Below are 72,089 nucleotides of genomic sequence, written 5' to 3'. Positions count from 1 at the left end.
TTATTATTGTTATAATTATTGTTATTAATTATTATTATTATTGTTATTATTATTGTTATAATTGTTGTTATTAATTATTATTATTGTTATTATTATTGTTAAAATTGTTGTTATTAATTATTATTATTGTTAATTAGTTAATATTAAAATTGTTAATTTGTTAATTATGGCATCACCAAACATGAACCAATCATCCTCTAAGAAAGCCCAATTTATCCGTGGTAATAGTTGTAGGGAATCACCTAATCCAATGAGCCCCCAAATTCCGAGTCCGTCCATTCCAACCAATGACCCCGGTAACATCCCCCTAGGTTTTGAACAATTTAAGCACGATGGTACTTTCGGTTTTCCACTAGTAGAAAAAATAACATATGCACCAGACTTTTCGCACCGGTTTAATAGGAACCGGTGCGAAATTATCTTTTTTGCACCGGTTCAAACCGGTGCGAATTAAAAAAGAGGAAAAAAAAATAAAGGGGGAGGGGAGAAAGGGATTTCGCACCAGTTCAAACCAAACCGGTGCGAAATAATGTTTTTTAAAAAATAAATCAGGCTCTTCTTATAAACCCTTAACTATGCTCTCCTTCTCTCCCATCTACGTTCTTCGTTCTTCTCCCTCATCTCTTCTCTAATCTCTAGTTCTTCTCTTCCTTCTGCTCTCTCGTTCTTCTCTGATCTCTCGTTCTTCTTCCTCTTCTCAACAACCACCGGCCTTAATCGAATTTCAAAACCATGCACAACAACCATCGCCGCCGCCGTCAACCACAACAACCATCGCCGCCGTTGTCAACCACAACAAATTTGATTGAATTTTTGATTAAAAAATCAGAAATTTGAGGTTAGGGTTTCTGGGTCCTTTAGCTTTTCGTTTCAGTTCCTGGATTTTTTTCTGCGTTTTTGGGTTTTTGAGGGTTTTTCTTGGTTTTTTCTGGGTTTCTGAGTTATTTATGTTTCTGGGTTTCTCAGTTTAAGCTTTGCGTTTCGGTTTTTATGTTCTGGGTTTTTTCGGCTTCTCGGTTTTTTTTCTGCGTTTCTCTGTTTTAGCTTTGCGTTTCGGTTTAAATTAATGTATAACAATTTATTTGATGAATATATATAATATATATATATATATGTGATTAATGTAAAATAACAATTTATTAATGTATATAACAATTTCTGGGTTTTTTTTTTTGAGGGAAACGATTCTGGGTTGATTGTCTGATGAATTTTAACTTAAAAAATTGCAATTTTTTTATTTTATTTTTTGAAGGAATAATGGGCACCGGTTAACCGGTGCCTATTGTAATTAAAATCAAAATAAAAAACGCGCGGCACTTACTTTTCGCACCGGTTAACCGGTGCTAAATCTTAGTTTTCCCCACCGGTTTTGAATCGGTGCGAATTTTTTTTCTTTTTAGCACCCCTCAAATCTGGACCGGTTCAAAACCGGTGCAAAAGGGGGGTTTTGAACGGTGCGGATTTACATTTTTTGCCTAGTGTTCAACCCTATAACATGAATAATATGAATATGCCCAGATTTCCACAAAACCAATTTCCACCACATAACCAATTTCAACAACTCGGTCAATTCCCACCTAATTTCTTGGACTCACAAAATTTTTATACTAGCCAAGGTAGCGAACAAGATACCCTAAATGCCTCCGGTTCTACTACTAACCAACAAACCCTCGAATCTACAAACACCCAATTCCCAAACACACAAGAGCAATGGTTAACTGAAAGTGACATGGTAAATATTAAAAGCCGCAAAAGTGATGTATGGAATTATTTTGTGCTAAATAAAGCCCAAACAAGAGCAAAATGTAAAACATGTGGTAAAATATACTCGGAAGAATCCAAGTCCGGGACGGGACACTTAAGTAGACACTTTAGAACATGTGCACAATCAGCTAGTGATCCAACCCAACCAAAAATTTCCCAATTCCATCCACACGGCTTTACCTGCAACTATGAGAGGGATAGGGATGAATTAGGGAAAATGATAGTACACGACGAACAACTTATACTTTTCTCCGAAAGTGACCTATTTAACACTTACATTAATAAAGCATTACAACCCCAACATAAAATAATCTCTAGCACTAGGCAAAAAATGTAAATCCGTACCGGCTCAAAACCCCCTTTTCGCACCGGTTTTGAACCGGTTCGGAGTTGAGGGGTGCTATAAAGAAAAACTTTTCGCACCGGTTCAAAACCGGTGGGGAAAACTAAGATTCAGCACCGGTTAACCGGTGCAAAAAGTAAGTGTCGCGCGTTTTTTATTTTGATTTTAACTACAATAGGCACCGGTTAACCGGTGCCCATTATCCTTCAAAAAATAAAAACAAAAATTGAAATTTTTTCAGTTAAAATTCATCAGACAATTAACCCATAATTGTTTCCCTCAAAAAAAATAACCCAGAAATTGTTATATACATTAATAAATTGTTATTTCACATTAATCACACACACACACATATATATATATATATATATATATATATATATATATTTTTTTTTTTTTTTTTTTTTTTTATATATATATATATATATATATAAAACTAGAAAAAAACGCAACAATGAACAATGAACAACAAAATCTTTGAATCTTGAATCTTTCTTCTGTGTGGAGTCGCTGCAGTTGAATTTTTTTTTTTTTAAGGACGACAGATTAGAGAAGAGATGAGAGAGAAGAAAGAGATGAGAGAGAAGAAAGAGAGATCCCAGAAAAAACCCAAGAAAACCCAGAAACCCAAAAAAACCAGAAAAAAACCCAGAACTTAGAAACCCAGCACCCATAAAAAACCGAGAAAAAAAACCAGAAAAACCGAGAAAAAACTCAAAAACCTAGAGAAAACCAAGAACATAAAAACCGAAACGCAAAGCTAAAACCGAGAAACCCAGAAACGCAGAAAAAACCGAGAAACTGAAAAAACCCAGAACATAAAAACCGAAACGCAAAGCTTAAACCGAGAAACTCAGAAACATAAATACTCAAAAACCCAGAAAAAACCCAGAAACAGAGAAAAAATCCAGAAGCCGAAACGAAAAGCTAAAGGACCCAGAAACCCTAACCTCAAATTTCTGATTTTTTAATCGAAAATTCAATCAAATTGTTGTGGTTGACAGCGGCGGCGATGGTTGTTGTGGTTGACGGCGACGGCGATGGTTGTTGTGCTTGGTTTCGAAATTCGATTAAGGCCGGTGGTTGTTGAGAAGAGGAAGAAGAACGAGAGATCAGAGAAGATCAAAGAGATCAGAGAAGAACGAGAGAGTAGAAGGAAGAGAAGAACTAGAGATCGGAGAAGAGATGAGGGAGAAGAACGAAGAACAGAGATGAGAGAGAAGGAGAGCAAAAAAGAGGCGAATGAGAGAGAAGGAGAACAGAGTTAAGGGTTTATAAGAAGAGCTCGATTTTTTTTTTTATAAAACATTATTTCGCACTGGTTTGGTTTTAACCGGTGCAAAATCCCTTTCTCCCCCTTTTTTTTCCTCTTTTTTAATTCGCACCGGTTCACAAAAGATAATTTCGCACCGGTTTAATAGGAACCGGTGAGAAAAGTTTTTTTCTCAATCCCGCCCATTTCTTTTACCACCGGTTTTCAAGAACCGGTGCGAAAAGTGCGGTGCATAGTTCATTTTTCTACTAGTGTAGGAAAATTGTTCGTTCCGCCGCCATGAAAAATTTCCTAGAGTACAAAATGCGGTTACAAGACGAATTGAGTAAATTTAAATGTAGAGTGTCTCTGACTGCCGATTCTTGGGATAGTGGTTATAAATATCACTATTTATGTGTGACTTGCCATTGGGTAGATGATCAATGGTTGTTACAAAAACGAATAATCCATTTCAAAATTCTAGAATACCCCCACACTGGTATTAACATTGCTCACCATTTAATGGAAGCTATAAATGAATACAACCTTAGAGAAAAAATCATGTCTATGACATTTGATAATGCAACCTCAATGACATATACTGCTAATTATGTGAAACAAAATTTTACCGATGAAATATTAGATGGTGACGCACTTCATACTAAATGTGTTTCCCATGCTCTTAACTTATGTGTACAAGATGGAATTAGAGTAATTGGTCCATACTATAACAAAATTAGAGAAGCTATTATGTCTATTGATAGCTTAAACATGAGATATAAAGAATGGAAAAGTTTTCTAATACAACAAAAGATAAGAGCAATAAAAATCAAAACCGATTGTCCAACTAGGTGGAATTCCACCTATGACATGTTAACCAAGGCAATTGAATATAAGAATCCTTTAACAATTTTTTACAACAAGAAAATTTCCAAACAATGCTATATATGATGATGATTGGGATAAATGTGAAAGATATATGCAATTTTTACAATTATTATATAACATGACATTTTATTTTTCTTCTGTTTATAATCCTTGTGCTCAAAACTTTCTTTCAAATGCATTTTTATTCGCTTAGCTTTTCGCTGATCATCGCAACCAAAGTGATTATGATCAATATCTTCCAGCAATGGAAACAAAGTGGCGTAAATATTATACTGAAATTCCTTTAATTTATATTTTCGCTTCCATATTAGATCCTAGGCAAAAGTATGAAAATACATTTATGTTAGTTGACATTTATTTTCAATGCATGCTTATTGACGATAATGTAGAAACCTATAAGAGTAATGTGAAAGATCAATTTTTTGCTTTATATAGTGTTTATGAAACCAAATATGGCACCGTTCCTCACTCTGGCCCTTCCCAACCATCCAAAAACGTAAGTAAAAAGGCCAAGCATTTATTTTCACAAGCTACTAACTTGATTTCAAGGTTTTCAGGTGATTCATCAATAAGGAGAACGCAAAGCGATGTCTCGGAGTTGCAAATGTAACTAAGTTACGACTTCACCAACGGCATGGACGACGATGAGATAAACAGCCTCGACCTCCTTGCATGGTGGAAACAACAAAGCTCGAAGCATCCAACTTTGGCGGCAATGGCACGAGACATTCTTGGTATCCAAGTCTCCTCTGTTGCCTCCGAATGAGCTTTCAACGCATCCGGGAGGGTTTTAGACGATAGAAGAACAAGTCTAAAACCCGAAAAACTTGAAATGTGCATGTGTTTCAAAGATTGGTTGGATGCTGAAAATCGCTCACAAGACCGTACTTACGACGACAACGACAACGATGAAAGAACCACCGCTTCCGACTGTTCGGGTTCGGCTAGTTCTCAATCTATTCAACTAGCCGATGACCTTGAAGGCGAAGACGAAGAAGAATAGATGAAGAATAGACAATTTTTGTATATTGCACGATTTTTATCATTATCAATATTATCATTGTACGATTTTTATCATTATCCAATTTTTGTTTAATATCCTTGTACGATTTTTATCATTATTATTATCATTGTACAATTTTTTCAAGTAATAATAATATGAAGTATGCATTATTCACATCCAAAGTCCAATTTGCCTTTATTTTCCCGTTAAGTTATAATTTGTAAATTAATATAACAAAAAAAAATTATAATAATTAATAATATAAAAATAAATATAATAAATTGTAAACATTAAACTATAAAGTAATAGTATAAACTAAATATAAATATTAAATATAATAAATAATAAAACATAAATATTAAACTTAATTTATTTTAGAAAAATAATAGTATAAATTATAAAGTATAAACATTAAAAAAAATAAAAAAAAATAAAAACAAAGAAGCAAAGCAAGGCAGCAGCACGGTGGTGGCACGCAGGCCAGCCCGGCACGTGGGCCGTGCCATGTCGTGGGCTGGCGTGCGATTTTGGGTGGCACGGCACGGCCCGGCACGCCGGAGACCGTGGCCCGCCAGGCACGGCCCGCGGCGGCCCGGCACGAAACGTTACCCACCTTTAACCCACTGCATGAAGGGATGTCTAATCTATACCTTGGTTACCACTGAAGCAGGATGACATTATCTTACACTAGGTCATGTTTAAAATATATACAATATCTAACTGGAGGCTTTTACATAGTAGAATTAATTTATTTTTTTAAAATTTCCGGGGGTCACACATGTCCCCCTTGGTTACAACATAGGTCCGCCACTGAATACGAATACATTTATCATAAACCTGATCAACTATCTAATACAACAAAATACAAGACTCTCCTGGACAGAAAAAGAAATCTTGGATCACATTAAAATGTGGGTGTTGTATAAACAAACATCAGCTGGCAACAAATTTTACTACAAAATTCATACTTTACAATTTACACCTTGTTTGGATGGAAGGAAATGGAGGTAAAAGAAGGGAAGAGAAACTGAGGAATTGATTATCTTTCATTTGGATAACAAATGAGGAAGGAAGGGAATTGGAGGGGAGAGAAATGGAGGGATTAAATTGTAAGAATTTGATCTCTCCAACAATTGAGAGATTTGGAAGGAAAACTCATCTTTTTCCCTTCCCTTCCCTTTCTCTTCCCTCCCCTTATTTTCTTTCCCATTTCTTTATCTAAACACACTGTTAAAGATAGTTTTCAGTATCTGCTACACTATGTCAGGCACACCCATGTAAAATATTGTACGAAGTAGGGTTTTTTTTTTTTTTTTTTTGGACAAGGTAGTTATTAAGGAAATAAATAATGCTAAAAAGATAAGTAACAAATAATATAATCATTTAATCAAGAAACACTTATTGTAATATAACAAACTAATTAACGTGCATAAAAAACAAACCAATTAACTAACGTATCTCTACATAAAATCAATCTTACATAAATCACACCAACTAATTAAACTTACTCTAAACAAAATCAACTTAAACGTACATATACTTAATTAGTACCAAGGATAATCTTCCACTCTAATCCCAAACAATATGAAGGTACATTTAGGACCAAGAATGGCAAAATTAATACGGTTCTCCAATCGAAACAACACGACTTGAATGATATTCCCTAGCTTCAACACCTTGTCCGCTCTCAATTTGTTCCACTGGTGCGACAATGTGTATCTAAATGAACCCTTGTCGTAGTTCCATCGACTTAGACGCATATTGTATACAAACGACCCCATGATCACCTTGACGTCCTTGTTAACACCAACTTTCTTTTCAAGAAAAGCATCCTCGTCACGGCTCAGAAATACCGGAACAATTTGGCTCTTACGGAGTGACAATCGTGATTGTGTACCATTCAAATCAAATGCTGTAAGCTGCCTGAGAGAATATGGAAAATGTTTGTCGTGCCTTTCTCATTGATTAAACATTCAAATATATACATCAGTATACTAGGTTAAGCTAGCTAGGTAAAACTAACTAAAGATATACACAAAATAATATGCAAAAATATTATTTACAAAATTAGATTATTTGCATAATTTATCACACCCCCACAGGCGAAACGGGAGGTTTGCGAACGCTGAGACTGTCCCAAAATAATCATCAAATAAAACCTTAGGCAGACCTTTAGTGAAAATGTTTGCAATCTACACTAATATCGGGATGGCACATGTAGGACACGAACTTCACCTCATTGAACTTTCTCACGAACAAAGTGTATGTCCATCTCAATATGTTTAGGGCGCTGATGTTGTGCGGATTACTAGAGAAATAAATGGCACCAACATTGTTGCAATAAACTAGTGATGCTTTCAAAATAGGACATTTGAGCTCTAGCAACAGATTTCGAACCCAACGGGATTCGGAAACAACATTAGCAACCCCTATGTATTCAGCTTCAGTAATAGACTTAGACAAAGTGGGTTGTCGTTTCAAAGACCAAGAGATCAAATTATCACCAAGGAAGACACAGTACCCTGATGTAGACCAACGAGTGTCCGGACACCCGCCCCAATCGACATCTGTGTATGACAGTAGGGAAGAAACAAATGACCTATATAAGTGCAAACCAAAATCTGACATACCTTGAATATAGCGAAGTATGCATTTCAACGCATTCATGTGCTCTACTCGAGTAGCGTACATAAACAAACAGACTTGTTGCACTGCATATGTTATATCTAGTCTTGTGATAGTTAAATACTACAAAGCACACATAAACGACGGTAAGACGTCGGATCATCATATGTAGTACCAAAATGAGTACTCAATTTCCCTTTAGAGTCAACAGGAGTAGAAGGCGATTTGCAATTAGCCATGCCTGCTTTTTCAAGAATTTCCTGAGCATATTTATATTAAGATAGAAATAAACAATTCTTATCCCGGGATACAACAATACCCAAAAAATAGCTCAATTTACCCAAGTCTTGCATCGCAAATTCAAAGCTAAGTTGTGAAATCACTTGTCAGCGGAGACTCAGCGGAGACTCTGAAGGGGTAATAAGAACAATATCATCAACATAGAGAAGAATGTAAGCAGTATCATTACCATGGTGATATATAAACAGGAAGTTATTAAATTTGTTGTGAACAAAACCAATAGTAGCCACAATAACTCTTCGCCTTTGATTTTCAATAGTCCCTTTTTTTTCCTAGTTAAAGCTTCATTTTTATTAGTATTTCGGTTTGTGAATTTCTCGCGTTGTTGACATCAAAGAAGTTTTCCAACTTAAACACATACACAGCAAAAGAACACCTCGTGGAGGAAGAATGAAGTGTATGATATAACCCGAAAAGCCTTGCACCATACCAATTACTCTGGAGCCTGGATAATCATAAAAACCTTACCAAAACCTTATCGCGGACCGAGAATTGCCAGATGACCCGGAAACCTCGAGATGGACATTGAATGCAGGTTGAAGAGAACCGAAACCTGCAATGGCTCCTAAGCCAATTTGCGATGGAAGATGTGGAGAGATGAAACGACGACAGAAAATTAAATGCATCCTGCTGTTCAAAAAAAGACACTTGACACGATTCCACTCCTAAGGAACGAAAAGCATAGCTACTTCCTAGGAGTCCAGGAACAAAACCAAGAGAGTCGTGTGTTTGAACGACTCTGCCATGAGAAACCTTGCACCAAAATGCAGGTTCCTTTCCTGCTACTCTACTAATGGAGAGTCTAAGAAAATGGAGGACTTTACTTACCCCAAACATTAAAAATGGGGAGCCTCCTTTAAGATTTAGATTAATCTATGATGACTATCTCTGTCATCACCAACACCAATAATGGGATGATAGTAACTGAATGAATACCCAAATCATCCCACAACCTAAAAGCAACAGGAAAAGCAAACAAACCTCTCCCCGCAAAACCACCCTCCTCCTGTAGACACCAAATGCAGGCTAAACCTTTTGCCTGCACAAATAACACTACCCCCTAGAAAACAAAACACAGCATACCTCCCAAACTGCAGAAGGGAAACACACATTCAATCCTAAAGCTCCCCCTCACCCGAAGACTTCTAATTCCTAGGGAAACATAGTCCCATCCTGAAAAGGTAACCCAAAGGACCACAAACCCACAAGCCAGTCACTGCCTAAACTTACATCCCTTAAACACAAGGGGAAACACGACCAGCCCAACTCCAAGAACAACAACACTTCAAAAGCTTCCATAACTAGAACTATCCTATGAAACTCCAACTCATGAACACGAAGAGAAAGAGTATTATTGAAATACACAAACCCAAACAACAAAACAAACAAACTATGCAAAAAAAAAAAAAAAAAAAAAAAAAAAAAAAAAAAAAAGCTAGAGTAAAACATAACTGAAACTAAAACAAAACAACTGACTGAAGCAAAGAAAACCAACTAATACCCACAAATCCACCCGTGAGTCCTGGAGAAGCAAATAGAACCAGTAGGCTACCTCATCGGAAGAATCAAAACTGTACCCAACAACTAGTCATCAAGGCCAACGCAAGAAGACCGCCTCCCCTTAATCAAACCTATGATTAAGGGAGTAAACCCTAGTCTTAACTTCACCTTTACCGTCGGGAAACAAATAACCAAATTCCTTTCAACGGCGGCGTTAAGAATAGCCTTGGCTCCTCAATTCGTTGGAAAATTAGATTCTTAAACACTTGATGACACACCAAAACTTGAATGAATCCACAATGAACTCGAAAAACAAAACCAATTTGCAACTCTTCTGTTTCTTTGCTTGAAAACGCCAAAAATGAAAACAAAAATTAAACTAAAAGTAAAGAGTATCACTCGCCGGCGATGGCTAAGAGAGGGGCGCCGATCGCCGGCGAGTAGGGGTTGAGATAAGTGAGGAAGCGGTGGGGCGGTGGAAGATAAGAACAGGGGTTTCTAGAGAGAGAAGCGAAGTAAAAAAAAAAAATTGTTTTTGCTTTTGTGTGGTTATTTTGTGATTTTATTCAAATGTGTTGTATCTAATTGTGCGGGGGTGTTGTTTTGGAATTGTAGAAAGATTGCTCCGATTGCCTCTCATGCCATTTCCTTCTCTCCCTCCTCTGGATTTGGCCTTTGATTTACTGTGGCGCTACCGGAGAAAATCTTAACTTTGATGAGCTCGAATAATTTCCAGAAAGGTATGATAATGATATCCATAACATCCTTTTTTAAGTAACGATGGATAGCATTAACCAAAACTTCAAACTTTCTTGAATTACGCAAATCAAGGACTCATAAATAGCCCCAAGATCGCAGACCTCCTCATCCACTATGAACACAGCCGCCACTACAGCCTGCTCAGAACACCATGTGGATCATCCAAAGCCACCATCACAAGTATCGAAAATCAAAGTATTGGCCCTGACCACTGCTTCTACTGCAGCCTTTCTACTCTACATGCATCACCCTCGGCCACATGCTACCTCCAAGACTGTCAATTACTTCGTAATATAGATAGAAGAAAAGATTAGAGGGAAGTAAAACCTGTTATAAATTTATAGCCAAATTCGATTCACTAACAGATGCAAGATTTTCTTAAAAGAAAATGTTTAGACTTCATGTAAGATTTCCTCTTAAATAAAAAGATGTACAAAATGAGAGTGAGAGATCATTGACTAGCCGATAACCGATATACACAACAAAATCACATCATGTGTGCAGCTATTTTTCTGAAAGCGTATCACTTTGAATAACTAACCAATATACACAAGAAAACCAAAATAAATGTACCAAAACTGCATTATCTAAGAATCTGCATCTACTTTAGTTTGTCCTTGTACTAGTCGGCCATTTTGAAGTAGAGTGGCAGGAAAGGGAGCTTGACAATTGCTTATGTGTGATTTTAGCCGTGGTATATTAGGGTGAGCACTCTTACAGCGATGGCAACGCAACTCTTTTGATAGAAGGCCCTCATCTTGTATTGAGGGTTTCCCAAATTTCTCAACGTCTTCGATCACATCAACTACATCTCGGAAGAATTCAGTGTTAAAAGAGTTCCAATGCTTCTTGTTCTTCAAATGCTGCGAGTTGAAGTCCTGACTGATGACATGAAGATGCAATTGCCTCATTGATGGAACCTGGTGTGCACAACAGAATAATAGAACTAATCAGGATCTTATCTTTACCAATTTGATGTTCTTTTCTCATGAGAGTACCTGTAGAACAGTATGTAAAGCAACTACTCTAGAACAAGAATTGCAAAAAAAAAAGTTTTTTTTTCCCTTCTTTTTTGGGAAGCAATTCAGGGAGTCATGCTTGTATTAACATGATAGCTATTAGCTAGGCACAATTGGAGCTTGGGATAGGGTAGTAACCATTAAAATAAAATGTACCCCACCTTTTACACAAAAATAAATAAATAAATAAATAAATAAATAAAATAAAACCACAATGACCCAGAGGCCCATTTTCTCAGCTGCTTAATAATTTAGAGCTAGACTTAGTTCTCAATTACTTTCACACTTCAGTTAGCTCACAAGATGACAAGAGGCAAACTTTCGTATAGATAGGCACAGAATATCACATTGTGTATAATTTCAAGGACAACTCTAAGTATAGCAGCACTTTGTTTCAATTATCACAAACATCATGGAATAGGGACATAGAACATAAATGAGCAGAGGAGGCGACATACTGAATGAAATCCAAGGCGGAAAATAAGGGATTCATCCTCCTGCAAGAATCTCTCAGTCCATTTTATGCCCACTTGCTGCATTGTTCTCAATAACTGAAGGTGTTCTTGGCACACATCTCCAACGCCATCCAGACCATTCAAACGAGCAAGCACAAGAATGTGTCGTTTTGCCTGTAAAAAATTTGATGTCCATGAACAAATTGAAGGCAATGTGTACGAAAAACAGGGGCCAAGAAGAAATTATGAAGAGAGATTCTTACCTTTGGGTAAGCATCATTTAGTACAACAACATCAGTCGCCGTGTCTATAACAGTGCTCTTATGCTTCTCAGGATTCATTGCTATATTGTATAATGCCTGAGCCCAAGATGACCAAGCTTTTGATGCACTCTTTGACTTGTTCTGTTTCTCCTTCTCCTTCTCCTTCCCCAAAACATTGATACCAGATCCAACTTCATGCTCCAGTCCCTTGTTTTTCTTGCTTCTTTCTTCATCGTGTACAATCTCTCTCTTTATCCTTTGCTCAGAAGCATTCTCATTTCTCTGCCCTCTGTGGTCCTGCAGTTCAGACCTCTTAAGAATGGACGCAAAACCTTCAAAGAGTGATGAGTAAGCCTCACGAAGGATTTTACAGCCCTCATCATAGTCATTTTTCAGACAATTTGGTCTTTGGGGATTCATATTTGGTCCAACAACATGAATGACATGTGTCACTCCTTCCCTAATAAACAAAGGTGAATCAGCGGGGACAGAAATGACTACAGCCTTTCCTGGAGCAAGAGAATTGGCTCTTTTTTTGGTTGCAACCTCTAGACTTGGGCCTGCAGCACTAAATATGGCAGCGTTCACACCCCCACCTCCGGGCTTGAGTCGCCTGTAACATTAATGTTAAATGATTAAACACATGAAAATATTTATGTAGTCAGTGGCATTTGTAATGCAGACGAATGACAAGTAACTTGTTTAAAAAGGGCATGGAATTGGCTTAGACCCTGGATGAAGAGGACTAGAGGAGAGCTGGACAACTAATAAAACTTATAAGATGGTTACTCTCACAGTCTCATTCTTCTTCTCTGATGTCAGATAACTCACATGAAAGTTTAACATAAATAGGGCATGATCTCAACAAAATATGATAACTGATTAAGAATGTCAATATATCTATTGAAAAAAAAAAAAAACATGCAAGGAAATGATAAGAAAATACAAGGTGACCAAATTTACCAATGTATACTCATTTAATAATCACTATCACAGCATCCAGCCAAGAAACTCAATTAAAAAAAACAGTACGAAACTCTTTCCTTGAATATGAATAACACATATTGATACCAAGTGAACAACTAGATAAGTCCGAATCAACCAATTTGTGGGTGAGGCACAGCAAGTAACCCTCTGACTATATAAAAAGTCTCCTTTGCACAATAAAGAAAGTAGCTCTTACATATTATGAAGTTATCCCTCAATGAGTCACTTCTCAATAACATAGCAAGTCACCCCTCAAACAACATAACAAGTCAGACTGGTCTCATATATGTTACTGTACTACATAGGTAATCCATCTCACATGATGACATGAACATTTAAAACCAAAATACAATCTCAGTCATCTTCAGAAGCAAGTATAAAATAGCAATATGAATGTCAACCAAAATAGTCAAGCCATCAATTATTGTCCAAACTAATATTAATCACTGCTTGTGTCTATTATGAACAATCCATCTCACATCCATGGATTTCAAAAATATAAGAACAAGTAACCAGACAAGCAATTGGATACAGATTACAGAGTACAGAGTCTTTTGACTTTTTCAGCCATAGCAAATTGCATCAAGCTAGCTACAAACTACCTTGGAAAATCCTATTTTAGGGAAATGAATTGGGGACAAAGAGAGAATGTTTTTGGACCACAAAGGATGGGATATCTTACAAAAATGCTGTAGTCACATGGAGATGGAGCAAGACTCAAAATATCTAGAAAAAATCAAGTTGAAATACAAGAGCAATCTTTAAAATCAAAATAAATGGAACTTCCTTCCTTATTGGACAGTCAGCATACAAGGCTCCAGGCAAACCCAGGTCAACATGAGGGCATCATATATATCCAGCCTGACTCCAACGTTTGTACAGATAGAATTCCCACGACTTGAACTCCTAACCTCCATGAGATTATCATAAGTCCTAACCTAAAAGCTGCCGAAATGGTCATCCTAAGTAATTAATACATTGACAAGCTAGAGAAGTATGCCTATCCTAATATCATTGGTAATGCTAGAGAAGTAAAGCTTGACTGTATGTAGCAGCAGCAAGATGCAAGCATGCACAAAGACAAATCTTGCTCAAGCTTTACATTTTAGAGATACAAACCCAAAGTAAGCAGTATTGTAAAGGTATAAATAGGAACACCATATATCTCACTATACACATAGCATAATTCAAACAGCCTTTAAATTCCATACCCTTGAACCCTGCAGATTGCAGAGCACTTGCATGAAAATAGTGTGTTTGAACGTTAATATTACCCCAAATAACTTATTTTTAGAACTTATCAGGAATTATGTTTCCAGAGATGGCATCTTCAACAATATGACAGTTTAGTCAACATGAAACTCACAAATGGTGAACAACTAAGAAAATGGATGCTTACCAATTAGCAGCATTGGCAATGACATTGCAGCGTAAGCCTCCTTTAGAATACAGACAAGTAACATCTCCCACAAATGTGGAGAATTTTTCAGGATTGATGTTTCTTTGTACAGCTTTAGACTTGACCAAAGACAAAATCTTTGATTTATGAGTCAAATCCACCAAAACAAGTCTAGCATTCTTCAGCTTACTCGAATATTCTTCTACTGTTTCAAGAATAATATCGGAGGCCTTATCGTGATCAAACTGAAAGTCCGCGGTTGAAATTGAAGGGAAAGCCAAGGTGACAGATATGTCCAAGGAAGAAGAATCCTCCTTGGAGTTCGTCAAAGCCGCAGCATCAGAAACAGACTCCAGTACCAAATGATGTTTGTGCTCCTCATTACTGGCCCCTTCAAAGGCATCAGGTTTGGATCCTTCACTACAGATTTGTGATTCTTTCACTGATTTACTAGAGAAAGAGCTCTGGGTCATACTTGAACCAGAACCCAAACTAGGAGGGTCAGCTTTTTTCAAAAACTTCATTATACCAACCTGGACCTTAGCATCTGGGGTCTTCTGACCAAAGCAGCCTGAAGGGAGAGCATCTTCTGCACTAAGTCTTCTATAGGTTATAATAGTATCTTCTACCTCACTCTCACTGTGGCAGATGGTGATCCGAGAAAATCCTTCACTCAGCTGTGGCAATTCCTTCTTTTGAAGCATTCTATTCACAACTGCAGCAGCTCTTCCACCCTGCAAATTACCTTCATGCCCTGTACGTTTAACAAACCGTGAGATACAGAGCTTAGCAGGCAAATCAAGCACCACAGCATGCACATCTACTTCAGAACTGCCAAGCTTCACAAATTCAGCACGCTGTTCTCTGTCCAGGTTGCATCTGTCAATGAATACACTTTTTTTGTCTTTCAGAGCAACAACTGCAGTGCTTATACATTGAGCTTTGGTTCCAGCTTTGCCCTTATTAATATTGTCCTGCAAATGAGATCAACCAAACAGCAGAACTTCCTATTCAGAAGTCAGTCACAGCCAAAGCAATGTCCTTCCAACCTAAAAAATAAGGTATAATAACTTCTTGGTAAGTTGGCCTACTACGTTCACATAAATTCTGATATGGGCTAGTAAGTTAAATCATAACCTTATATAGTCATATAAGTTTCAAATTGGGTCCGATAGGTTCGTGCTTTTAAAGGGAAAAAGAGCATATTCTAAGATATAGAGGCTTTAGTCACTTTACAGTATACATAAGTGGAGGTCATTGCAAATTAATACAAACTACGAAGTATCAACTATCATCTCATACAGAATTTTAATTCAATAATAAAAAGTCTATGAATACATGATATATTTACTATGTTTAATTACTGATGCTCTTGAAACATAAGGTGCCAGAATCCATCATTACAACCTACACTTTAATTATATGGACGATACTCAACAGCAAACACACGGGTAGAAGGTTATTTAGCAAACTCATAGTAACATACTACACTATTGTATACCACTTAACCAAGTATAGCAGCATATTCTCATGAAGGCTCAAAACTCCCTCAGAAATCACTAATTGATCCATATTGTAGAACTAACAAATCATATAATTAACATTTCAATATCATTAAGGATAATAGTTTCACGTCTGTCAATACACATCTTTTATAACATCAAGCTGTCAAAGGAGTATGTGCGCGTAGTGTAAAATTTCAACCGTTGCAATCAAAAATATATTCAAAACTCCAATAACCCTTGAAAGTATTTAACCAACATAAGATTAACCAAAAAATTCTTGCAATTTCTAGTTTCAATTAGAGAATAAATAGGAGAAAAAAACCTGGCAGATTCGAGCCCAGCGGCGAGAAGAGGCGCCCATGACAAGGTCACAGAAGGTGGACTTGCCGCTGCCTGGTGCACCCACCATTATTACTACCAAAACCTTTCCATTTTCTGCTTCAATTATTCACCCATTAAAACCCCATTTCAGTTTCACCCACAAAATTGAAGGATTGAATGTCAGTGCAAAAATCAGCAAAATTATTCATTGGTAGCGTAATTGTATAAGTTAATTATATAAATAAATTTTCGTCAAAATAATTCGAATAAAGGAAGACAAATATTGGGAATTACCTTTACTTGGATTAGGGTTGAAATTATCAACTTCCATTTCTTTCTCCATTGTTGTAAGTTGTAACTCAGAACACTTTTAACTTTTTTAATGGAGACATCGATAAATGTTCTTCAGTTTTTTTTTTGCCTTTAGATTTTTTTTTTTCTTTTCTATTTTATATTTGGGAAATTGTTCCGTATATCCCTTAGGTTTTGGAAAAATGCGTATCCTAAAAACTTTCAAATGCATCGTGTATCCTTGTGCAATTTTTATCTTACTCCCGCAGGACTGTGAGCATGATACTCCGAGCTCAAAACGATGTCGTTTTTAGCTGGGGCAATAGGTTTATAGTCAGCCTCTTCCTTTAGTATCCCCTCCTTCTTTCCGATGTTCTCTCTTTTCTTCTTGATATACTTTTTTTTTTAAGGGTTCTTCTTGATATACTTTGTTTCCCTCTATTTTCTTTCAATCTCTATGAATTTAATCCTCTTTTTATCAAATTGCAATTGTTCTGATTTTTCTCTAAATCCAATCAATCACTCTTTTTCTCATCTTTTTTCGTCAATTACTTTTCTAAATTAAAGCTGGTTTTTGCAATTTATTGGGTATCGAGGCCGATGATGCTCGATTTTGCGCAATTGCAAATTTGATGATTATTTTTGAAAAGTAACATATAGTTTAATCTATAACATGTGTTTTTTACAATTAATTTGCAAGTTCTAAAAGTAACATGCTTCTATTTATAAAATAACATAATGTTTTATAAGAATCGGAATAATATTCCAAGTTATAAAAATAACATGCTTCTATTTATAAAAGAACATTTATTAGTTCTAAATTAATATAATCAGAAATAACATTTATCAGTTCTAAAATAATATTTTAGTTATAAAAATAGTATGTTTCTCTTTGTAAAATAACATTAATTATTTTTAAAATCATAAAATCTGAAATAACATTGAGTAGTTCTAAAATAATATGTTCAATAACAGTAGATAACATGTTTAGTAACTAAAATAATATGCTTCTATTTACGTTTTTATGTTATTTCGTTTTGTTAATTTGTTATTTTATAAAATAAATTCTAGCGCGCTTTTTTAAGTTGGGTTTCTAACACATTTATTAGATTGGGCCTAGAGTAAAATACTAAGTATTCCACGAATACCTAATACTAACTCCCTGAGTTTGTACAAATATGCACTAAAAACCCTGATAATCTAACAAATGCACATATCATTGGCTTATCAAAGTAAAATCATGTCCATACTCCCTTTTAGTATTTTATATTTATATAGAAAACGCCTAAAAGCATAAATTACATCTAAATTATTTGAAATCCATCTATCATTCTAAATCCTAAACTTTTGGGTGTTAGTGTTTACTTGATTTATTAATTAAGTAAATACTAACAAAAAGATTTATTAATTAAGTTTACTTGATACTTAAATGTTTTAGCATTACGTACACTATCATTACATTGTAATAATTTAATATATTTTGATGCTTAGGGGGTCTTATTTTAACAAAATTAACATTTGTTATAAATCTAGGGGTATTTGGTGCTTTTTTTTTATTACAAATTTCAAGGGTAAACAGTGCATTTGAAAGATTTTAGGGGGCGTTTGGTTCGCAAAATATAGGTATGAGGTATGGGTTTAGATTGACTAAAACCCATACCATATGTTTGGTTGTCAAAAGTATGAATTTTAAACCCATAACTCAAACCCATGAGGTATGGGGTTTAGAAACCTTGGGGGGTGAGTTTGGCTCATTCCATTCCCTTAGGTATCAAATAAAAGGAGGGAATAGTGAGAGATTCCATTCCAGAATTGAATAAAACACATGATATTAAGTATCAAGTTCCAACCCTATTCCTAATTCCAAACCCATACCACTCTGCGAACCAAAAGCCCCCTTAGGGATATACAGAACAATTTCCCTTTCTGTTTTTATTGTTTCTAATCTTGTTGTCATAACAGTATATAATAAATAATCTAAATGCAAAAATTTATTATTAATATAAAATTAATAAAAGACTAAAATACCCATTCATAACTTTTAAATCCCGATATTCTACTATACCTCACATACCAGTATTTATACTATTCACTTTCCCCCAAAATCAACCCAACAATTCTCTACATCTTCCTCTCCTATTCCCATGAAGTTCTCTTAATGTTCAAGGAAAACTATTCGAAAAATTGTTTAATGATAAGAAATTTATAAAGCAAGTACATAAAAATAATATCTTAAACTAAATTATTTAAGCTCTAAAAATGAAATTCTGGAAATTAATTCTGGTACTCTGGTAGCTATTGTCAGGCCCCAAAATATGAAATGATGGTACCTTTGTATTAAGCCTCGGAAATCTAATTAGGTACCTTGTATTAGGCCCTAAAATCTGATATGATACCTTGTATTAGGCCCGGAAATCTGATCCGATACCTTATATTAGGCCCTAAAAATTTGATCTGGTACCTTGTATTAGGCCCTAAAAATCTGATCCGGTACATAGTATTAGGCCCGGAAATATGACTCGGTACCTTGTATTAGGCCTCGGAAATATGACCTGGTATACCATATTAGCTCCTGGAAAAGTATCATGGTACCCTTATGAACACCCAATAATAAGCGTCATCAGCAATTGTCGTCAACCAATTTTTTATACAACCATTCATGGTGATTTTAATGGAAGTCAGGTAAGTGTCCCGTATAAGTTGGAAATTTGATTTGTTCGATTGTTCATCCATAAATGTTTTTTTACAGAAACAAAACTATAGCAATAATTTACCTACCTTAACAAAATCGCCATACTGCTATTCATCATTGTCCATAAATCCGTATAAATTTATACATCAAATAGGATAAAAGGTTATATATATTGATTATCTTTGTTGAGAGTGAGGGATAGCTCAAGTAGTTAGAGCTCCCCTCCCGGTTTCAAGAGATCTTGGGATCGATTCTCATCACTTGCCCTCGTGACTCTCTAACACAAAAAAAACCAAAAAAAAAAAACTCTCTTAGGAGGTAAGAAAGAGGGAGGATAATGATGAGTCTTTCTTTTTTTTGTAAAGGTATTTTCCATCATTGGAACAATTGTTTTCTTCCCTTTCATGAACCAAACAGTAAAATATGATAATAAATGGGTAAATCATTTTCCATAAAAACATTTTACATCAAACCAAACTAGACTTATAACACTATACATTCATCAATTGTACTTATCGTACACAAGATACAAACAATCATCCAAAATGGGAAAATAAGTATGTTAAAAAAAAATTCTTTGAGGTTTTAGCTGGGCTAACCATGCATGCAGATATAAGGGTGCGGATGTTAATTGATACATCTCAACCACTTATTCCAGGGTGTTATGTACCGGTGGAAGGAGATCGTGTATTTTGGGTTTTCTTCAGGTATGAAGGTGTCTTTAAATATTGTAAATCTTGTGGTTATGTTGGTCATAGCAGGGAGCGCTAAAAGGTGAAGAAGGATGTGGCGACCCGTCGTCTTCGGTGTAGACTTGCTGCACTAGAAAGGCGGGGAATGAGGGTGCTTTATGGGCCTGGGCAGCAGGCTTACTACACCAACTATGTCAACCTTATTCGGCCAACCGAACCTGAAGATATTCCATTTATGGATAGGAATGGAAGAGGCGTCTCGAATCTCTCTGGTGATAGCTCGGATAGCGATGGTACGAAAAGGTATTACTATGCTTCTGATGGTAGCTCTAAATCTGATGTTATTGAGAATGGACATGTAGGGAATATATCCAATATGGTATGGCAAACAGGTACGAGATTTGGGCTGGGAAACGACCCTTATGCTCGGTACTACCCATCTCATCAACCATCTGAAAATGCTTCTCACCCACGAAATCATAACACAAGCTTGAGGATTAATTCTAGTCCACGAGAAGTAAGAAGCCCAGATCAAGATCTGAACTTACACTTGGGCCAAGCATCCAATGGAAGGTCAAGATAGAGGAAAAGCTCCAATTGAGCCTCTATCTCCTCTAATTCGCTGCAGCTCCCCACACTTGGCTACAAATCTGGTCTTTGACTCCATCAACTTTCGAGGTGGGCGAGTCTTCGGCTAATCCAACAATTTTACAAATATGAAGGGTTCAGGCCGCTTCGTTTCCTTCTCTTACTATTGTGGCCCCGCCACCTCTGGTCTTACCGATGTCGTGCCCTCGTCTCCTTGAGCCGAGGCCGAACCCATTGTTTTGCCTGAAAATAGTTAGGACTATAATCGTGATTTTCAAATTACTACAGTTTCGGGGTTTTTTTGGATGTCCCGCGGGAGAGTTACGTCACTAAGTCTGGATCCTCGCCGGCTGTACCTGCAAACAAACGAAAGCTCCGATTGTTCGAAGTTCCGCCTCCGACGATCAAGTTAGTACGTGTACGGAGTAAAAAGCGGAAAGTAAAAATATCTTTTCGGGTCCCGAGATCAGGTGTTTTCTCTGTTGTAAGAGTAATAAATGATGTAATAATTGAATATGTCCCCAAATTGGCCTAAATTCCCCTATTTATAGGGTCATTAGTAATTGTGCCCTTGCCTAGGTCACTCTGACCTAGGGTTTGGAGGGCTTCGCCGTTTTGCAGCTTTCTTAGGAAATGGGCCTTGAAGGCCGCCATTCCTGTTGGGATATCTGCCTGCCACGTGTCATACCGTGGTAGGTCCACTTTGGACTCTTCATAGGGTGACATGTGTTACGCTCTTATTGGTCCACGTGGCTGGGGTAAAAATACCCAAATCATTTGCCCCTCATAGGGGTGATGTGGCGCGCCATGTGGCGCCTGTGACAAGTGTCACTCATGCATTGGTGACAATTTTTACTGTTCATCTTCTAGAGTAAATTTTGGGGTTTTCTCCCTAAATTTTACCTCTCTATAAATAGTCGTTTCCCCCCCCCCCCTCATTTTCGCACGTTTACGAAAAAAGTCTTTGAGAGGATTTGACTTTCTAAGAGAAAAACTCCTACCGCCTGTATTTTATCCGTCTGCATCGCAACCGTCTCCAACTTCAACATCACCTTCATGTTATAGGTAACCGTCTTTTTCTTTCTCTTTTCTTTTTATTTTCAGCCTGTGCTTGTTATATCTTTGCTTTTGAAAATGGTTTCACAAACACGCACGGCACGGCCTATGGTAGCTATCAGCCGGTCATCAGGGACGACTGAGTCTAGAACTAGGAGTGACGGCTGCCCCGTTTTGGACTCCCCCTTGCGAACATCTCAGAATTCGACCGTCTCTGTGTCTGTGCAGAACACTATGGCCAAAACGAAAAGAACGGCCAAGGAACAAAATGAGGACGACTCCTTCAGGGCGTTTGTTAGTGAGGTCTTTGACCATCATCCGCCAAGTTCCACAAGCACCCCCGGAGACTCTATTTTAAGAGTGACAGGGGAGGAGTCCAAGAGCAGTACTTCTGGCTCTATTCGTCAATTGTCCCATGCGGACGCTAGTCCAGACAACTCTGAAGGAGGATCAGGGCCATCTTCTTCAAATAGAGTCTGAGAGCTCTAAAGCAGAGTCCTCGCCGCTTGAAGAGGCGAGAGTGTCCCTCTCTGTAGAGAGAGGTGAGGGTTGGCCTCTTCCTCTCATCGGGAAGAATTTGCTGCCTACTACCATTAGATCCCGGTGAGCAGACGGGCATCCATTCTCAATAAACTAGACAAGTTTAAGGCTGACCATGTCATGGGATAGGGGTATGAGATCCATGTCCCTGATTTAGAAGACACAGTAATCTGGCCGGCTGCGTCAAGCTATGAAGACCAGTGTTTTGGCTACTATGAGGCAGCCATTCAAACTGGCTTAAGGTTCCCTCTCCATCCGACAGTGGAGATGATTTTAGGCGGATACCAACTGGGTGCTGGAAACTTGCCCCTAACTCTTGGGTTAACATTCTGGGGTATGTTTCTGCCTGCAAAATGCTAAAGGTTGAGCCAGGCTTTGAAGCATTCGCGAAGGTGCACTACCTCAGCCGGACCCCGAAAGCAAACGGCTCCGGCTGGTATACCCTAACAAGCCATAAGGGTTATATGATGGCTATTGGGAAGGAGTCCAAATGGAAGGACTGGAGGAGCAAATTTTACATCATCTCCTCTTCTGACAAAGAAAAGAACAAAAAATATAACCGTTGGAATCGGAACCCTCCTCTTTTGGGTCAAAAGGTCGATTTTCCGCCTATCAGAAAGGAGGGGCGGGAGCAGATCCTCGAGCCGGGTCTCTTCAAAGTGACCACCCGGCCTGTAGAAGGGACAAGAGAGAAAGAGATAGTTCCCCACAGCTACATTCCAAACTTTGAGCGGCTAGCTGATGGGACTTGCTTGTCCGCATGCGACCTTAGTAATGAGAAGCCGCGAGGTAGATAGCCGAATTTGTTTTAACTTGACAATTGTCCTAAGTCATTACATCTGACCTATTTACTTGTTTATCTTGCTAATCATTTAAGTTGTGTTATGTAGACAAAGTCATGGAGAGACTTTCTGCCTCCAAGAAACCTGCCCCCAACTCAGCCGCCTACTATCGCATGCTAAACAAACGGAAGACGGATGAGCTCGAGGCAGGCCAGGCGCCCAAGGTAAAAAATTTCTGTTTTCATTGAGCTTTTGCTTGAGTTGCCCCTTTTTTTTAAATAAAATAAAATAAAAAAAAATAAAAATAAAAAAAAACACTTGATTTTTCTGCACAGCAGGAATCAAGCAAACCTCCTACTTCTTCTCAACCCGGCCAGAAGCTACAAGGTAGACGGGTGGCGATGTTAACACTTCAGGCAAGTCCAAGAAGCATGAGGCGCACAAGCCTCGTGCATCTGCCCATCTGAAGGACGACTCTTACCCCTCAATTGGGGGAAAATCTCCCGCCTCTCTCGAGGCACTGAAGAAGCTGAACACCGTTAAGGCGTCAAAGAGTGGCAAGAGTCCACTTAAAGCTGCTACCGGCTCAGCAGCAGGCGGGAGAAACGCTCCAAAGAGAGGGAATAGGCGGATGCTCAAGGTATCTCAGCTTTTAATCCCTTGCCTTACCCTTATAGGGTTAAGTCATATCAACAGTCATCAGGCACTTCTGAAGACACCCGGTTTGTTGGCCGGACTTTCATCAACTTCTTACAAGGTGTTGATTGTGAAAATATCACCCTGAGGCCAGATCTCCAACTCTTTGCCAAAAATATGCTCAAGGTCGTCTCCCCTGCTAATAAGGAGACTATAAGAGGAGTCGGCACCCTCAACTTTGATGCCATCCTTGCTCTCCTTGCTGAGGTATACTGACTTTAACTTGTATTTTAATTCTTTTGTGCCGCTTGATATTAATGAAGTGCTCTTTACCGGATGCAGGCTATGCTGCGGGTGAACGGCCTTAAAAAGCCATTCAATGACAAGCAAAAAGAGGTGAAAGCTGCAAAAGAATGGGTCGCCTCTGCTCTTGATACTACCATGTATGATATTTTTCAAAATGAGGTACTGACTCGTGATATCCTGTATTCTCAGGCAACGCCCAACCTGTAGGTCAAAGCCAACTTGGAGGCGGCCAAGAAGCGGGTGCTTGAGCTGGAAGGCGAGCTGAAGATGCTCAAGGGCACGCTCAAGCCATTAGAGGATGCGAACGCTGAGGCTGATGGGCTGCACAATCAATGTGTGGCCCTCAAATGCAAATTGGCCAACCAGGAGATCCAGCTAAGGAAAACATATACGGCCAGGGTCGAGGAGGAGAAAGCGGAGCTGGTAAAGCAGATGGAGGCCGATTGCGAAACCCGCATGCAAATGACATGGAAATCACTCTTCCCAAGGAATGACTATGGTGGGTGGAAGAGCTAAATGCGACCACTGAGGAGCTTAATGTCGAGCAGCTGGGGGTGCCGGATGAGGAAGAAGAGGAATAGGAGTCCGATTCGTCGGACGAGAAGGAGGAGGGGCAGGATGTTGAAACTGATGTGCAACTGTCTAGGGAAAATGAAGATGCGGCTGTCAACAATAAAGAGCTTCCTCCTTCCAATTAGCTTTTAGTGAATTTTTGCAGTCGGACGCCCAGTTACAATGCTTTTTCGGCCTGTGTGCCGAGTATCCTTGTATCTTTACCAACCGAGGGGTTGAGTAATTTAACAATTCATGCCGGTTGTTATATTGTTTAACAATTTCTTTTGACCGACCATGGGGTTGGTTTTTAATATTAAATGAATTAGCCGGCCGTTGGGTCGGTTTTATTTCACTATTTGCATTTTGCTTCAAAATTTTTGATGTCTTTAAATTTTTTTTGCTATGCATGAATTTGACTAAGTGTTTAACTTGCCCCATTCTATGCAAATTTTTGCTATACCGGATGTTCTTGCCCCTGGACGGCTGTGCGTTTGGTTTCAAAGAGTGGGTTGATTGACATAGAAAATTTGGATACTTGAAAGAGTATGACTGATATCTAAGTCAATCAATCACTAATGGTGATTGCCCCAAACTAAGTGGTCAATCGTCCATCGAGCAGACGGGTAAGCTTTTAGTAGCAGACGACCATTGGTCATATTAAGTCAACTTTGACTAATGGTTTTTAGATTCTAAGTTTTGGACTCAGCTTTCAACTCCAATTAGGGCCTTCTCTGCTTCAGTTGAGCAGTCGGGCTATCCCATAGGGGAGTCTGCTTTTTTTTGCCGTCTGTATTGCCCCAGAGGAATAGCAGGCGCTTGATAGTATTATTATCGTTTTGATAGTATTTTGATCCAAGGTGGAATAATGGCTGGATACCGCCTATTATCACATACGACATGCGGCTGTTTGAGCCATTTATGTTCCATATTGGATTATTTAAGGCAAACAGCTACGACTAAGGCCTAAATAAGGCAGTCGGTATGGTCTTCTATTATATGTGTTTATAGAGCAATGTACCACCCAAATGGGAGATGCTCTCTGTAAGCGAATTCACCCGGATGCGCGTCGCCGAGTGTCTTACTCTTGTCAGAGCAGACGGTTGATTTTACTGCTTGTACATCGCAGAGGCGGTGTTTCCATAAGAAGACGTATCTAGAAGTGTAATTGCAAAAATAAACATTGAAAATAAAAAGCATCTTTCATTAATAAACCCTTCATTTACAAAAGTTTACAAGTATCAGAAGTAGTACTTTTTCAAGTTATCTACATTCCAAGTTCTGGCTAGCTGCCTGCCATCTGGTGTCTCCAGGCAGTAGGTGCCGCCTATTACTTCTTCATAGAACCAGTAGGGACCTTCCCAATTGAGCATCAATTTTCCTTGCTCATTGGCCCTATCGGTTGCCTCCATTTTCCGTAACACAAAGTCCCCAACTTCTAAGGGTCGTTTGTGTACTCTCCTGTTGTAGGCTCTTGTCATTCTCAGACGGTATATCTCATGACGCAAGGCGGCATTGCCTCGGCGTTCTGGAAGTGAGTCCAATGCCAACCGCATGGCCTCCCAATTGGCCTCTTCATCATACAACATGACTCGAAGAGTCGGCTCATAAAGCTCAATAGGTAAGATGACTTCAGCACCGTATACCATGTGGAATGGGGTTTCGCCGGTTGCCCCTTTTGTCGTATTTCTGATGGCCTATAGAACATGAGTTAGCTCTTCAGCCCATAAGCCGCCAACCCTTTCAATTTTCTTCTTTATGCCGTCTGAGATTAGCTTGTTGAAGGCTCAACCTGGTCATTTGCTTAGGGTCGGCCGACTGATGCGAAGTAGTGAAAGATCCCTTGGTCTCCCAGCCAATTCTTGAGGGTAGGTGTCTCAAATTGAGAGCCATTGTCAAAGACCATAGACATAGGTACCCCAATCCGGGTGATGATGTTCTTCCAAATGAAAGAGATGACATCCTTTGTCTTGATGCCTTTAACACCCTCGGCCTCTACCCACTTGGTGAAGTAGTCTACAGCAACTAGGATATACCGTCGTTCGCCTGGCCCAGGTGTATATGGACCTAAGATATCCATGCCCCATTTGGCGAATGGTACGGGGCTATGAATGGTCGTTAGATTGGTGGCCGGATGGTGGATGAGCTTGCCAAATCTTTGACACTTATCACACTTCTTCACCATTTCCATGGCGTCTGCTTATAGAGTCGACCAAAAATATCCTTGTCGCCTGACTCTTTCTCCTAGAGCTCTGCCGCCTATGTGTGAGGCGCAAAAGCCCGAGTGTAAATCTTCCAGAATCTCATGCCCCCTTTTTGGGGTGATACACTTCAAAAGAGGAAACATAAAACCCTTTTTGAAGAGTTCTCCATAGCAAATCTCAAAGTTGGCCGCACACTTTTTCATTGCAACCATTTCTGGATATGTATCCGGCAGAGTGTCGTCTAGCAGATAGGCCCGGATGCCGTCCATCCAGGTTGAACTTCGTTAAAGTACTCCAATGGGATCTTTTTCAATACTTCTTTTTTCCATTACCTCTCAAAAGACTGACCGAGGTGTATCACAGGAGGCGGATGATGCCAATTTTGACAGAGCATCCGCCTGATTGTTTTCTGACATGGGCACTTGACTTAGGTGGAAATCGTCAAGTGTCCCAACCTCTGTTCTAATCGCCTGCAAGTATTTGACCATAGCTAGATGGGTGGCTTCATAGTCACCATGGTATTGGCTAACGACCAAATGTGAATCAGAGTAGGCGTCAATTTTCTTTGCCCCTGCTGCCTTACACATGCGTATATCGGCTAGCAGGGCTTCATACTCTGCCTTGTTATTGAGGCCTAAAACTTGAATCGTAGTGCATATTCATATTTGTCCTCTTTAGGAGACTGACATATAATCCTTGCACCACAGCCGTTCATAGTAGAGCTCCCATCTACGTACACTTTCCAAAACTGATCAAGATTTTTCGGTTCAATTGGCCTTGTCATTTCAACAATGAAGTCGGCGAACGCCTGACCCTTCACTGCCTTCCTTGGTTCAAAAGTGATTTCAAGACTTTGCATTTCAGTAGCCCATTAGAGCATTCGGCCGGATGATTCTAAGGTTGTCATTAGCTTGAGGGGCTGATCTGTATAGACCACCACCGGATGTGCCAAGAAGTATGGTTTCAACTTCTTGACTGCCATGAACAGGGCGAGACCAAAATTTTCAACCATAGAGTACCGGAGTTCTGCATTTCGAAGCACATGGCTAACGAAATAGACCGGGAGTTGATTGTCGTCTCTCTCAGCAAGGAGAACAGTGCTAAGAGCATGATCTGAGACGGCTAGGTACATGTAGAGCGTCTCCTTGGGCAGAGGGCTAACAAGCCTTAGCAAAGAGTGCAGACGCTCTTTCAATTTTTTGAAGGCCGCCTCAGCATCATCTCCCCATTCAAACATGTTCTTCTTTTTGATTGCTTGGAAGAAATAGAGGCACTTATCACCTGACCGGCTGAGGAACCTCCCCAATGCCGCCAAGCAACCGGCTAACTTCTTAACTTCCCTAACAGTGCGGGGTGACTTCCTGTCAATGACCGCCTGTATCTTCTCTGGGTTTGTCTCAATCCCCCTTTGATCAATCAAAAATCCAAGAAACTTTCCAGACTCAACACCAAAGACACACTTCTTGGTAGTATGACCTTGTGCCGCCCGAGTGTAGTGAAGGTTTATCGGAGGTCAGCAAGATGATCCATCTGTTGCTTGGATTTGACTATCATATCATCAATGTACACCTCTACATTTCTTCCGATTTGATTAATGAAGACCATATTAATCATTCATAGGAAAGTAGCAGCCACATTCTTCAAACCAAACGGCATCACAGTATAATAGAATAACCCCTGATCAGTGACAAATGTCATCTTCTCTTGATCTTTCTTCCAAATGGGTATCTGATGATAGCCTGAGTAGGCATCCATGAAACTCATCTGGACATGTCCGGCTATAGAATCGACCAGACTATTGATCTTTAGCAGTGGATAACTGTCCTTTGGACATGCCTTGTTCAAATCAATGTAATCAACACACATGCGCCAGGTTCCATTCGACTTCTTTACAAGAACAACATTCGCAACCTAATCTAGGAAGTGACATTGCCAAATGAACCTAGCGTCTAGCAACTTCTTAACCTCGGCGGTTGTCGCCTGAGATCTTTCCTCGCCGTGATTTCTTTTTTTTTTTGTCTAACAGGCTTCTTCTTTGGATCAACGACAAGTTTGTGGACAGCAAGATCCGGGCTGATGCCTGGCATCTCTTCCACTTCAAAGGAAAAAATGTCCTTCCTTCAGCAGATTGTGTAAGTCTAGCCCCAACTTCGCAAAAGCAATCGTCCCAACCTTCACAGTTCGCTCGGGACGTGTGTCATCCAGAGCGATGTCAATGTGTTCACCAGCCGGCTGGGGATGGAGGTCATTTGGTCGTACCCCGGTCAGTGATTGCTATTGCTTCTCTTTCTTGACAGTCACCAACTGGTCAGCCTTTCTCTTCTTGCCGCCTGCTGGTGGGGCAGACCTAGGTTCCTTGACATCGTCAAGGTCTATTGGCTCCATTCCCTAGCCAACTGCCGTGGGCTTGACGTCCGAGATATAACACTCTCGGGCCGTTATCTGGTCCCCATTCAGGGACCCAACAGAACCATCATCCTTCTCAAATTTTAGCAGCATGAGAGATAAAATAATGACGGCCTTAGATTTGTTCAGAGTCGGACGACCTATTATCATGTTGTAGGCGGTCAACTCTTCTACGACCAAGAACCGGACGACCATATTACGCCCTTGTCCCCTCTCTCCTAACCGGATGGGAAGATCAAAACGGCCGACTGGGTGCACAACTCAACCCCCAAAACCAACCAAGGGGTGGGAGACCTTGTGGATGCTGCTTGGCTTGTACTTTAGCTTGGACAGAAAACGCCAGCTGATGATGTCAGACGAACTACCTGTGGCAATAAGGATCCGACCAACCTTTTGGTTAGCCACCTTACATTCGATGACTATGGGGTCATCATGCGGCCGGCGGACTTCGCCGCGGTCCTTTTCAGAAATGATGACCTCAGGAAATGTGTCGGTAGACATCTGGCCTTCATCAACTGAGCTGACATCCATCTGTATGACATGATCCTTAGTGCTTCTGATAATTGGGCCCCCACAGGAAAATCCGCCTGCAATGGTGCATATCATGTCTGGATCAGTGTCCGAACCACTATCAGCCTTTGCTGACTTTTTTTACGGCTGTCTGGGGTCCGTCTTCAAGGTCACCTTGGACTTGAGGATGTAAGACTTCAGCACACCCTTATCAGCCAATCTATCCAGCAACCGCTTGAGGCTATAGCGGTCGTTGGTATCATGACCAATGTCCTCATGAAAGTGACAGGTGTCCTTGTTCCGGTTTTTGGCAAGACCTTTCATCGCCGTGGGCTTCTCAAGTACCACCCGGTCTTTGAGCTCCATGAGGATGGTGTAGCAGTCTTTGTTAAAATTGTACTTGGGGACGAACAATTTTGAATTCTTTTTTCTTCTTTTTGGTTCGCTGATTAGGGTCCTCAACCGCCCAAACTTCTTTTCTCTTCTTTCTCTTTTCAGCTTTTTGAGCCGACTGATCTTGCCGACTCCCTTTTTGTTTGACAGACTTCTTTGAGTTTGACTTCTTGCTAGAGGATCAGAGCTCAGTCGCCTGTACATAGGCTTTTACCTCCCTCAGCGCTTCCTGAAGAGTGAAGATTCTCTTCCGGACGAGGTCAAACTTAAAGGTCGACCCATCCTTCAGACCCTTGAAAAAATCTGTGAAAGCTACTTCGTCAAACAGTCCTTGGATTTGGATTCTCACTAGATTGAACATCCTAACATAAGAACGGAGCACCTCCCTGTCTCCCTGAACAATCGTGCCCAAGTCGATGCTTGTCTTCTTGGCAGGTATGTTCATGGAGAAGTTTGAGGTGAACACGAACGCAAGCGTCCTGAAATTGTTTATGCACCCAGGAGACAAATTGTCGAACCACTATTGAGCAATGCCCTTCAGTGTAGCTGGGAAGCATCTACACCATGCGGCGTCATCTAACCCCTGTAGATACATGAGGTTGGTGTAGGCCATCAGGTGGTCTTTAGGGTTGGTGTTGCCGTCATAGGCTCCAACAAAGACATTCTTAACCTTGGCCAGCTGTGCCGCCTCGATTATTTCCTTGGAGAATGCAGAGGTTATTCTCCAAGTATTATCAGACGTAGCTGCCAGTCTAGGGGCTGGACTTGATATGCCGCCTGACCTCCAAAGAGGGCAGGTTTCTAATAAGGTTGGGCAAATGACCCGTATGTTTGTTAGGGCACATACGACACTGAGCCTATCATTTGAGGACCTGTGTGGACAGATTGGCCGCCTGACAGGTGCTCGTGTATAGATGGGGAATACCTCATCGAGGTATTCCTAAAGCTGTTTGGCATCGTCGGCGTTGAAGCCGTCTCAGACAGTTGCTTGTTTCTCTTTTGCTCAATGATATGCCGAGCATCAGTGAAAGTTTTCTTACTACCATCCGGTTCTGTATGCCGGATGGGCTTCCTCTTTCCCTAGTCTAGGAAGCAGAATTTTGACCAATCAATCAAAGGCCTGCCCCCCTTCTTTGGTCTGGGATGTGGAGTGGGTTGCATGTCTTTGACTGACTTAGCCTTCTCAGAATGAGAGGGCTTCTTTGCTGACTGACCCTTGCTGGGACCAGTCGTCTTCTTAGTGATCAGGTCTTTCATTTCTCCCTTGAAGTTCATCATGAATTTCATGAACTCTTCTCGGGTGATGTGAGCAGTCTAACCTGCCGCCTGGGGCTGGCCGGTTGACTTGCTCGGACCCGCCTAGTTATCGCCCCGTTCCCTGTTATTCTTGGAACAGATGCGTTTGGTGATGAGGGATTCATCTCCGGCCATAAATACTTCGACCTCTGGATCCGACTCTGTATCATGGTCTGAATGGACCTCAGCTAACGGATGTTTTTCCTCAGGAGGCGTACAGTCTCTTGAGAAACCATATTAAAGGTACTTTCCCCACAAACGGTGCCAAATGTTTCGGGGTTTTTTTGGATGTCCTGCGGGAAAGCTACGTCACTAAGTCAGGGTCCTCAACGGCTGTACCTGCAAAAAAACGAAAGCTCCAATTGTTCGGAGTTCTACCTCCAACGATCAAGTTAGAATGTGTACGGAGTAAGAAGCGGAAAGTAAAAATATCTTCTCCGATCCCGAGATCAGGTGTTTTCTCTATTGTAAGAGTATAAATGATATAATAATTGAATGTGTCCCCAAATTGGGGCAAAATCCCCCTATTTATAGGGTCATTAGTAATTGTGCCCTTGCCTAGGTCACTCTGACCTAGGGTTTGGAGGGCTGCGCCGTTGTGCGACTTTCTTAGGAAATGGGCCTTAAAGGCCGTCATTCCTGTTGGGATATCTGCCTGCCACGTTTCATACCCTGGTAGGTTCACTTTGGACTCTTCATAGGGTGACGTGTGTCACGCTCTTATTGGTCCTCGTGGCTGGGGTAAAAATACCCAAATCAACTACTACTGCATAAAGTTTTATTGAAACAGGTAGGCGTCTTGCTCGAACTCTCAGATTATCAAGGAACAACTTTGCTTGTGTTTACCTAGAAGGTAAGCCTACTCGTTCACGCTTTGTGGATTCGTCTCCAACAATCTATGGTACGAACCTGCCGAATGTGCCGCTTACGGAATACGATCTGCCAAACACCCCTGTAACTACAATTTCACCAATTGGGACGCTCAATGTTGACAGCCTCTTTAATTCAAGCCATTCTAGTTGGTCTGGAAAAAGGAGGAAACTAGATGAAGCTACTCTTGTCAAATTTGAAAACGGGGCGGCAGTGAGAAGGTGCTTCAATGATCTGAATTGGGTAGGGAAAAGAAAATTGAAACCGCTGAATCGATGGTCGGAAAAGGGAGCGTTTAATATTTGGCAATGAGATAAGCATGGTACTCTAAAACTCAAATCTAAAGCTATGTCGGATGTTGACATGGCATGAACTTGAAATGTGAAACCGCTTGTTCTTGAGTTCAAGGGGAAGAACAAGAGACCTTCTGCTACCTCTTCTTCGTCTTCTTCTGGTCCGAGCAAAAGGCAGAAGTGTGTGGAAGTCACTTCTATAGGAGGTAGGAAGAGGACGACGACATGGATGTTGATTTTCAGAAAGTAGTACAACAATCTTTTGTGGGACATCTTGGTAAGGCGGCCGCATCGTTCTAGCCCCCGAGTCCAATATGAAGATAATCTGCTGGAATTCTAGGGGTTTAAATGATCCACACACCCCTAAAATTCCTTATCTTGTGTAGTTGTGTGGTTTATTAAAACTAAACATCCTTCTCTTTTGTGTTTGTGTGAAAAAAAAATGGTTGTAACTGATGTTAACCCTCTTTTGGACTGTCTTTCCCCTATGTTTTCTTTTGACATTGATGCAGTAGGTACTAGGGGCGGCTTGGCTTTATTTTCTTGGTGTAATGCTAAAATTACTCCAATCTTTTGCTCTTAAAATATTATGCTATGTAATATTCCTGAAATTAGTGGAATATCATGTATGTAGTATTTGTGTGTGGTGCTCCGGCTATTGAGGACCAGGTTTCGGTTTGGAATGATTTAATTGACATTATTTGCACTTATTCTAAATGTCTTTTACTTGGTGATTTTAACCAAATTGAATATTTGGCGGATAAACTTGCAGGAAGCTAGACTATTAGAGGGGCGGATACTTTCATTGATTGGCGTTTAAATAATGATGTACGTGAAATTCCCTTTTTAGGTCCAAGATATACTTGGACTAACAAAAGACTTGGGAACGGTTTGATTTTGTAAAGATTATATCGTGGTTATGTAACCTCAAATTGGTTTGATGACTTTGGTGGTGGGAAAATAATACACAAACCCATCATGGTGTCGGATCATGCGCCTATCACATTTGATCTAAACCCCTCTCCGTTTTCAATAAACCGGCCTTACCAAGTGGAAGTTTGGTGCTTGAACTTTCCGGAGGTCGCTCATTTAATCAAAATGGAATGGGGTAAATACATTTCTGGCTCGAATTTTTTTGTTCTTGTGAGAAGATTACGTATCGTGAAACATCGTCTTCAAAAATGATGTCTTGACAATAGACAGGTTTTAGGTATTAACTGGCAAGATGTGAATAAGAAGCTACTCTATACTAGTTCCAACATCTCGTGCTTGAGTGGTGGTAACCAGTTAGTACAACAACTCAATGTTATTATTCCAGAATGTCAGCTACAATATGGTTATTGGAAACAACGTCTCAAAGCGAAATGGCTAAAAGAAGAGGATGCTCCCACTAAACGACTTTTCAACAAGGTTAAACAAAAAAAGAAGAGGAAAGAAATCCTAACTTTATGTAATGACAGTGGGGAATGGGTGGAAGGACAGGAGAAAATTGCAGACTTATTTTTCAAGAATGCTTTCCAGCCTAAGAATGATTCGAGCCATAAGGAAAATATAGATCTTATTGCAGGAGCTTATCCATTTCATACATATGAAAAAACATTCGACCCATCTTGCAGCTATCAAGGTCGATATGTCGAAAGCTTATGATCGTGTAGATTGGGTTTTCTTATTTAAAATCCTAAAAGCATATGGCTTCTCCTCACGTTAGATTCAGTGGATTTCTCAATGTGTTTCAATCGTCACCTTTAAGGTCATTGTGAATGGTAAGACAACTGAAGGCTTTAAACCGTATTATGGTCTCCGCACAGGTGACCCTCTATCCCCGTATTTATTCCTCTTTTGTATGGATGATTTGTCAAGAATGTTACTTTTAGCCGAAGAAATTAACCTTTTTAGTGGCATTAAAATTGCCCGTAGAGCACCAAAAATTTCACATTTATTTTTTGCGGATGATGCCATTTTTTCTTCAAAATTGATCACTCTTCTTGCACAAACATTCGGGATATTTTAACAAGATTTGGGACAGTTTCAGGACAAAAAATTAATTTTCAAAAATCATACATAAAATTTAGTCCTTCTTTTCCTACTGATCTTATTACTGAATATAAGGAAATTCTCAAGATTCCTAGTGTTCAAGCTATGGGAACACATTTTGAAAACCCAATTAATATTTCGGGGAAAAAATCGGAAAAACTTTAACTATTTGGTGGAAAAGGTAAAAACAAAAATCCTGTCATGGTCTGCATGTAGGTTGTCACAATAAGCAAAATTGGTGCTTATAAACTCAGTTCTAATGGGTATCTCCTTCACATGTTATGAAGTCTCTTAAGTTGCCCATAGCAACAACAAACAAATTAGATTCGATCATATCCAGGTTTTGGCGGGCTACAAATGGAGAAAAGGGTATTCATTGGACGAAAAGACAGATTATTCAGTTACCAAAAGGAATGGCGGGTTAGGAATTAGGGCTACAAGTATGATGAATGATACCCTTTTATTCAAAAAGTTCTTAGAATGCACAAGAATCCCCAACTTCAGGCAACTAAGGGTTTTAATACAAAAATAAATTGTGTCTTGTGTCATGGCATACCTAGAAATCAGGTGCTTGGGCCTATTTCTTATGCTCGCAGAGGTTTCCAGCAATTTGCCAATCGTTTCCTACCAGGTTTTGGTTGGAAGATTGGGAATGGTGATAATATTCCTGCTTGTAGCAACAAATGGGTTAATGGGAAAGTGCCAGTGGTCAAATTGAATCAGACTCTACATGAAAGTCTAAGATGGAAGGTCAAAGACTTTATTGACCCCAATTCTTGTTCATGGAAGGCTTCGTTTATTAGAGAGAAATTTGAGTGGAACAGCGCACAGGAAATTTTAGGGATGAAACTTCCAAAGATTAGGGCGGAGGACTTCATGTAGTAGGCTAATCATTCCTTAGGGAAGTTTACGATTAAAACTGGGTATGGTTTTTTATCACAAAAAGCAAAAAATCAAGAATCGGACCATGGCAAGGAAACCTTTGATTTCCTTAAAATCATTTGGAGACCATAGCAAGGAAACCTTTGATTTCTATGATGCCATTCCTACAAAAAAAGAACCTACAGTAGCGAGGTATGCAATTGAATGTTCTATGTGACTATTGTGGTATGGAAAATGAGAACTCACAACACATCTTTAAGTTCTGTGATTTGGCAAAATTTGCGTGGAGTAATGTCCACGTAAGTGATGGCCATACAACTAATGAATCCATCTCCATTTCACTTCAGGAATGGATTCAAACTTATATCCTGCTTTTCTATAGTCGGGATGGGATCCATAGTTCAGCAATATCCACTTTTATTGCAACCATAGAGGGCCTGTGGGTCACGAGAAACCAACTCTCTTTCGTGGAGATAGTGGAGGCCCTAGCACTTTGAATAGGAACATCGAGGAAGCGTTACAATGTCTACAGGAGTTCAACAAACCGGACTTACCTGCCTTATGAATGTTGTATATTCTAGACACAGAGATCCAAGAACCACCTGGTTTCTGCCAGGTTCATATTGGAAAGGAGAATTTAATCTTCTATCCAAGTATGGGTCAACCGGATTGTACACATCAGATTGATTGCTCATGGGAAAAAACAAGTGGTAAAAGTGGTTTTGGATGGGCTGCAAGGGTTAATGAAGGAGATTTCTTTGATGCGGGAGCAAGCTTTGGACTTGCAACTTCCGCTCTGCATGCGGAGGCCCAAACTTGTTTTGAGGCTTTAAAATTGTGTTCATTATGGGGTTTTCTAAGGTGCTTCTTTATTCAGACTCGATGAATTTGATCAAATTCTTACAAAAGGAGGACATAAATTCTTACGAAAGGAGGACATAAATGATATAAGCATTCTGTGGACTATACAGGAAATCAAAAAGTTGGGCCTGAATTTTCAATGCTGTAATGTCCTAAAAGTGGATAGAGATCAGGTATAATGGGCACATCGGTTAGCGAATCATAGTCGAACTAGTTTAATTAGCTTTACTTTTACAATATTTTATGTTATTTTGGATTTTTGGTGACTTGATATAGTATATGTCTGATAAATGAGAAGTTATTTTTTTTTTTTTTGTAAAGTACTCGTAGCTAGTAATATTTTTATTTTATATATGGAGTTAGCTAGAGTATATCTGTATATGGGAATAAGATTTGCTTCACTCTGGAACTGATTCATGGCAACTGTTTGTTTTTGTCCTAATCCCTTCCTTTCACAGAAATGACATATTTCTGCTCATTTTCTTATTAATTTCAAGGACAACAATCATTACAAATACGAGATTCAATATGTTTTTCTTTGACATGACTCAAAATGTTACAACAACTGACATAAGTTTCTTTCTCATTCCCAATTTTAGTCCTAGTCTTTCCCTTTTTTTCTACTGATTTTGATACCAAAATGTTTTTCACAATTGGAAATTCATCCATATTGTTCAACCCCTTAATAAAAAAAGGAAAATGTTTTTCAAAAAGTTTAAAAAATTCACAATTATATAGAGGTTTGTGGTCCTGGCGAGGCTCGAACTCGCGACCTTCGGCTCATTAGACCAACTTCTAACCAACTGAGCTACAGGACCAGAATATTAATTCAAGTGCAAAAAAAAATATATTTAAATGATACTTATATATATTTCACTTATTAAATGACACTTATTCATTATTCATTAAATAACATCATACGTTTACAATTGATTGATGAAACAACTTCATAAATCGACCCCCACTACCAAAGATAAACAAACATGTAAATAATGTAGCATAATTAAAATAAAAGTACAGACACATCACATGCACTAAATTTTACACTAGCTAATTACCTCCACATACATATAATCACTATTTAATTGATTGAAATTACTAATAGTTACATATTTTGTTGACCATGAACATGGAAACTACAACCATTTGAAAGTTGTATTGTACGGTAGTTAGTAGCGGCCGCCATGTTGATCTCTTGAGGGTTATGAAAACCGCCATTGAAACCACCTTCGATTTCACCTACACTACAACCACCACCATCACCTTCATAATTTCCAATGTTGTTATTACAATCATACATTAGTGCGTAACAATATTGCTCATAATAGTATGCATCATTGTTCATAGTAGTACTACTAGTAGTATTAATAATAAATTTATGATCATAATGATCTTGGTTATAAATATCATTACTATTATTATTATTATTAGTAACGTTGTTGTTGTTGTTGTTGTTAATGAGGGCTTCATGCAACCAAATTTGAGTTTTCAAGAACTTGACATATTGAATGGCTTGTTCCAACATGGAGACAGTGTCAAGCTTAGCACCACCAGGGATTAAACTCTGTAGCATCTTGAACCGGTCGCTTATTCTATGCCTTCTTTCTCTCGCCGCTACGCTTTGTGGGTCGGTCGATAGCCTCACCCCGCCGGCCGCCTTGTTGTTGTTGTTGCCCTTGTTGTTCTTAGCATTTCTAGAATTATTAGTAGCCCTTCTTGTACAAGAAGAGGGTATCAATATTGGGGTTGATGAAGAGGAAGAATTGTTATTAGGGTTGTAAAAAGTACTGTAGTCCATAGACAGGGAGGGTGAGGGTAAACTATATGTGTTTCTCTAATTTTATTTTTGCAGTTTTTAGTTAAATTGAAAGTTACATTTCATGTGGTATATATAGGCAATATAGCTGATAGGAGGAATTAAGGTAATCCGTACAAATTAGGCCATGTTCTTTTAAGTTGAACTGAACTAAATTGAAAATAAGTCCAAAAGAAAAGGGTCTTACTCTCTTCATTCTTAAGTGAAGATCACAACACTTGTATTGTTTGTGGCAATCTTATGAATATTTGTACGTAGTACTAGGGGCGAGATTATGAATCCCACTTATTTGGAATGAAAATCAAACCTATCTCACATGGGTGGAAGGAGGGCCTTCAACACGTACGGATTCTCAAAATAATGCTAAAGTGGTGTTAACAATTTAATAAGGTATTTCAATTGTTTGTAGGAGATATAAACAATTCTTACTTATTATAAGTAGAATAAATGAGTCAAAGAACAGAAGAAGTATACATATTCTAATTTAATAATAATCTAAGAGAAGTGAATAAAAAATAAATAATGAGGTTTAGATGATTTAAAGTGGATTTAACAACAAGTGGATTTTGGTTAGTTATAGGTGTGTAAAAAAAAAAAAAAAAAAAAAAAAACTAGTGGGTTTCGTGATTAATGGTGAGTTAAAACAAATACTCCCTCCACCCACGATTATCAGCATCAAACGTCCTTTTTGCGGACTCCTAGGCAAAACTTTTAGTAGAGTTTAATTAAGTTTAGGTGGGTTTAATTAAGTGGAAAAAAGGAGGGAAAGAAGTGGTCCCTTATTTTTTTGTTTTTGGGTGGGTTAAAGTGAGTGAGAAAAAGGTGGAAAATTGAGGGCCCCCTTTTATGAGTGGGAAAAAGGTGGAAAAGTGAGTGTAATTAAAAGATGTTAAACAAAGTTAAAAAATAAAAGTAAGGGTAAGGTGTCTTTTTTTACTCTTTAAAATTTACTAAAAGAGGAAAGAAAAAAAATTTGTTGCACATAATAGAGAGCACCCATATATGACAAATTTTGCAGATAATTGTGAACGGAGGGGATAACATAGTGATTTAGTGAAGTTTAATTACAAAATGGAAAGTAGAAGAATTTGAATGATTAAAGTTCATAATCATCGAGTAATATCTTGTACACAAATCAATAAACACACGGGTTGACTGGTTGAGTATAAGAAGTTTTTTTTTTTTTTTTTACAAGCGTTCAACTTAAATGCATGTATTATCAACAAACCCACAACATCTCATTTGAAAAATAAATGAATTTCCAACTAATTTATGTACATTTATTGTTTATTTTATCACACCAACATATAATAATAATGGTTTGATGTATATATTAAATTATAAAGGACTAAGGAGTATACATATAAAGTGTAGGCAAAAAAAAATAAAATAAAAAAAAAAAAGAAAAAAGAAAAAGAAAAAAGGTGTTGCATACAAGAAACTCGAGAGTGAAATTTATTTGTAACCCATGGAGATATATATTAAATTATCAACCTTATTAAACAAAATCATGTGAATATTTTTACCCAAATTACCCGTTGTTGCCTTGACTGTGCGGGAATCGACTTGGCTAAAAATTGTTGTTGTTAATTTTTATTGAACATATAACCTATATCCGACTATAAACTGATACAGTTTAATCCATAACTAGTTATATTCAAATATGGTGATCCGTTTAATTTGATTTCTTTACAACCCAAAACTATTTCAAACAAACAAAAAATAAAAACTAGAATGAAATAACCTATAGCCATTATACCAGGACCGTTTACAATTTGTAATCCATTTAGCTGGAATCATATATGACTTCAAATCTTTTCAACCTATGAAAACCCAAGTAAATCCATTTTACCAATACCGAATAAACATATCTCTTACATTGTTCCATCAAAATAAATAAGATTGTTTCATTCCAAACAAACTATTAACGAGATATATGAATATATGATTGCAAACACTAATAATTTGAACACAGGTTTGAGCAAAACTTGTTATTAGCGAGTTGTTCTCAAGTGTATAAACTCATTTGCATTCATATCCGATATTATTTACCACCAATTTTATTATGACACAACCAAAGCTAGAATGAGCCAGAGCCTGCTTTAATTTAGCTTAATGTTTCCAACCTAACTCACTTTAGCCAAAATCAAATATGACCTGCCCCAATTATTACAGCTTAACTCATATGAACCCAAACTCATTTTAACTAGAGTGACTATTTCCAACCCACCTTATTTAAATTAGAACCAAATACGAGTCGCTTTGATTAAAACCCACCCCTAACGACCCAACCTAATTTGAAAGCTTATAAAAATTAACCGAATTGAATTGACCTCTAATTTTCAAAACCGACCAAACAAACTCGTTTTAACTCGATTTGTTTTGAACCCAAAATTGTTCAACACGATTCAAAATAGATCCGTCAACCTGAATTGACACTAAAAACATTGCATTATAGGGCTTTTCTTTTCTCATCATCTAAGGTTACATAAAAACTTTGTAAAATCCCTGCTCCACGCAAAGTCCAATCAAAAATATGAAATGTGGTGATGCAATATGTTTAATGTCTTCCGCCATTACTGGCTTTGGTTCGAGCTACCTAGTCTTAGGGACAGGACCCCCCCAGCTTGACACCTGCACATGAGACTATGATAGATATAGAAAAAGAGATTGGTTAATTTGACAAAATAAAATCAGTTGCACTGTTTATAGACAGACTCCATCCTACTCAAGATATGCTTGCTAGCTTAGGGTAGTTGAACATTACAAACCAAATCATACTCAACTTGATATTCTATCACATTACTTGCATCATTTACAGTCAACTTGTCTTCTTGCATGTTTTTACCTCTTTTCTGTGTACATGGTTTTTTTTTTTTTTTTATTATTATAATTTTCAAGTTTTATTTAAGTCAATTGTCGAGTTTTAAATATGTCTAGTTTGAAAAATATCTAAATTGAATTGAATGAATTAATTCGTCAAAAACTCATAAATAAGCACTATGTTACCTTAAATAATTTCCTTATTTAAATCTATACGAACTAATTAACATACAGTTATTTTAATATACTCTGTATATGATTAGAGAGCCAAAATCTAATTTTGATCATAAATTATCAACATATGCAAAACCTAATCGAAGCAAACATTGTTGGAGTGAGCTAAAATAAGTTTCATCAGTTGCCTTGATTACTACTAAACAAGAAGAATCTACTATTTTAAAAACGTCTTCTTCACCTTATTGAATTGAAACTCATTGGATCTGGCTAGACACATACCTTGTATACAACAAGTGAGTAAATGTTTTAAAAATGAATGAATCTTATTGAACATTATCCGAAGCTTTTGAATTAAAATGATTTTAAGGTGAATAGATAGAGAGCACCCCTAATGATTATCTGCAATGAGCTTAATGATTTTACAACTAGGTTTCGATCACCCAAATTCGACTAAAACAAAGATAAGAGTTTGCTCTTTTTCGTAATTCGCGGCCAATTTGTTATACTTTTACCAATTAGATTACTTTGATCCAAAAAATCATTGACAATTATTAGAATTAATTGGACTTGATTGAAACTTAGCTGGACTACGTAGATTAGTTCCGATAATTTGTTGGTGTATAACCTTAACAGATGGGGTGTTACTCCAATGGAAAAAAGGAGATTACTCTTATAAATGTGATTAAACAAGTGGAGTTATTCTTTTAATAGTCAAAACATAAGTAGAAGGGTACTCGAATGAACAAATGAGGTTGCCTTAAAAAAAAATAATAATTGATAGTACTCTTAACAAAATTACCCTTACTAATAATTTTTTTTTTTTTTCCGTATTTAGTTATTATTTTTATAGATAGGTGAAGAAAATATATCCTTGCATTTAGCTGAAAATAGTTGAGTGCACATTTTTCGAATGCATAAAATCTTAGTGTTGTCCTCTTATTTGCTATACTCCACCATCCACTCTCTCAAATTTTAATTATGTTTATAATTGACTGAAAATAATTACATTTTCAATCTATTCCTCTACAAATTGACTTACGTTAACGGAATCGAAGCCAAGTGGATGGGAGGGCCTGGCAAAAATGGCATAGAATTAAAGTACTAGTTGTCTGAAAATATATGGATCAAATTGTTGTTGGTCAATTTAATTGTACGATTGATGTTGTTTTGCTTAGAGCCCGTTTAATTAAGGTCTAATCAATAAGCATCTACTATTAAATTATTAATTAATGAGAATCTTCGAGCTAAATTAATTGAACTTCGTACATTATGATAAAACAGCATTTGAATTGTCTCTAATTTTTAGGGTTTGCATCAAACTAACCATCCAAGTTGGTGAAAAACAATTATCCATCAATCCCATGTTAAATTAATGTTGTTGTTGGGTTTTTTCCCCTTTTTTCCGGAGAAAATGCTAAGAGCAACTCCAATGGTTGGGAAAGGGACTAGCTTGCAAATATTAAAAATCTTAAGCTAGTAGCTATACCATTGTTACACATCTTGTTGATTAGCTTTGGCAAGCAAATTAGCTTTGTGAAGCTAATTAGCTTGATAAATATTTATTAGATAAAAATTATTATTAATTTTAAAATAAATTAATTTACAACTAGCTTAACCATTAGAACAACAAATAGCTAGAATTGTTATAGCTTAAAAAGAAGATGTGTCATGACAAGCTATTAAGTGAATTAGCCAATCATTGTAGTTGCTCTAATGAAAATAACCTTTTTATTTTATCACTTACATCTTGATAATACAATTATCTTTTATTTGATAGAGACTCAATACTAATTACAAATATTTATTTCTCTTTTCCATTAATCTCATTCACATGAAATAAAATGTTCTGCTATGCTTTAATCTTTTTTTGAAACAAATCAATTCTAAAAGCCATACGACATCTACAAATGAAATCTAAATTAACAAATACATAAAATTGAATCAAATTAGAGTTTCCTTCATCAAAGCTACGATCGTTGAATAGATCTTGCACTATGGTACATCTCTCACATACATCGCTGGAATATACAACCTTTTTGGAGAGACGGTCTAATGATTTGTTGTAGCCGTAAGAATGATTTTCACCTGATTCACTTGAACGCATTTGAAAACTGATCTGAATATTGAGAACTTCGAAAGTTTGTTAAATCTTTACAAGGAAAACCTAAACTTGAACATTAACTCATTAGAAGTTACAAATTGGCGGTTCTTGGACGGTTCAAGCAAAGGAACTTGGTGTCTGGTACAAGCTCAAGTTCCGGATCACTTTACTTACTCTAGTTAGTGGTTTTTAATTAGTTTTTTCTTGCAAGTTTTTACCTTTCACTTGAAAGGGTTTTTCTTGATTTAAGCACTTAGGATTAATTTTATTTATTTTAGGAATTATAGACTAAGTAGAATTAGTTACCTAATCTAAGTAGAATTGGAATTAGTTTCCTAATCTATGTAGAATTAGTTTTCCTATTTTATTTGGGTTACTTGGGGCTAAAGGCTAAGGACTTGTCCTATTCCTATTAGACTTAGAATTAGTTAGTTTTTAGTTTATAAATAGTTGTAATTTCATGAATTTTAGATATAGAATTTTTCAGATTAATAAATCAAAGTATTTGTTTGTTTTGCAATCAAAACATTCGTTTCTTGAATTTGGTGATTAGGTTCTTTAAGCTTTGTTCAAGTTGATTAATTAAGGGGTGGTGTGACCTTTAACTTCATTAATCTACTCGTCTTCTTGTTTAATTCTCGGTGGACGAATCCCATAGAGAATTAGGCTTGAATTATCCTTGTGTGTGTTTAAGTTTCTTGAACATACGCAAAAACTTGACAACCATTGCGATCCTGAACAAATCTTTACCAACGAACTTATTATAGGGAAAAACATGATTACCTTTTTGATAAACCCTAACACACAAACAAACCTAAACATAAACAAACAACTAAATTAACAAAAACTAACGACTATACCATAGGAAGACACTCCAGCATAGGGAGACGGACCAGCTATGCTTTAATCTACTTACACCTATGTATATGGAAAGAAAAAAACAAAACAAAAAAAAGCCAAGTGGGATCGTGTTAACTTCTTCTCATTTTATACTTTCCAAACACATACTCCGTAATTTTCATAAGTTTAACAAGCCCTCCTCATAATGTAGAGGAGGGTTGGTGCAAAGCTAGACACAAGGATCACATCATACACAATTAAAGATATTCAACAATAAGTGAAGAAAATTTAAAAGTTATATCTAAATTCATTTGAATATCTATAATCTTGTCTAATAGGTTTAATTCTAACAAAAAATAAATGCTGTAATGATAATTTTCTAAAATAAGTTGAATTGTGATAGAGTATAAAACGATTGAGTTTTTAGTTGAGTTGGTTGAACAAGACATATAACGAAATACCACTATTTAATTTGGTAGGCTTACTTAAGTTTAAGAATTTTGAGTGTAGGGAAGGTTACAAGAATCACACTCTCAAAATTTCCCTAGATATTTTTTGCTACTCTTCCTAGTGATATTTATTCCCTTCTTGAGGTTATGATGGTCATTTTTATGGTGTTATTGTTAATGTCGTATAATTAATAATATTAATAAAATATATTAAATAAAACCATCTTATCATTATAAGACCAACATATACATGAATTGGATTAAAAGAAATAGAAAATGAGACATGTGCAGCAATACACAAAAGTGGTCATATGATGATTAGACGGTGTTACACAAATGTTTTTTGTAAGTATAAAACGTGGAGTGAAAAATTTTTAAATAGCCGCAATTAATTTAGTTGAGGCAATGAAAATACCTCGTAGAAAATAAGGTTGTATGACAAGTACATCTTTGATTGTTGGTTGAAAGATAGCACCAAACTTTGTAACCATCATGGTTATAGACCTTATATGTACAAGTAGTTCATTAAAATGTTTGTTATTGTATTAATGTGAAAAATCTTAAATGTGAGATCACTCTTGGTGATGAGAATCATGAGATGAAAGATGAATTAAGTTTGATCTTCTTACATATTTATGGAAAATGAAATGTAGGGCTTCCATTTTTGAGAAAGTGCATCCTTGAATTAGGGCCTAACCCTATTTAGTGGCCCAATTTATTCTTTAACTTATTCCACATCCGGCCCATGTACGTACACGATGATTGTGCAGCATCCTCCAGCCCTCTACGCCCTAGTGTTTTTCTCTATTGTCATTTAACTACTTAAGTATATTTTTCACTCTTTATTAAAAGTACAGTTCTTAAAACTCCAAGCTAACCTGTGTTCACTCTTTAGTATAGTTTTCACTCAGTATGGAGTATAATATAACGTAATATTCACTCATTAGTTAGAGTAGTAGCTTTAAAACTCCAAGCTATCCTGTTTAAATTTAGCTTCTTCTCAATTTGTATTCAGTAATTCAGTACGTATTCTTAATATCTAACCTATGTTAATCAAACTCTTCATCCCACCTCAACTACATATGTTGGACTCACACCACTTGAACATGGGTGTGAGTGTGTGACACATGGAAACTTAATTTTTAGTTCAAAATTATGGAATTTTTTTCAAAAATAGCCGAATCAAACACTTGGACATGTATCCGTATCGGACAAGGGCACCTAGAGTCCAAGTAACATAGTGTCTACCATTAATCTTTGTAGAAAGTGATCCTCCCTTACATCTATAGCCATTAGAAACTAATCCCACTCGAGAAAAATTGCAATGACCCGATTAGATTTGATCTTGCAATCGATTCTATCTCATGAAATACGAAGCATATTAAACTTCACAAATTCTTATATGTGGCAGACCACATAGTGTGGCCAACCATCATGGAGGTTACTGGGTTAGTGTTATAGGGGTTAATCCGTCACTATTATAAGAGTTACTTTATCGGTGTTATAGGGGTTACTTGGTCAGTATTATAGGAGGTACTCAGTCGGTGTTAGAAGGTTACTTTGTTTTTTTACAAGCAGTCACATTGTGTGGCTAGCCGCACACAAAATGCGTTGATTAAACTTTCATCAATATGTTGTCACATTATGCATCCCCTAAAATGATATGTTAAGTGTGTCAAATGCTATGCGACAGAAACCAATGATTTAGTTTTTGGTGATGAAAACCAATGGTTTAGAGAACCAAGTTAACCCATCCTATCCCATGCTAACTCACAATTTTAGTAATTCAAGCTCACAAATCTGATCATATAAGGCGAGACGCTATCTTTAGATTTTAGATATAGAAAGTTAAGAACAGATTTACAAACTTCTGTTAGATTATGTAAATAATCTATTTATGTATTTATTGTTTTGTAATTATCTTTGGTAGTTATCTTGTGTATAGTTCCCTAATTTAACCTAGAATACTTTTGTATATATTGGTTAATGGTTAAAGTGAAAGGCAAATATTCTCATATTCTCTCATGGTATCACGAGTCTAGGTTACGACCCTAACCTAATTCAATTCGCTCTTCCGCTCTCTTCTTCTTCTCTCTTTTTCTTCCTCCATTTGGCCTCCATCAATTTTCATGGTTGATTCTTCAAAGCTTCATCCAGCTACCCTAGTCACCAACATCAAGACATGTGTTCCTATTGTTCTTGATTATGATGGTTTGCAATACAATAATTGGTCGACTCTTTTTCAACTCCATTGCCACGCTAATATGGTTATTGATCATATTATCCCACAGCCAAACCATCCAAACCTACGGTAGCAAAAAAAGCTTTATGGCAGCGACTTGATGATATTGTTCGTCAATGGATTTATGGGACGATTACCAATGACTTACTAAATTCCTTTATCGATCCGGATGATAAAGCAGTTGATACTTGGAATCGTTTGGAAATTTTTTTCCACAACAACAAGTCGGCTAGGGCATTACAATTGGATGCTCAATTCACAAACACAAAGCTTGAACAATTTGATGGTGTCAAACCTTATTGCACACGTCTCAAAACCCTTGCCGATAGTTTGAAGAATGTAGGAGATAAGGTCTCCGACAATCGAATGGCTTTGCAGCTTTTGAAAGGTCTCTCGGAGGAGTATGAACCCTTTCGAACGTCCGTTCGGCATCTCAATCCTCTTCCTTCCTTTGATGCATTGCGATCCATGCTTGAACTTGAGGAGCAAGGTAATGCAACCGACATTACTAGTGAACCCACCGAGGAGGCTCATCTTTCTCACGCCTCTTCCACGGTTTCACAATCCAATGGCAAAAATTCACAAAATTCTTCACAATCTCGTGGTAGAAATTCTCGCAATGGTGGTTGAAAAAATAAAGGGAAAGGAAGCGGTGGCAAAGGGAAGAGCACCAGCACCGGCGCCACTGGCCGGAACACCTAGTAGCAACCCCGACAGCAGCAACAGTAGTAGTTTGGGCAGGGGTAGATGTTTCCCCTTCCCTGACATTATTAGAGCCCAGGGCGCTGGGCCACACCGCCCTGCCCTTACCCCTCACAGGGCCCAGACCCGTATCAGTGGCAGCCCGCAGCCCAAGGTCAAGAACTCGACATTCTTGGTTCACGACCACCGCAAGCATACTTCATGGGGTCATCTCCCTCGAGTTATGTTCCGACGAATATTAAACAAGCTATGCATACCTTGTCCATGGCCGATTCGAACTACTACATGGACACGGTGCTACGTCACATATGACCAATTCTCAAGGTAATTTATCTTCGTATGTTCATTTGCGCAAAAACATTAATACCTATTATTGTTGGTAATGGTAGCAAAATTTTGATTAAAGGTTATGGTCACGAATCTCACAATCAAAATACACTCCAACTCAAAAATGTTCTTCATGTTCCACAACTTATCAAAAATCTCATTTCTGTTTGAAAATTCACTACTGATAATAGTGTTTCAATTGAGTTTGATCCTTTTGGGTTTTCTGTGAAGGATTTGCAGACGGGGAGCAAAATAGTGAGATGTGATAGCAGTGGTGATCTTATCCATTCTTCTCGGATCGTCAAGTTCTTTCTTATTCATCTCCGTCAGCTTTTGCAATTGTTTCTCCTAGTGTATGGCATTCCCGTTTGGGTCATCCGCGAAATGCAACTTTAGGTTCTTTGCATAGTAGTCAATTAATCAAATGTAATAAGGCTCATATTGATGTTTGTCACTCTTGTTCTTTGGGAAAATTAGTAAAAATGCCTTTTTACGATTCGGAATCTCATACTACTATGCCTTTTAACATAATTCATAGTGGTTTATGGACTTCTCCCGTATCTAGTTCTCTTGGGCACAAATACTATGTTCTTTTCCTTGATGATTACACAAACTACTCGTGGAATTTTCCAATTGCCTCTAAGTCTCAAGTTTATAACTTGTTTCTTCGAATTAGAACCTATATTCGTACCCAATTTGAACGGGAGGTGAAAGCTTTCCAATGTGATAATGGAACCGAGTTTAAAAACGACCCTTTTCTTAAATTTGGTCACCAACATGGGATGGTTTTTATCATATCTTGTCCTTACTCTTCTCCTCAAAATGGCAAATCCGAACGTGAAATTAAGACCATTAATAATATCGTTCGAACTCTTCTTTGTCATGCCTCTATGCCTCCCTCCTTTTGGCATCATGCTTTAGAAATGGCTACCTATCTTCATAACATCTTACCGACAAAAATCCTTGATTATAAGTCTCCTACTCAAATTTTATATCAAAAACATCCTGACTATTCTTATCTTAGGGTGTTTGGTTGTCTATGTTATCCTCTTTCACCTTCTACCAAGGTTAACAAACTTCAACCGCGTTCTACACCTTCCGTATTTCTAGGTTAATTATCCAAGCAATCATAGAGGTTATAAGTGTTATGATATTTCGAGTCGACAAATAATCATTGCAAGACATGTATAGTTTGATGAGTCGGTTTTCCCATTTTCTAAAATTCATTCTCCTCAATCTCATTTTTATGATTTTTTAGGAGATAGTCTGAGTCCTCTCGACAATCCGTTACTTCGTCATATTCATGCTACTAGCCTCAAACCTCCCTCCAATAGCCCGCACCAAGTAGACCGGTCAGACCCCACGAGCGCCCAACAGCGTGTGGCTTTACAGCCCCTACTATCCCCGCCAAGTCAACCGCGGGCGCTAGTGTGGGTGCTGATCGAGCTGCTAGTGCTAGCTCTCTAAGCACACTCCGCAACCCGGTTGCGACATTCACTCACCAGCCCACAGCCAAGGGCCTGCGCCCGCAGCTGAAGCCACGCAGCTATTGCCTGGCCGCGGGTTATTCCCTGCGTCCGCAGTCAAGTCAAGGCAGCAGCTACAGCCTCCTTCCTCTGTCGCAGGGCAGCCCCCTCACTTCCCTCTTTATTCCTCTCATCCCTCCAACCCTACATCATCTCATCCTATGGCTAGCTACTAGAAGTAAACATGGGATAGTCAAGCCGAATCCCAAATACAAAGACCGAGCCCTTCACACTACTTCCTCTATATCACCTATTCCAAAGAACCCGATTCACGCCATTCATGACTATAATTGGAAAATTGCTATGCAGGAAGAATATGATGCGCTTATTGAGAATGGTACGTGGGACTTAGTTCCTAGACCGCCTAATGTCAATATTACCCGATCTTTGTGGATTTTTCGGCATAAGACAAAGTCTAATGGCTCGTTTGAGAGACATAAGGTGCGTCTTGTTGGTGATGGTAAAACTCAGAGGGAGCGGATTGATTGCGATGAGACTTTTAGTCCGACTGTTACACCGGCTACTATTCGGGTGGTTCTTAGCATTGCTTTATCCAAGTCTTGGCCAATTCATCAATTGGATGTTAAAAATGCTTTCTTACATGGTAATTTAAATGAAACTATGTACATGCATCAACCTATGGGTAGGGATGGCAATATTAGATTAATATCCGCTAATCCGATCCACCCGCTTAAGATAAATGGACGAAAACCCGAAATAAATGGATGAAAAGCGGGTGACGGATGAAGTGGATGATGGATCGGATCAGATGTGGGTAATGATTTTTTCACCCGCTAACCATCAACCCACCCGTTTAACATATATAAAGATTTTTAATCTAAGAATTTTAATTAACAAAATTAAAATATAAAATAAAAATACTTTGTTTGTTGCAAATTAATTTTTTCAAAGAATATGTAGTTAGTGTTTCCTTTTTATTTAAAAAATAATAATAACTTACGGTAGAAATAACCATAAATTAAATTTTATGCGAAATTTTTTCCATAAAATGTTCATCCATTAGTCACTCGATCCACCAGTTTCATCCGCGGATGATGGATGGACGGATATGGATGATGGGTGAAGCGGGTGATGGATTAATGTGGATGATGGGATTGGAATGATGGATGAATGCGGTTGAAGCTCCACTCGATCCGAATCTGATCCATTGCCATCTCTACCTATGGGGTTCAAGGATCCAGCTAGACCTGATCATGTCTGTTTGTTACGAAAGTCACTGTATGGTCTGAAACAGGCACCCAGAGCTTGGTACCAATGGTTTGCAGATTTTGTGGCTACTATCGGCTTTGTTCATAGCGAATCTGATAACTCACTATTCATTTATCAGCATGGTAATGCTACTGCCTATATTCTTCTCTATGTTGTTGACATTGTGCTTACAGCTTCTTCGGAGTCTCTCCGACGACATGTTATTTCACAGCTTAGCTCTAAATTTGCAATGAAAGATTTGGGTAAAAGCTATTTTTTGGGTATTGCTGTTACTAGAGATAAAAATGGTTTATTTTTGTCTCAAAAGAAGTATGCATAGGAAATATTGGAAAAAGCAGGAATGGCGAACTGTAAGCCTTCGACTACTCCTATTGACTCCAAAGGCAAATTGAGCACTCAAGCGGGTGCCTTGTATGATGATCCTACTTCTTACCGGCGCCTATGTGGTGCTTTGCAATACTTAACTTTCATTCGGCCGGATATCTATTATGCGGTTCAGCAGGTTTGCTTATTTATCCACTCGCCACGAGTTGAGCACATGGATGCGTTGAAACGCATTCTACAATATATCCAAGGTACGACAGAATTTGGATTATATTTATATAAGTCATCTGTTTCTTCTATTATGTCATACACGGATGTCGATTGGGGCGGGTGTCTAGACACTCGTCGTTCTACATCAGGGTACTATGTCTTCCTTGGTGATAATTTGATCTCTTGGTCTTCAAAACGCCAACCCACTTTGTTTAAGTCCAGTGCCGAAGCAAAGTACAGAGGGGTTGAAAATGTTGTTTCTGAATCCTGCTGGGTTCGAAATTTGTTGCTCGAGCTTCATTGTCCTATTTCGAAAGCAACATTGGTTTATTACGACAATGTTAGTGCCATTTATCTCTCTAGTAATCCGGTTCAACATCAGCGCACTAAACATATTGAGATGGACATACACTTTGTTTGTGAGAAAGTTTAACGGGGCGAAGTTCGTGTCCTACATGTGCCATCCCGATACCAGATTGCAGAAATTTTTACTAAAGGTCTGCCTAAAGTTTTATTTGATGATTTTCGGGACAGTCTCCGTGTTTGTCAGCCTCCCGTTTTGACTGCGGGGGTGTGTTAGATTATGTAAATAATCTATTTATGTATTTATTGTTTTGTAATTATCTTTGGTAATTATTCTGTGTATAGCTCCCTAATTTAAGCTAGAATACTTTTATATATATTGGTTAATGGTTAATGAGAAAGACATGACAAATATTCTCATATTCTCTCAACTTCAAATACATGCCAAAGACTATATTTTAGCGATAATGAAAACTACAATATTATCTTCCTAAAAATTTCTATTACATGATTAATAAAATGCCAAAACAGTTAAACTAGATGAAGGAAAAATCAATATACTATATGACATTGAGGCAACATTTACTTTTTTTCTCAACTTTTTTTTTTCTTGGTTGTGAGGCAGCTTTCTTTTGTGTTAATGCTCAAAGGTGGAATTTAAAACAAACTAACTAATTAGCCGAAGCAATGTTCAAAGCTGTGAATGTACTCAATAATACAAGTGGCCAAAGGAATGTTCAACTTAAACCTGTGAACTCAATAAGTGGCCGAAGCAAGTATGCAGAATCAGGATTATCCCACTCAAGAATCTCCCACCACTCTTTTTCAACCACAATTTTTCTAAGTGATAAAGGAGCATCATATGGCTGTCCATCGTCAAGGAGTGGTAAAGAGAGAGGGAGTTTTTCGAGCAAAGGACACTGAATTATTGTTATATCCTCAATGTGATCATAGCCCAAAAGCCTCTTCAAACATATAGTAACCAAATTGGGAAGATAAATTAGTTGTAAGATCCTCAACTTCGGGAGATAGATCATACTCGTACTAGTATCATTTTGGTTACCAACATTTCCTGCATCTTCAAGACTGTTAGATAGTGAAACGATCTCCTTCAAAGCTTCACATACTTGTACTTCAAGAACCTCTAAGTTTCGCAGTTGATTTAGAATACTCGGCGTGAAGAGAGCCTCAATTTTGCTGCAGTATTCCATGGTTAATTTCTTAAGATCGTTGAGAGCACCACTTGGAGGCTTTCCATCGACTGTTATCACTTTGAAACTTGCCAGTTCTGAAAGGTTGAGCTCCTTTAGGCTTTGGAGTTCAAGCTCAGAAGATGATGCAGATGACTATACGTGCTCCAGACCTTCATAGTAACCAATCCAGATCCTTGACAATCTTGATAAATCATGCATTGATGGTACAACATCCAAAAGGTTTCTAATGCTCAAATTAGCGCGAAATAGTTACAGAAATTGAATATTGCCTGGGAGCACTATAGGTATGATCTTACCTTCTTGGTCCTTGCTATAGTCATATATAACCACATTTTTATCAAACACATTATCAATGAAGCTATTATAGTGAGTCGATGATGTCATTGCTATGTAAAATTGATAGTATTTTAACTGATGAAAATGTTGAGATCTTATATAGCTATTAAAATCGCGGACATCTGACATCCAGCAACCTTTAAGTCTCCTCAAATGTTGCAGTTCCATCAAATCCTTCCCTACAATGTCTTGATTCCATGCCCAATTTCCAAGTGTTTGATGTAAGAAAGCCCTGTTAATAAAATAGGGAATGGCACACAAAGTTTTTCATAATTTTCCAAACCAAGGAACCTCAAGTTGGGTAACACTTCAATCCCTTGAGGTACATCCTCTAGAGACTCATTAAAATTCATATTCAGCGTCCTTAACTTTACGAGCTTTGTTAAAGAGCGCACACAAATTAATTTTGAACAGCATATCACTTCCGAAGCTGAGAGATTCTCCAGTTCAGAAATACTATCTGGCAACTTCTTAATTGGTGCTTGAGTTCAGCTGAGAAGCAAAGGCCCTTCATGTGCAAAAAGAACGAATTAGGGACAGACGTTAAGGGATTATTTTTTAGCAACAAGGTTGAAAGATAAGGGCGCACTGGTGAAATATTGGATGGAATAACAGCAATGTGATTGCTTATCAACGAAACCTTCACCAGGTCTTCCGTAGTCCACTCTATTACATTTGGTACTCTAGTTAGTTGTAATCTAGATCTTATCAGGAAATGATGAGTATTACTACCTATTTTGATGGCCATATCTCTGATCAAGTCATGCATCTTCACAAACTTTCCTTGAGAATCCAATGATTCCAACAAGCTTGCATTGATTAGTCTATTCATAAAGGTGTGTCCCTTGTCTAACTGTTTCTCCCTCGATTCTATATTCTCTAACAAACTATCTGAAACCCAAAAATTTATTATCTCACATCAGCTCAATTCTCTAACAAACTTAGCATCATTCAGACGATTATAACTTAGTTCCAAAATTGGGAAAACATCAGTTTCCATGTCATCGTGATGCCTCGTAGGATCACTTAGTTCCTCCAAAGTATCATTCCACTCATGAATATCAATTACCTCCCTTATACTTCCAGCTATAGTTAGAATCCCAAGTGGTAAGCTAGCACATTTTGGCAACCAACTTTGCCACATCTGTAACCTCCAGTTAAAGATCATCAAAGTTGAGTTTTTTTAAGAATAACTCCCAACTTTCCTCCTCAAAAAGAGTTTCAACTTTGACTCGTCGCTTACACAACATTCTTCTACAAACATCTAATGATCTACTAGTTATTATCAACTTAAATTCATCTTTTCCTACTTGAACTCCAACCTTTTCTACCTCAAAGTGCTTCCACATGTCGTCAAGAAACAACACAACCTTCTTCCTTTTCTTCAAAGCATTAGACAACACCGCTGCCCTCTTAATCTGATCAGTTTCTCCTTCTAAAAGATGATCCACCTTTGCAGCTTTAGCAGTTTTGTCCTACAACGCGACTATTGTATTTTCATGTGACACAGTCACCCAATAAACATGTACTGATGAAGTTTTGACATCATCATGGAGCTTGTTATGGATGTGCATTGCTAATGTTGTTTTCCCAATGCCTTCTAAACCATACACCCCGATTCTACACATATTCATCTAGTAACCACGACAAAATCATTCTCAAATTTTCTTCAAACAATCTACCTTTAAGTTTCGATGTGACCAATGGCACACTCGATGATGCATGATCATCTAATGTTAGTCCACCAGGAAAATTTCCCTGCTCCATTAGATCATCCATCTCTTGAGTTAGGCTAACAATATCTCTCTTCAACATCTTACGTGAAGAAAATTGCCCTTTTTCAACATCTTGCTCAAGGTATCCAACCTCAGCCTCTAACTCTTCGACGCTTTTTAACCAATTTTCAACTTGACGCATCCTTTTCCTGCCAGGCTGCATTTCTTCAGCCTCTAGCTGAGTGTTAACATCAGCTGCTTGAGCACGTAGTGCTTCATTTTTACTTCTCATAAGCCGCAACTCTTCATCCACATCGGTATTACCAATCATCCAATTTCGTATTATCAAAGCCATGACAGTAGCCTAATACTAATAAAATACAAAAATGAGACACTAGTAAAGTCTGAAACATATTATTCCAAAACTTATAACAGTTGTTTAGTTCGGTATTGAGAGCGTAATTGTATGTTTTTAAGAATTTAGGGGCCGTTTGGTTCGCACAAGGGAATCGGAATGGAATGCAGAAAGGGAATGGAGGAGAATGGAATGGAACCCTTAGAATTTAGGGTGTTGTTTGGTGAGAATGGAGGAGAATGGAATGAAACCACCATATAACCACCACAGCACAACCATTGCACCCCTTCCTTCATTAGTTTCCACCTTCTCCAGCCACCACACCGCCCAACCAACACCACACCGGAACCGGCCGTCCCTCTTCCGACCTTCACCGCCCCCCTCCCGACCTGGTGAAGTTCGTCAAACAGCAACACCGAGGGTTGGTTGACAAGAGGACCCATTTTCTGTGGCTAAATCAACCAGAACCTCCAACCCATGATCGAAACCTCCTAGAAGGTTCCGATCTTTGCCATTGTGGACCCCAACGAAGGTGATGCGATCATCGGCGAGGGTTGGCGAGGTGCGGCCGACGGATCTAAGTGGAGGGGAGGGTTATGCGTGGGTGAGGGAATGATTTTCGGGTGAGAGGAGGGGCGGCGAGGTTCCGGTGAGGGGCGGCGAGGGACGGGAGATGGCGGCGACATTCCGGTGAGGGGCGGCGATGTTCCAGCGAGAAGTGGGTGAGGATGGCTGATGTGGGTACGGTGGTGGTTGGGGAAAGGGAATGGGAAAGGCTAGGGGGGTGGGGAATGGGAGTAGAAAGTTTTTGTGTAATCAAAGGGGAAAGGGAATGATAGAAATGGAAAAAAAAACAACAACAAAGAGGATGATTCTCATGGAATCCCATTCCCCTTGATTATTACTGCGAACCAAACGACGTATTAGTTTGATGTTAATGTCCAGTTATTATATTGTCCATGGTATGCAACTCCATCCCCTAACTCGCTTTTTTCTTCCAAATTTTCAATATTACCCAAAGGGTACACATGGATGGACAGACATTCCCATGAATATTGACAAGCTAAGGCATTTCTTACAAAATTACATGTAATTGATTCCCATTAGTCCATTACCATCATTATTGGCTACCATACGGGTCGTAAACTCTAATAAATTCATCTAGAGAGTTTAGCAACAATACCAAACAATTAATTATTTGAAATACAACAACAATAACAATAAAGTCTTAGTCCCTAAATGATTTGGGGTAAATCAATTATGTGAAATTAGTACCAAAATCTCAGAAATTTTCGTAAGTATCAAACGTTTGATTAAGTAACAGTATTACTGAAAATTCTCTTTTTTCCCCCTGTTTTTTATCATGTCCAACTCTATCTGATCAAAATTTTGTAGTGTACTTATAAAAAACAAGTAGACATGTTAATTTTAAGGTCATAACTTATACTTTTACAAGCAATTCTTAACAATTAACAGCACATCCAGAAAGAAAAAGGGCAGTAGAATCAAATCAAATGAAACCAAGACAATAAAGAATAAAATTTGCTGAAATTTTGAATTACCTCTTGGACAAAAAGATCTGGATTTGCTGCAGATGTTAATGAAGAATTGGTGAGTCAAAGGAAGATCAAAGCTTCAACTTGCTGAAGATTCTTTTTATGATCAACTTGTTGGTATATTACTATAGTAACTATACTATAGTGGTATTGCTTTCTTTATTCAGGTGTTAATGTGATAAATGGGTGACCGCATCCTATGCTTAAAAAAGTCTTCAAGTAGGGAATAACATCTCCAGAACTGTACGAGTAGTTTCAACTTTCAAGTTCGCGTCTCAGACCATTAATATGTTCACTCAATTGCGTATAAGTTAACAATATAAATATATCGTCTTTTAAAAATGTACATTAATAGAATTTGCAATTCTGACTACTTTTAACGTTGAGTCATTTCAAGTTATTGTGTTCACGCGAATCGAAATCTAAATCGGATATTTTTCGGGTCGGATCAGGTGTGGTTTTGACACCTCTAATTCGGACATACTTTGTTTGATATATTTGGATTTGTTATAAACGAAACTCGCAGGAACAAAAATAATAAGAACAATGTTATCGGGAATAAGACTGAGTCGCGGACTATGTCGCTCTCTTTAGAACATTCACGGTACTGCCAAAAATAATGTGTGCAAGCAGCTCGTAGGTAACCAGATGTCCCCTAGGATAAAACAGTCTCTCAAAACTATAAAGTACTGATGGATTTGCACTGAACCATCGGACTAACTAAACACCAAAAACTGAAAACTGCTGAAATTCTGTATTTAAGGGGAAATAAGAGAAGATTAGGATAAATGAGTTTTCTGTATATTGAAACACTAAAGAATGTCGTATATATAGGCCAGCTGATTTGAACATTTCAAGTAAAAATAACGCATCATTAAATCAGAAAACGGTCAAGCAGAATTCAAGAGCAAAACGACTTCAAAAGAATCAAATTTTAATTAGCATAAAATCTTTAATCAACTATGAATAACAAGATTTAAAACACCCGACCCAACCCGGCTTGGTTCGGCGTGCGTGTGTGTTGGGTTGACTCGGTAGGTAAGTCCTCCCTCTCCACAAAATGTGGGTAGCCGTTGGGCCACACCCAAATATACCACATCCTACATTATAAAGAAGGAAAAACTCTCATTTCCCACCAATATGGGACTTTGTTATTTTCACAAAATTCACACTAAAACATATTTTGTTTCAACAGGATTAACAAAAAGTTCATGGATATAAATTTCAAACTTTGATCACATAATTTTAAGGTAAGCAAACTACAACCTAGCTCCTTCCCTTTAATATCACAATGTTTACTGATAAGTCGTAATTTGTACACGTTTTAGGTGGATAATTGGATATCTATCTCCAATTATTTAGTGATTTACATGTCTTAGGTGCATTTTTGTGTTATTCACTATAAAATGATATTAACACATCAAAACATCCAACTAACTTAAAATAAGTAAATAGTACTAACATTAGATAATCTGATGTTTTCTCAAAAAAAAAAAAAGGGACACCTAAAATAATGGCCATAACATTTAAAATGGAATATAGGCACGTAATAATGGGATGGAGGGAGTATATGTTTTCTCAAAAAAATAAAAATAAAAATAATATATGTTTTTTTTTTTTTTTTTTGAAGAAAAAAATATATGTTCATTATTAGTCTAAGAAAGGAGAAGTCCACGTAAAAACGAAAGAAAAGAAAAGGGATGCCAAGGATGATGAAAGTATGGAATGAAAAGAAGCATCATTGTGAGGACTTGTTCTCTTTATTTAGTAGAAAATAATATATCTTTGTGATATTTTAAGATAGAATTAGGTTAAGTATTGATATTAAAATATTATCTTATAAGGAAATTTAGGGTTTAGAGTATTTACGAATATTATATTGCTATTATATAAATATATTATTGTGATATATTTTCCATAGATCTTATAATATTATTTAAGAGAAAATAATATATTTTTGTGAAATTTTAAGATAGAATTAGGTTAGATATTAGGGTTGTTTATAAAAAATTTCCCCCTGTCGGGATGAACTTTTAACCAAAATTACGTTTAAAAAAAAAATCCACTGTAAGTTTTTTGGTTGGTATATGAATATATGATGATTTTGTAGGAGTATGTGAGTGGACTTCTTCCGCTATCACATATCTATGGAGATGAAGAGAATGCATTAGACCTGACGCAATATATATATATATATATATATATATATATATATATATATATATATATATATATATATATATATATATAACATTTAAAAAAAAAAAAAAGGATTTTCGGCTCTCTTGTGTCGTGAGACAAGATATATTGGTTCTCCTAGTGCCATGAAAGAGGGTTTATTTGTGGTTCTCCTTGTGCCTTGAGACAAGGTCTTTTTTATATGGTTCGAGCATGATTTTACTCCTTTGGATATGAGTTTGGTTTTGCTCTAAACTAAAACAAATAAGAAATTTGAGTGTGGTTTACTCTGAAATACCAATATTTGATTGGAGCTCAGTTTTGCTCAGGAAAAACCAAAATACGAGTTCAAGAGGAAGAGACGTTCTCGTTGTAATGTTATATTTGCAGGTTCGAAAAGAATGACGTTCCTATTTGATTGATAATTGATGAGTTCGAAAAAGATGAACGTTCTCATCATTATTAAAAATATTGAAGGCGACATCACCAGAGTAGTGCATTTCGACTTCAACAAAGTGAAGAATTCCAATCGCAACATTCGTGTTACTGCCGTTACGATTGCGGAGGGTGTTAGGAATATAGGAAAATATATCATTATGATATATTTTCCATAGATCTTATGATATTATTTAAGAGAAAATAATATATCTTTGTGATATTTTAAGATAGAATTAGTTTAAGTATTGATATTGAAATATTATCTTATAAGGAAGTTTAGGGTTTGGAGTATTTACGAATATTATGTTGCTATTATATAAATAGCCTCTTATGAATATCAAGCAATTCTATTATCTCTCTCCCACAAATTTATCAGATTAAGATCAGCCCAGATCAGAACTTTTGATTATTATTTACTTATCGTTAAATATCGTTAATTGCGTATTAAAAAATTTATAAAAATTACATATTTGAAAAGTTCATAATGAGACGAATCTAACAAAATCCATTTTGATAATGTTTTTTCTTTATAGATTAGTACTAAAATGCGGTCAAAGTTTAGTCAAATTGTTAAATCAGATTAGAACACACCAAATAATAAAAATTCAGATCAGACCTTAAAAAATTCAGACCAAATCTACTTGTTTCAGGTGAAGAGAACAAGTCCTAAGTCTGGACACCTGGTGGCATATTCTATCGTAATTCAAGTAGAGTTAAAAGCTAGGAGAAAATATAGTACTTTCACCGTATTTTATTACCTGTTCCACTTTCTTTTTGTAAGGGTATTTTATTAGTTGCTCTATTTCCTTTTTTTTTTTTATTAAATCTTTCACAATATTTTAGTAATTACTTCTCTCTTAGTAAACCCCAACTATTATTCTTCATATTTTTAGATTCTCTCTCTTTCAAAGTATCATTCTTTATTCTTTCAAGTTACACCAACTCCACTTCTTTCATATTTTATTACTACGTACTTTATGTAGAGAAATAAAACAAGTAATAAAATACGAAGGAAGTATCCAAGTAATAAAATACGAGTTATGCTTTTATTTTTGTGATTTTGGTTGTGAATATAAAGGCGAGAGGTAAGGAAAGATGAGGGACACTATTTCTTCTAGCGCCACGCAGTAGGGGCAGTACCCTTCTAGTCCATTAGACACAAGCCATTTTCTTATCTTAGGGTAAGCAAAGAGTATGTACTACATTGTTCAATCATTGACCAACAAGAGATAAAGTTAATATCTTACATACGAACCTACTCTCTGAAATTTACATTGTACATCAGGGTGTACCATGTTTATGGTACATCTGGATGAAAATTGTCATTCAAAAAAAAAAAAAAAAAAATTAGCTTCCTAACTTTATACTCCTTAATTGAAGGATTATTGTTATTTCCTTTCCATAATTTTAGCTTCTCATTTCCATAATTGTTTATAATCAGTTTTTGAAAAAATAGAGAATTTTTAGAGAGAAAATAAAATTTCAAGAGAAAAAAATAATTTTAGCTTCCCATATCCATAATTGTTTATAATCAGTTTTTGAAAAAATAGAGAATTTTTAGAGAGAAAATAATAATTTTAGCTTCCTATATCCATAATTGTTCATAATTTCCTATATTTTTAGAGTGAAAATGATGGCTCATCGTGAATTTCGTCACGATCTATGATTGTCGATTTGCACTTGATGATCAGCAGATTGATGTTTTTGACAATTGATATTTAATTTTAGATTTTGTCACCAAATGAGAAGGTAGTTTTTAATTATTTTTTCAATTTATATTTCATAATTTTGTTGTTGATGATGATGTTTTTAGATTATTATATTTGTTCATGGATCATAGTTAACGAATTCATCACCGAAAGAAAATGTAATTTTTTTTTTTTTTGTAAATTTTTGTTATTTTCGGAGGTTGAAAATGAAGTTCTTTTGGATTAGGATAAATGTTTTTTTTTTAATCCATATTCATTCTATGAACATGTTCATTGAGTTTAATTAATATGCACTTTGGGTCTAAACTATATGTTCTTTATAGTCACAAACTATGTTATTTGAATTTGAACTATGTGTTCTTTACGTTACAAACTATGTTCATCTAATAGCGTATTTTTCTCAAAAAAAAAAATCATCTAATTGTGTATATATATATTTTTTGAAATCGGGATCATAAAGGTTGATGAAGACGACATACTTTTGGGACCTCTTCTATTGATGATTGATTTTCCGATAGATCTAAAGAACATTCGCTATATTAATAAAGAATATGATAATATTATTTAAAGAACATTATTTATATTATTTACCCAACATGTTAAAACATAATTCAGAAAACATTTCACAATAAGTAATGAACATTGTGTGACAATAAATGTATATTAAAATTACAATCAAAGAATATGGACATTTAAAAATCATATAATGAACATTTTAATAGATACACATGATCAAAATGAATATCATAACAAAATATAAAAATAATAATTGATTATTTAGAGAATTTTTTTTTAAAAAAAAAGAGAACAAAATAAAAAATATTGGAATTTGAAATTTTAAAAATGTTTCAAATTTTAAAATTTGAAATTTGAAAATGAAATCTTGATAAAAATAATTTTAGAGAGAGAAATTATAATAAACTGAAGATTTTGAAATGATTTGACATTAAATACGTAGTAAAAATCAATTGATAATTATCTTTTACCTTTTTCTAAACTGTTTCACCAAAATATCACGTTTTTTATATTTGAAGGTGAGAAGCCGATTGCTATCCAACCCCTAAGGTGGATGAAAATATGACAGTAAGTGATGCCATGATCATGGAAAATGCTGGATGGGTTGAAGCACGGGTGAGAAGCCTTTTGGGTGATGAAGTGACGAAGCTTGTCCTATCATTACCAAATTGCCATGCATGATAAAAATGACAACTTGTATTGGTACTTAACTAATAATGGGTTATTCACTGTTAAATCTTGCTATTGGCTTGCAAGAAGTATCAAGGCTCCCACGGTTGATAATTCCCAGCCAACAGAATTATGGAGATCAGTTTGGAATATCAATGGCCCACCTAAATTACGACACTTCATATGGAATGCTGTACGTGGGAATATGGCTGTAAAGCAAAGGTTAGTGCAAAGACATATACTTCAGATGCCATTTGTCAATTATGCAATGCTGCGGAGGAGTCGATAATCCATGCCCCTTTTGAGTGCACTCATGCTAGGGATATATGGAGCCATTATAACATGAAAACCATAATTGATGAAGCCCCTGAGAGTAGCTTTACAGAGAGGTGGTGTTGACGGCTACAAGAAGAACTCATACGACCTCACCAGAATGTGCAGAAGCAATGGCAATTCGATATGCACTCACGATTGCTCGTAGATTTGGCTTTGATAAAATCTGGATTGAATCTAACTCTTTGCAGGCTATCAAAGTAATAAATTTTGCTGCAATGGGTGCTACTCCAATATTCAATGTCTATGGCGACATCAGCATTGATAGAGCTCTTTTTGAGGATTGCTTTTTTACCCATGTAAAGCGTAATTGCAATACAATTGCTCATCTTGTGGCTAGAGATGACACGGGAGATCACTCGGAGCTTATTAGAGTTGATCATTTTCCCCAAAGCATTGTAACTATGGCACATTTGGATTTCTCCTGATTAATACATAATGCTCTATCTTGCTTTCAAAAAAAAAAAATAAAAAAATATTATGTTCTTTTATAAAATCGTGATGTTTATTATAAATATAAATTAGGTTTTTTTCGCATTTTTTTAAACTATTTTTTATCATAATATACCATGTACATAATACACCCAACGTTATTGCCTCTATTTCTAAATAATCTATCTTCTTGTTTTGACGACAATTCTCTCAAAAAAAAGTGAACATAATTAAATAAAATACGAAGTACGTATATGATAAAATTGGAATAATGTTTGGTTTTGCACTAATGTTTTGGAATAGCTTTGTTTGGTTTTGCACTAATGTTTTTAATTCTTGTTCGGTTATACAGCAATCAGCATACCCAGTATTTACAATTTTACGAACTTGATGCTCGATCCACACTTAGGCGTTGTTTGTTTGATATGGGAATTTACTTCCCATGAAAATTTGTATTTTATGGAAATTAAATACCTACATCCAATTTCTAGAAATTGTCTAAACTTATTTGGTTGGGATGAAGAAAGTTGCAAATATGAGAACTTTTGACTTACCTAGGGGGGTTAGGTAATTAACTTCCCATATTTTGTGGGAAGTCACAATTCCTATGAATTTGCAATTCCCACATTTACACTTTTTGTTGTCAACCAAACAACTCATCCAATTTTCAATTCCCATGATTTTCCACTTTCCCCAACCCTAATTATTCACTTTATTTCTATTCCCCTCGATGAGGTCCAACATTTTGATTACCTTGACAAACATGGGCCAAAAGCCTAATACCAATAATAATAATAATATCATTCACCCCTTTCTTTACTTTTAGGCCTTTCACAAATTCACAACTAAATTTCCAATTCAAACAAGAGGCACACAATAGATAGATCGTCAACACATTTACAAAATCCTTTTAATCATTCAAGCCAGCAAATAACATGCATTATTCAGAAAATGGGAAATTGGAAAAAAAAAAAAAAAAAAAAAAAGATCAGCTTGATGATTACAATTGGAAGTTAAACAACCAAAACTTGATTTAACAAGATTAATTTTTAGATCATTATAACTTAAAAGACGGCAATCATAGCTGCTTCTCCAATTATGTGACCTTCAGTTGCATCCAACAACTTCTCCTTCGTCACCTGCAGGTCAATCATCAAACGTTACATTATACAACTTTGTAACTATACTCGAGATCACGATCAACTAATCACATCTACATCATTGTCCTCTTTATTATACCATAAATTAATTAATCAGTGTTATTATTTATTATTTAAATTCATTCTTTATGATAGAGTATATAAATCGACTATGACTTCAATTATCAGTTTAAGCTTTTTGTTGAGTTGATGAGTAAATTAAAAATTGAACATACCGTCTTGCCAAGGCGAAGCTCATCATCAAGTGCATACAACTTAAACTCAATCCGATGCCCATGACTAGGCATAGTAGGGACTCGCCAACCAGGTACCTTCTCATCATTATTCCCTTCAGCAATATTCACATATTCACCACCTAACTCCTCTTGCTTGCCCGAGAACCCTTCGGGCAAGCCTTTTAAGGTAGGTGGGATATGTGCCACGACCCAAATAGTCCACGGAACAAGTGGACTATCTGGGTCTGGGGCATCAATATCCTCTACCACCAAAGCCAAACTTTTAGTCCCCTCGGGTATGTTATACCACTCGATCGGAGGGGATATACCGGACTTAGCGCCTTGACCTTCGTCGGTGTACTTACGTGGTAGCCGCCCGTCTTCCTTGTTCACCGGCGGGCAGACTATCCGGAAATCATCGGAGTCGTGTGTTACACCTGCCATTTTTTTTGTTACTAAGTATTTTGCTTGGAAAATATAAAGAGGATGTGTTAATAAAATGCAACACTTGTAAGTTGCAAAAAAAATTTAGGGCGGATAATGTCGTAGGTGTTTGGATATGTTTTTATAGAGTTTAAAGAAGTGAGGATATGACACGTGCTGGAAGAGTCTCTAGCTGGTGGGATATGTTTTAGGATTAATTAGACACTTGTTTGGGTGTTGTGATGTGTATTTTTTTTTTTTAAATTTAAATTAATAAAGAAGTAAAAGAAAATGATGGGATATTTGTGATGTGTTTGGCTATGAACATTTCCGTCTTCGAACTTTCTACTAGCATCGCCATCTGACCGACTATAGTGGTTCGTGGTACGAGTACAAAATATATCTCCTCGTGAATTAAATTAGATAAAGTATTAAAGCACTTTTTTTTCTTAATTTCACAATTACAGGATTATTTTTTTTTTCCTTCTTAATTTCACAATTACAGTATTTATCATATCTATAGAGAGGCGAATTAGTAGATGTTAGATGGGATAGTAAATGTGGGTCATTTAATTAGCAATAACCTGAATACTCTATAATATTCCTTGTAATTACTCTAGTTTAATTTCCGTTTTTTCTTTAAATGCATTAGAAATTCCCCTAGGATAGTTTGCTAAATGATTTTTTTCTTTTTCTTACATTAAAAAAAAATTCTTAGGTATAATACAGAGTACTTGTGTTAATACACTAGATATTGGCTCATAAATTATTGGGTGAGTCTATTTTATTGTAATCATCCCTTTAACATACAAAACTAGATGAAACCTGTGCAATGCATGGTTTGTTTAAATTTTTTAAAACCAATTTTTTAATTTATTTATGTGCTAAAATTTGTTATATGTTTAGATAACATTTCTAATATCAAAAGATAATATGTTATATTTAATTAATTTAAAGTTAAAAATCTCATTCACCAATTTTGCTTACGTGGTATTTGAATTATTTAATTCTAAAAGAAATTAATAATCTCTTATTTAATTGGTTACCACTAAAATTTATAATCCTACATGGCGTGCTAAGAAAATTAAATCCTACGTGGTTGTAGGCGTCGTTTGAGGCGCGTCTACCTAATCATGTTGTGAATATGCTTGGCACTCATAGGAAGTGGGAATTGACATACGATTAGAGACACGATTAGGGACAAAGCAAAGTAGGGATTCGCCAACAAGTTTTTAAAGAACTTGTAAACCGGTCACGGATCATTATAAGGCAACCACGATAAAGGACAACGAAAGGCAACAACGATCGACCCGTGAAAGTTACACCCCATCCATAATCCATGAGATTACTAACTCCATATGGTTTGGAATTACGAAAGGAGGATCAGAGATTATGGTACGAAGTGAGTCATGGAGTCACATTCGCCCGTATTGGCCTCTACTCGATTCTTATTGTGAAAAGTATTTCCTGCGATGTCAAAGGCATACAAACAAAGATTCAATTTGCTCCAAACTAATATTAAGTTAAATTGGTTGAATTTTAATGCACACATATAATTCTAAATATCGTGATCACTTGATTAAAAAATAAGATTAAAAAGGAAGCTAAACCGGTTGCCAAATTATCTTATAAAGCGTTATAACCAATTACATATTCCCTTTAAACATGCAATACGGTGATCGACAATAAAAAATAAAATTAACATTAATATTGGAAGCAATTTAACCATAATAGCTAGAGTCAAATTAAATCATAATAATAAACCTAATCATGATACTAGCAATAAGAATAATAATAAGAGTAATTAAGTGAATTAACTACTCACGTTCCACGCTTCTTTAAATTGCTACATCATGAATTAAAATATTAGTAACTTCAAAGAATTATATATAAAATTGAAATAAGATTAAAGGAAAATAGAGTTGATTTGGTTAAAACCCTCAATCGGTTCTACCTTTCATGCCTTGGTTTAAGTATGGAACTTTGGGTGTTGTATGGACTCCTTGGAGCGCTTAGGGAAGGAATGGTGTAATTAGGAGAATAGGTTTAAGGCTTATAATGTGAGAGAGAGATGAGAATGTGTGTCGGTGCCCCGAAACTATGAAATCAACTTCATATTGATAGAGGAAATGTGAGGGGTGAGGTACGGAACCCTGGAAACGAGGCACCGCAAAGGAAGAAAGCGTCGCGGGACAAAAGAATTGCCATTGTACGGCAATCACTGCCGTGTCACGGTATTTTTATCGTGGCACGGTAATTTCCAATTTTTACGCGTTTTTTAAACTTTGATAACTTTTGTTCCGTAATTCGAAATAAGGCATATAATATATCGTTGGAAATATATTCAAGTTTTATTTCAAATCCAATTAGAATCAGGTCAAAATCTTTTGTAGATTTTAAGATATGGCCGTTTTAGTGCAAGGGTGTCGGTTTTGAGCCGAGTTTTAGTGTTTTGCTCATATCTTCTTCGTTTTAAATCGGAATTGGGCTTATGCTATACCATTGGAAAGATTATTTCAAGGCCTATCCAACCAAATAATATTTGGATCAAAGTTATAAGGCCACAAAATCAGTTTAGCTCTATTTTGTGATGTGGACACGAAAAGAGGAAAATAAGTTATGGTTTGGGAAAATGGGCTAAGAATTGGGTTGGTTTATGAAATGTATTGGATTGTATATGGATTTAAGCACTCCAAAGATTAAATACTCAACCCGACCAATAATGGCAGTGAAAGGTTGTTCATCTTCGGGTTTGGTTTTGTGGAGACATTTTTAGGTGTCTACAGAAGCCCCCACTTTGACTGAGTTTGTAGAAACGTAAGTTTCGAAAACGATAGTCAAAGTAGTCGATTGGGACGGAGAATGATTTAAGACGTTCTGCAATCCTAAATCACTCTGTATATGCCGATACCTACAGAAAAGCGTTAGTTCCACAGATAAAAGAGTAAAAGGATAGAATGTGTATCTGACACCAGTGGGCCAGCAACAAATACATTTGGTAGGTTTTTGCACCTCAAGAAATCTACCGGATAAGAGTCTTCCATCCTCAGGAATTCTATCGTGAACCACTACGCCTCGAGCAATCCACTAAATAAAAGGTGACAAGCTTCAGTGCCTCGGGAAACATGTCGTAGACTCCTACGTCTGGAGCAACCTACTGAATGATGATCTTCCGCGCCTCGGGAAGATTGATATGAGATAGTATCCACGCCTCAAGAATCCTATCGTGAGCTCCTACGCCTCGAGCAACTCACAAGTGAAATTCCATACTCCGGGAATAACACTAAGTGTCCGTGCCTTGGGACACAATTGCAGACCTCTACACCTCGAGAAGTATGTTAAAGCTGACCATTTTTCGCACCTCGGGAAAACGTGCCTGTAGATGATAATGGTTCGATTTTCCTCGAACGTGGGATGTAAATGATAATGGTTTGATTGTCCCCGAACGTGGGCTGTAGATGATAATAGTTCGATTGTTCCCGAACATGGGCTGTAGATGTTGATGGTTTTATTGTTCGATTATCCCCGAACAGAGGTTGTGAATGATGATTTGTTTGATTGTACCTGAGACTTGCAAAATAGAATTTTCCAAGGGACTCGCGTAGACTGTGATTAACTTAACCAACTGACTTGACCAAGCTTGACTTGACACGACATGACATGTGTATGACTTGTGATTGTGTGTATATGTATAGTTTGTGTGTGTGCGCAGACACAAGCAATTGAAAATGCAAACAAAAAAAAAATTCCGTCATTTTTTGTCATGAGTAGAGGGTACCGACTTTCTCCCGAAAAAGAAAGACGTGAAAAATGAAGTTTTGGAAGAATTTTTCGAACTTACCCAAAAGAACAAAATTTTGAAATTTTTTTGAACTTCCCCAAAAGAAATAATATTAAAAATGGGAAGAAGTTTTGAACTTCCTCCTTGAGCAAAAGCGCAGTGAATTGCATGGATTTTCTTCTTGTCAAATTGAATCTCTCGTCTTGAAACTAATGTACATGATGAATGTTCTTAGGCCAGGAGGCTAAGGACAATTACATCATGTGACACAATCAATGAATGCACTTAGTTCAGGAAGCTAAGCACAGTATAATCGTAGTTTATTATCGATGTATGTTGCTTAGGTCAGGAAGCTAAGATCATATATAGTGTACAATCTTGAACGTTGCTTAGGCCTGGAAGCTAAGCACGTATACAGTGGTGTTTGCTGAGTATTGCTTAGGTCAGGGAGCTAAGCAAGTGTGATAATGAATCTCGATGAATGTTGCTTAGGTCAGGGAGCTAAGCAAGTGTACAATGATATATAACCATGATGATGTTTGTTGGATGTTGTTGTTAAGAATGATGAAGCATGCGCGTTGATGAAACAAGATTTCATGATAAGGGGTTCCCAAGAGAAGGAGGATATGGCAATGTATGTGTGAATGAAGTGTGTGAAAGTGATACTAGAGGTTGGCTGCAAAGGCTATGGCAATGGGAATAGATGTGAGAAGAGTCAAAGATGATGACTCTTTAGGCTAGGTAAGCTAAGTGATGTGGGTTCAAGCCCCCAAGTCTAGCTCTGTATGGGTAGGGATAAGCTTTGGAAATGTTTTGGCTTGGTCATGTATGCATATGAATGTGAATATGAATATGGTTGCACCTCGATGTGAGGTTGCCTACATATCCGTTAGAAATTAGGCCGAACGTAGCTCTAGCCAAACTTTGCACAAATGTATGTATACCTCAAAGAGGTCTTTCGAGGGTTGTAACGTGGTTAAGCTAGTGGTTGAAGAAGAAAGGGTGAAAGGCTCAAGACCCGAGAGAAGCCCCCCAAGATGTGTAATTGTGTATTTGAAAAAATTTAAATTTTGCAAGTATATTTTTCACATTTTTTTTTGCTTTGAATTTTTTTTTTCTGTTTTCTTTTTCATTCTTTTGAATTAATGTGGGCAATCTCGGATCATGCGATCCATCACTCACTTAGCATTCATATTTCTCAGGCACAGTACCAAGCACTCGATGAGAGACGCAATTCGAGACGTGTTCATATCAAAGACATTGGAACACTTGCCCTTAGACATTGTTTTTTTTTTATCTCTTTTGAACTTGCTTTTGAACGGTACACAAATCACACACCTTCCTATCCCAAGGTTAGGTGAATGTGGGTTGAATAAATGAGGCCAAACGTTAGACGAGGCTCAAAGTGGTTAATGAAAGAATGGAAAATGTGTTTGAATGGTAAAAAAGGGAATAATGGGTTGCAAAGGGTGCCTCAAATCATTGGTGTACCTTGTGTTTGGTTCGGCAATTTTTTTTTATTTTTTAATTTTTTTTTTACGAATGCAAAAATGACATGATCGAGATGTAAAGGAAATATGCTCATTTTATTAATGGAAAAGGTGAATAAACATATAGAAATTCAGAATGGGAAACCTATGCTAGACAAAAATGGGGAAAAAGGAAATGAATAGAAGAAAGAAATCATGAGATCTTGCAGAAGGACTTGCCGTGCGCCTTGTCTTCACTACTTCTTGCCGCCTACAGGGACAGGAAGTTTGTTAGCATCAACCAAATCTTGAATGGCATCTTTTAGATTCCAACACTTTTCAGTAGAGTGACCTCTTCCTTGGTGGAACTTTCAATGAGCATTAGGATTCCATTTGGCACTCCTTCTTCAGGTTTAGGCTATGGAAATGGCCTAACAGGTGCTATTAAACCTTGACTGTAAAGGCGATCAAAAGCATCATAAGTCATTCCCAAAGGAGTGTAAGTTCTCCTTTTCTTGGGAAATAGAGCATCAAGTGCTAAGACTTCATTGAGATCAACCTAGCTTACATTGTTGGTAGTATTTTTGGGCTTAGAAGACGAAGAAGAAGGAAGGGCGTTCTTCTAGTTTTTTCAAGTGTTATTGCTGTTATTACTACCAGCAGTCTTTATTAGCTCGTCCTCAATATTGATGCCAATATCGTATACAGCTTCGAAAGTGTTCAATGGTACGAATTTGAGATGTTGCATGTACTTGTGGGTCAGATTTTGGATAAAGAGACGAACCATCTCCTTTTCCGTTGGTGGCTCAACCATTTGCGTAGCTGTTTCTCTCCACCTACTCAGATAGGCAGTGAACCCTTCATTTTCTTTCTACTTAAGGATAGAAAGCTCATGTTCTAATGATTCATGAAACTTTCAGTGACATCTTACCAAGTTGAAGTTTACTTGGCATCTAGAAAATAAAACCATTGTTGGCAAGCATGCTCTAAGGAGAGAGGGAACACCATAGGGAAGAGTGCTACGTCCAATTCCTTGAGAGTCATGGTTGCAGAGAAGGCCTTCAAATGAAATATTGGATTGTCAGTAGATTTGAACTTGGGTATGTCAGAAGTGGAGAATTTTTCAGGGAGCTTGTCCTTCACAGCCAAAGCAGTGGAAGTTTGTTCCACGTAGGTGAACTCTTCAGAAATTTCGCTCACTTGCTCTTTTATCTTGTCAACTGTAGCAACATTGACTTTGGTTTGTTCCATGGTATTGACCTTGGTGATAAGGGTTTGCATCATGGCAAAAAGTGCCTCGATGGATTTGTGAATGCCCTTAATATCTTATTTAGTGGCCATTGGAATGAATTGATAGTAGTTTGAAGGTGATAGTTGATGTGGAGATGGTGAAGTTTTCTTTGAACGCCTCTTAGGTCTAAGAGGTTGTTGTGGTAGTGACTCGAACCACACCAATCTACCCCTGCTCCTTGACCAAATACTGTGAAATAAAACAAATTTACTTAATGGATTGAATCATTGCTCAAAATAAGAAAGAAAGGGGGAAAGACGGAATTTTAAAAACAGGTGAGAGAAACTCCACTCATTTTTTTATTATGACAGGAAATTACACATGCATGAACCTAGTATACGATCATAAACAATATAGTGCATGACTTGAAGACAAAGTGTATGCGACGACTCAACAAGTGTGATTAGGTGAGTTTATTAAGACTCGTGACATGATCGTATGGCTAGACATGAGGACGTTAAGAAAAAACGAAGGACGCAAGGACCAAATAGCACAGAAGACTAAAAGGCAAACTAACTTGATTAATTTTGTCCAATTTTAATGTTTATGCTTTTTACTAGGTGACAACGGTCCATTGGAAATCGTTAGTCATAAATAAGATCAAACACAACCAAATACAAAGAACACACATTAAGGCTAGCACAATAATCACAAGAAATTAGGAAGAGGACTAGAATTTTAGCAGAGTTAGGACTCATGGGAAAAGATTAAAAAAAAAAAAAAATCTACAATCCTATGTTATACAGGTTGACATGGATTAGAGGACTAAGAGAAGAAGAAGATTGGCTAAGACTATCTTGACATGAAAAGATAAAAAAAATAAAAAATAAAAAATAAAAATAAATAAAAAATTTGAAAAAAGGAAGATTGGACGCTAAAAAGAACTCCTAAACTAGATAGGCTGTAGTATTTTGTTTATAACTTTTGTTTCGTGACTCTGATTGGGAAGAAATCAACACCAA

The 72,089-nt window shown here is 37.2% G+C and overlaps 3 protein-coding genes, 1 non-coding gene and 2 pseudogenes across 5 annotated transcripts; 2 read left to right on the top strand and 4 right to left on the bottom strand.

Moving 5' to 3' along the window:
- Positions 1–7,182: 7,182 nt before the first annotated feature.
- On the bottom strand, positions 7,183–17,249 carry LOC110733905 (transcription factor bHLH140-like). 2 transcript variants are annotated; one of them, XM_021913981.1, is made up of 6 exons: positions 16,678–17,249; positions 16,385–16,500; positions 14,558–15,531; positions 12,172–12,784; positions 11,912–12,082; positions 7,183–11,354 (listed from the first exon to the last, which is right to left on the bottom strand). In XM_021913981.1, exons 1-6 carry the CDS (start codon positions 16,724–16,726, stop codon positions 11,022–11,024), a joined length of 2,256 nt encoding a protein of 751 aa, XP_021769673.1. In that variant the 5' UTR covers positions 16,727–17,249; the 3' UTR covers positions 7,183–11,021. The 2 variants fall into 2 exon arrangements, with proteins under 2 accessions (XP_021769673.1, XP_021769674.1); XM_021913982.1 differs by having other exon boundaries at positions 16,385–16,497.
- Positions 17,250–37,012: 19,763 nt separating this feature from the next.
- On the bottom strand, positions 37,013–37,085 carry TRNAI-AAU. The gene has a single exon. It is a non-coding gene; the product is annotated as a tRNA-Ile (tRNA).
- A 9,517-nt stretch (positions 37,086–46,602) lies between these two features.
- LOC110733768 lies at positions 46,603–47,345 on the top strand. Its single transcript, XM_021913830.1, has 2 exons — positions 46,603–46,684; positions 46,765–47,345. The coding sequence occupies exons 1-2, from the start codon at positions 46,603–46,605 to the stop codon at positions 47,343–47,345; spliced, it is 663 nt and encodes a 220-aa protein (XP_021769522.1).
- A 3,495-nt stretch (positions 47,346–50,840) lies between these two features.
- Positions 50,841–51,614, top strand: LOC110733767 (annotated as a pseudogene).
- Positions 51,615–52,563: 949 nt separating this feature from the next.
- LOC110733766 lies at positions 52,564–54,957 on the bottom strand (annotated as a pseudogene).
- An 8,651-nt stretch (positions 54,958–63,608) lies between these two features.
- Positions 63,609–65,015, bottom strand: LOC110733904 (UPF0098 protein TC_0109-like). The gene is made up of 2 exons (XM_021913980.1): positions 64,164–65,015; positions 63,609–63,927 (listed from the first exon to the last, which is right to left on the bottom strand). The coding sequence occupies exons 1-2, from the start codon at positions 64,605–64,607 to the stop codon at positions 63,853–63,855; spliced, it is 519 nt and encodes a 172-aa protein (XP_021769672.1). The 5' UTR covers positions 64,608–65,015; the 3' UTR covers positions 63,609–63,852.
- Between the last annotated feature and the right edge of the window lie 7,074 nt (positions 65,016–72,089).

The sequence above is a fragment of the Chenopodium quinoa genome, unplaced genomic scaffold (assembly GCF_001683475.1).
Source record: "Chenopodium quinoa cultivar QQ74 unplaced genomic scaffold, ASM168347v1, whole genome shotgun sequence".
In the NCBI taxonomy this organism is placed as follows: Eukaryota; Viridiplantae; Streptophyta; class Magnoliopsida; order Caryophyllales; family Amaranthaceae; genus Chenopodium; species Chenopodium quinoa.
Note: the sequence above shows the minus strand (reverse complement) of the source record. Positions and strands in the feature narration are given on the sequence as shown.

What these genes read in the sequence shown, in the direction of transcription:
- LOC110733904 (XM_021913980.1), bottom strand. Translation starts at nt 64,607, where the DNA reads ATGGCAGGTGTAACACACGACTCCGATGATTTCCGGATAGTCTGCCCG. An exon ending in AGCTTCGCCTTGGCAAGACG is followed by an intron (nt 63,928 to 64,163) that starts GTATGTTCAATT and finishes ATTGACCTGCAG; the next exon opens with GTGACGAAGGAGAAGTTGTT.
- LOC110733768 (XM_021913830.1), top strand. Translation starts at nt 46,603, where the DNA reads ATGGTTGATTCTTCAAAGCTTCATCCAGCTACCCTAGTCACCAACATC. An exon ending in TATTGTTCTTGATTATGATG is followed by an intron (nt 46,685 to 46,764) that starts GTTTGCAATACA and finishes ATTATCCCACAG; the next exon opens with CCAAACCATCCAAACCTACG.
- LOC110733905 (XM_021913981.1), bottom strand. Translation starts at nt 16,726, where the DNA reads ATGGAGAAAGAAATGGAAGTTGATAATTTCAACCCTAATCCAAGTAAA. An exon ending in ATTGCCAATGCTGCTAATTG is followed by an intron (nt 12,785 to 14,557) that starts GTAAGCATCCAT and finishes TTAATGTTACAG; the next exon opens with GCGACTCAAGCCCGGAGGTG. An exon ending in TAAATGATGCTTACCCAAAG is followed by an intron (nt 12,083 to 12,171) that starts GTAAGAATCTCT and finishes AATTTTTTACAG; the next exon opens with GCAAAACGACACATTCTTGT.